Here is a 72089-nt window from a genome sequence, read left to right as displayed (position 1 = left end):
ATTTTTGTATTAGTCATGCCATATACCTAAATTAAAGTGATCTTAATTAGGGAAAATGTATTAGTATCAGGGCAAAAAATTACAATATAAATTAGACTTGATTTCCTCTCCTCTCAACATCTAACCTTTGTCCTATAATATGGAGATCCTGGGAATTCTTCTTAGCTGCTTCTTCTAGATTCATAAAAGTCTACAGAACCAAAAATAATAATTTTCATGCTTGGCATAAATTAATGCTGCCACCATTTCATTAAAGGAAGCTTTCATAAACTCAGACTCTTCATCTTGGTCATGCTATGCTTGGTTAGATGTATGAAGGGAAATGTTTGTCTTCTTCAAAGAAAAATGAGCTATATTACTTAAATCAATGTAAATGTCCTAAAGAATTATCTGGTATGACACTAGATAGGTGGCTCTAGAGTTGGGTCACCATCAAGTATGAATTGTGTCAACTTGATTACTTCTCCTTATTTACTAGATAATATAAATATATAAAGTCTACGTAATTTCACTCCTCAACCTGGAAAATTCCATAGAGATTACCAGCAACTTGTCTTCCAGATGACAAGAATTTTGTTCTGTTCTTGTGAAATTGGCCACTGCCTTCCAAAAAGAAAATAATATAACAGATAATACAAAAAAAAATTGTGCATTGGGTAGTAACAAAGTATGGCTCCCACTCCATCCATCTCTTAATACATTCCTGGTCAACAGACCTTAACATTTTGGAAGCATCCCAATGAAGACTATCTTCTATAAGCTAAAAAAAAAGTATCTCTCACTCTGAAGGATCTGGCTTGGCCTTTCGTTACATGGATGGCCCATTGCTTTTAAGGGGAGCTGTATCATACTAAGTGAGAAATAAAGACGCCCCCAATGATCACAGCTGTCTACGGAAAATAATCCAAGCACCGTAATCAGGTTTTCGTTGGGGGACTCATTTTGCCATAAGGGATATCCAAGCTGGACAACCACTTTAATAGATAAGTGCTGGTAGGCACGTATAAATTTAAGGTGTCCATACATGTACATACATGTACATGTGTAAGGAGGTGTGACAATACTCCCCTGATGACAGACTCCTCGCGGAGAACATATGCAAGCATGGTCAAAAGTGTATGTGTATTGGGAAGTTGGGAAGAATAGCTGGAGGCCGAAATTGAAGATGTCCTCCTTAAAGATGAATTAACAAGATGTCAGGATGATTATGCATCTTGGGCAGTATTACATTCCAATTTTGATATAACACAGAGAACAGTCATTTATATAGTAACCATGGAAAATAAGGCTTTTTGTCCATGGAGCTTTTAGTATTTGGCTTCATGTTTTGGAACCACAGACATTGGCTGATATTATGGGTTAAGCTGGGATGAAGCCTTTGTAAGACAGTGGTATTGTTTCCTGAATGATACCAGCCGCCTAATGGAAACAGTTCAGAAATCATTGGCAACTTGTTGCTTTTTTTGTGTTACTTTACTTGCTTTTCCTCTCACAAGTGCCCATAACTACCGTCTATTATGTAAGAAAATGGCCGGGCATTTACCAATGTCCTTGAAAAAGAATAAAGCAATAAATACTTTATTAACATATCTTAGATTTGAGCACCTATAAAACCCCCCTATCTGGAAGCGAAGTTGCTGAAAACTTTTCCCACAATGAAGAATTTACTTGCATTTTATTAACACTATTGGTGTATTATATTGATATTTTCATGCAAAGCTGCTTTTCTGATATGGCCTAGAACGCCATGGTTCTAGTATAACCCCCTTGGAGCATGGAAGTAAGAACCTATAGACACCAGAAAATATGGAAATGGTCTTTCAGGTATGGTTGAACTAGGGCTACATGATACAGCCATATCATGATGGATATTATTTACAACTAGCGTATAAAGGAAACATCCGCCATTTTAAAATCATTTATTTGTGGTTTTTTTCTTTATAGGTCCCCATATACATTAGTGTATTGTTGGCCGAACCTGCTGTTGGGTTCGGCCACCAGTTTAATGCGTATGAGGAGCTCCCAACTCTTCCCTGATCCTTTGATCCTTTGATCCTTTTCGTCTGATCCTTTGCTCCCCTGGTAGATATGCCGCCACCAGAAGTCTCTGGCAGTGACTTATTCCTACTCTCTCTTGTTAAATACACATGTATATTCAGGTGAGAAAATGTGTATGGGTTTGCTGGGAGGGAGGGGGGAGAGAGAGCTGATTGTTTGGCCAACAGCTATTAAATGTGTGTAGCCACCTTAACACTTTGGTCATGTCTGGAAACCTTGCAAAACCTGCTACTGCCCCAGATGCCTATTTACAGAGGAAACATCTTTGCGCCTGTTTTGGGAGTACCCTTTTGTATAGAGTACATCTCCCTTTCAGTCTGCCTCTCATCTCCCTGCATGTGATGTCTAAAACAAACTGTTTGTTGCCCATAGCAACCAATCACAGTGCAGCTTTTATTTTTGCACATATGAATCAATCACAGCACAGCTTCATTTTACTACAGCAAGCCTCCAAACCGTCTCAGATCTGGAGGGACAGTCCCGGAATGGCTAAGTCCTCGGCAATGGTTCCATTTGGTGCCCTAACCCTGTATCTAAATACCCTGGCCAAGGCAATTTGACTTGTTCCCACCCAGCACCTAGAGAACATGCCCCAGTAGCCCCCTGATTTATGTCCCCGGAGTTCGTTCCAAGATATCATTACTAAGGAATTGTGTCATCAAAAGGCAAAAAACATGGGGCCTGGGGTCCACTGAGTTTTACGAGGCCCCACAGCCTTCCCAGGCATTCTAGTGTCCAGATGTCCATAATTCTTTGTGTGTTATTAGTCTAAGCAGACTGTGATTGTCTATTGTTGTGACTTAGATGAAGATCAGATCACATTTTATGACCAATTTGTGCAGAAATCCATATCATTCCAAAGGGTTCACATACTTTTTCTCGCAACTGTATATCGAGGTTGGGTCACATGATGCACCTATCCATGCACTGCCATTATCCATGATTCTAGTCCACTGATGGGGCCAGTATTTGTCATCCCATATAGTACCATTCATAGTTGAATCAACAGCCATTTTCAGTAAAAATAAATAAATTCATCACCGTTGTCATCTTAGTCTAATACTTGGCTCAGGGAACATTTGAATGGACTAATTTAGATGTGAGGAGACTTTTTGATGTGGTTCCATTCTGATCTTGCCTGTCTTGTGATGTCTTGAAAATGCATGACTAATAAAGATAACAGAGTTAAAATTCATTGAAAATAACGTAAATTATTACAAAAGGAGAAAGAAAAAAAAAAAATCACAAAATATGCTTACAGCAAGTCAGTTCTACAAAGCCAATGTTGGGACTGGGTTCTTAGCATTCGATCTTCATAAACAGGCGAAGACGCCGAAGCATTTGATATCCTTACAAGCCTTGCAAAAGTTGACATTTCCACTACAGTAGGAAGCAGTGTCCGTGTCGCCCGCTTTTTATCTAATATCAAAGATGGGGAAAGATCCAAGTGGACACTAGACTTTAATCATATTGATGCGCACAGCATTCATGAATTGGCAAGATCCAAAGGATTTTGCAGGCGCTAATGAGTGAAACTGGATTCTGCTGATGGTTTAGAGAAGAGCAAGGTAAAAGCTATTATTTAAGAACAAAGAAAATATGACATTTCTTCTTCAGGGAAAAATTTACGTCCACTAATAATAATAGTAATGAGGACATTGTCACCAGTCAAAATGTCATTATTCCTGAATGTTAATGTTCTGGATTCTATGTACAATGCTCCGCCGCCGCTTTGTAAAATGTTTATACAGAGCTCTGCCATTTAGTCATCAGAATTAAAAGAGAGGAGACATCATCAGGAGACAAGACAGACTTTCCCAGGGTATTATATTTCGACGTTCAGTTTTCAGTACTTTTCAATATTTGGCTGTAATTCTGTTTTTTAATTGGGAGGTTAAAGGGGATTTCTGAATTGGAATGAATGCATTCAAAATAAAAGAGATTGTCCAGGATTAGGGACACCTGGCTGCTGTCTTCTAAAAACTACAACTAACCGGAGGTCTCAGACATCTGAGTTTCGCAACAGCTGGAGAGACAGGAGTTGGAGAACACTTAAAGTGTAGCTGTTGTTTTGGTTTAAAGAGTCTTCTTAGCATAGATCCTAAGGAGAGTCTGTCATCAGTCTTCAGTGTTGTACTGAGCGCTGAAGACTCCTGTGTCAGATAGACAGGGTGATGGGCGGTGATAGTTTGGGCACATATACATAGTCGGGGACTAGGGGTAGGCTGGAAACCTCTGTATGTTACACACAGGTGTCTTCAGTGCCTATTAACAGACTCTCTTTAGCACACTGTTAGAGCTTTGCTAAGAAGACCCCACACGCCATGTTTTCCAGAACATCTTTCCCTAATAAAGTAAATTAAACTATATAAAAAATAAACCGAAACAACTGTTAACTTCAAAGGCATTGTGCACATTTGCCAAAATTCCCCCCCCCCCACTCTTGGCCAGACCTGCGAAGAGATGCAAACTTACCTGCTACCTAATGCTATCTCCCAGCTCCTGGATGTAAACCTGTGGTTTGATGCTGCTGTAGCCAATTGCTGGCCTCAGTGGCAACCTGCTCTCCTTACGTCATGTCAGATTGTCATATGATGCAAGAGGAGCTGGTTACCGCAGGTGCCAGTGATTAGCTACAGCGGCATCAAATGATTGGAAGTTTATATTCAGGGACCCAAGCAGAGCAGAGGAGGTCAAAGAGCGAAGGAGCCAGGAGACAGCGTTGGGAAGGAGGTAAGTATGCTTCTCTTTGCAGGTCTACCCAGGAGGTGAGTTTGTCACCACAAACATGCACAGTTCTTCTAAGGCCAAGCATGTGTTTTCAATAGGCAGAGGGAAGTAGACCACTACCCGGGACCTCTGGCAGCAGAACAAATGGGTCCGACATGTTGAAATCCAACAGCTTGTTTGGGCTTTCCCTTGACATCTGCATTTAAGGGAAAGTCAGGAAGCCTCCATACACAGTAGATAGTCTGCTGAAGTCAGCATGTTCCACCAACCATAATCTATTCTGCAGGGAGTATTAAGATGGAAAATCAAATCTATACGTAAATAAAATAAAAAAGCCATCAGATCAGTAACAGCTGTTTATTTATGGTCTCCATATAGCTGTATATCCCCCCAATGCATAGTATAGAAAGAAGCTGAAAAATAAGCAGGAGAATCAACATAGTAATGAATGGCTATTACAAGGAATGGATTGTATGGATGTTTTACATGTTCTGAGCACGTAACCAAGGTTAGCGGAAGGTATCTCCTAACCGTAAGTTATGTGTCATTGAAAGTATTTAACTATATCATGTATGCCCTGTTGTAGGAACTATATCATGATCAGGGGTGCACCTAGCCTTTCTGAGGCGAAAACTGAAATGGCGCCCCCCATGCCAATTTCTTAACCAAACCCCTTTCCCACAATGAAAGCTCTCATTGCGCATGGCCCTTCCGCTGCCCCCTTCTCTCCCCTACCTAGTTCTGCCTCACCTGGCCTCATTGGTGGTGCACCCCCGATCATGATGCAGGAATACTGTATTAGACTTACCTAGTGAGACAAACTAGAGCACGCACAGCATGAAGCCAGTGTGTTGAGCTCCAGTTTCTGAAAAAGAAGAAAAGGAACATTTGCATCCAGATCAATAGCGTCTGGTTAAACTGATTTGTTCCTAGGTTTAATCAATATGTACATGGAAACCTCTTATAGCCACATTTCTAGCAACAGACGAACAACCTGCCCTACAATGGCTCTATTACAATTTTTCCCTAAAACCAGGTATAACAAATGGAGCTATAATATCCTCTCCGACCATAAGTCTTACATAATGATAGTAATAATTCTCTTAAAGGAGAATATCAGGCACAAGTTTCTTATCGGTCAGGCATGACACGGCTCTTGGGCCCTTCACAAGTGTATTCATTTTGTCTGGAGTGTTTCTTTAGACGTTTTCATCAGTGGGGGTCCTGTTGCTGAGATGCCCTCGATCACAAAAAAAAAGGGCAGAAGTGCTCAATTGAATGCTGTTCACCTTAGTATCTGACCATCTCTCCTCAAAAAATCCTAGGTACTCTTTAAGTTTCCTTCTGCTGTTTCACTTATGGATACACGAGTATGCACAAGACTTTGCTACCTGTCAACATAGTCAGCATGGGTTCAGTAAGGGGTGAACAAGCTTCCTTAGTGCCCAAGACATGGATTTCAGATCTGAACTGTTGAATTAAGAAACATTGATTTAATCCTTTTATGTTGGAATAGGCTCATGTTCAATTTCCCTGCAATGCCATGAAGTGAAGCATTACACAGTTCCTATCGAAGCCAATAGTCATTCCAGCTAATGCTTCCATATTCTAGGTCCTTCAGGAGTCAATAGTCTATCCATGTAATGCTTGCATATGTTGGGTTCTCTAGAAGTCAATAGTTTGCCCATGTAATGCTTGCATATGTTGGGTTCTCTAGAAGTCAATAGTTTGCCCATGTAATGCTTGGATATGTTGGGTTCTCCAGAATTCAAGAGTCTGTCCATAAAATGCTTAGCTAACCTGGCTCCTCCAGAAGTTCATAGTCTGTGCATGTAATACTTATATATGCTTTATCCTCCACAAGTCAATAGTCTATTCATGAAATACTTGGATATCCTGTGTCATCCAAAAGTCAATAGTCTGTTCATGTAATACTAGGATATGTTGGGTTCTCCAGAAGTCAATGGTCCGTCCACACAATGCTTGGATACACTGGGTCCTCCACAAGTCAACAGTCTGTCCATGTAATGCTTAGATATGGTTCACCGCACAGTGATGTAGACGGCAATGAATCACACCTGTAATACTGATGGCACATTATCTATAGAACGGATTAACTATGAATGTGGGTGCACTAGAACGTACACAGCGATAGACTTTTACTGGAATCTCCCTGCAGTTTATGTTCCAAGCCTCCAGACTGAGAATAGGCCACACCAAATGGGAAGAATATGAATAAGGCAGAGGCCTGGGCATACCTGATTTATTGCAAATTGTGACAAATTAATTCGTAACAAATCACATTTCTTGTCGAAGTTAGGCAAATTGGCCAAATCAGATTTTTCAAAACTTGCCTCTACTTTTGTTTTTTGCTCCCAAAGTTGATTAACCACTGGGTCTACTTTCCCATACAATGCACAATGACAAATAGGGCAGGATATAATAGTGCTGCTGATAGAAACTCTTCTCTGTCTGACTGGATAATGTAAAACATGTAATACACTGCTCTTGAGTTATGGACTGCCCATAATATCTGCAAATGATTAATTTAAAAGCTCTTACATTGAAATAGTTCATGTTCGATCACTCACCTGCACTAGAATAAAAGAAATTATGGAACCTTTTATTCTGATGGCAATACAAATGTAATTTCCAAAGCATTATACACCAATAATTTCCTAATACACCTCATAAAATACCCAATGAAACTTAACCCTTTCATTATTTCCTGTTTCTTTCTGCTCTCATTAACATTATAACCATAGTGGGTCAAACTTTTTCACTTTTTACTGTTACAGCAGGGGGTTTGGAACCACTGTGTCAACCAACAGGTTTGACTTTGGGCTAAACCTAAGAACGTTAGGCTATTCTGCTGGTTTTAACCCTTTAACTCCTATAAAGAGACCACTTCAGTGGAGTCACCAGGCTGCTACCTCTTGGAGTAGTTCCTGTGTGGTTGACAGCTGACCCACAGGGGTCAGAGACACTGGTGCAAAGCACTGGGGGATCAGGCAATATCACAGGGATAGACCGAGGTCTGGTCAGGCAAAGTACAGGCAACCCAGCAAACAGTCCAAAGTCAGAGCAAGCAGCAAAGGGTCAATACGGAGATGGTACAGAGGTCAGGTCAGGCAGCTGAGGGTCAGGAATCAAACAGGGGAAGGTACACAGGCACACAAATGGAATAGCATAACTTCACAGGAACTAGCAAACAATGTACACCTATTGCTCAGTCATCTTCCCACATCTATCCTGGGTCCTCCAGAAACCCTGGTGAGCAGTGGAGCACACGTACACCCTATGGGCAACTTGGAGAGGCCTAACCAGCAAGTGCAGGCAGCACGAGATGATATATGGAATTCCAGCAGCCCGGCTGGCCTACTGCTGGAATGGGCCGCCAGAGAAGCAGCCGGAGCAAGAGAGTGAGTAATGAGGTGCCCGTGCCCACCCTAGCTTGTGGGGTGGTGGCAGGCACAGAGCACCGCTATAACATTTACATGCTGTGCACTTATAAATATGGTGGAGTAATGCTAGGTTAACATCATCAAAAATATAGCATGAACTTGGGGTGGTAGATCAGGAGATGACTAAGTTCCTTTGGTTTCCAAGGCAAGGGTACCAAATTGTGCACCACCACCATCAGTCCCTGAAATAGATAGATGTTTAATGGACAATAATTAATTTAACTGCACCTTTTAGCCACCTAGCCCACCAATTACTTGGATTGTTATGTGCAATACATACTCCTCTTTCCCTCCGTACAAATTTCCTCCAAGTTCACCCATATGCAATAGTCAGTGAAGGGCCATTTGGCCAACCTACTGCTTATCTCCAATGGTTTACATGATGAGAACCAAATATTTCTTCTCTACTTGGGCTACAAAAATATGCCATATAATACAGTCTATGAGAGATAACATTAACGTTTCAGAATTTGACTATAACAACGGGGCATGCACTACATGTAGAAGAAAGAAAATTCCACTATCATCATAGAAGAGGATTCTTTGCTGTAAGAGCAATTAGACTGTGGAATATTACAGATTTGGTTAAAGTTCATTCTGAGACTTTAAAAAGAATCGGGAGGGATTTCTTGAAAGCAATAATATCACAAGTGATGTTACTAAGTTACAGATGTGTCTGCTCTTACCGTTTTTGCTAATTTCGCTAAGGACTTCAATTTCTCATGATACAAATTCAATATGTTATCGCAACATACTAACAAAAACATGTAGACACAACTCCCAACAGTATTTCACAATGTATTTTTTTTCCATAGTTGAGGTGCTCATCTTGGATTATATGGAGCCAAGAGCAAAGTTAAAGAGGACACATCCGTATTATGCAGAATATCATAGTTTTAGCAAATTGTGGGTACAGCATGTACATGTACACCCAAACCCAGCTGATTTCAGAACCATGTAATGCTTTATTTACCCTCGTTGAGGTGCTACAAGAAATGTAATCACTTGCTTCTAGGTTCTCCACAGTTGACAGCTACACTGAGGAGGTCTTAGCAGTGGGACCATTTAATATTGACTTCATATGACTAGAACAATAAAAAAATTTCTGTATGGGTCTTCTCTTAGGTGCGTTTATGATTTTTTTTACTTGTATCCATCAACTCTTTAGTAAGTGTAAGGTCAATGTCAATGTTGTCATAGAAAGGCCAAGGTTGCTTTACAATGAGAAGCTTGGGATCATAGAGGATCACAATGTCTTTATGTAAGAGCAGTTATCACACTACCAGTTGGTGACGGTGAGATGTTTGGCCTTTTAAGGCCAGAAAAAGAGACTGTGGAGGCGAAGAAGAAACAAATGTAACATTATTGCTCTCAGAGAAGGAATTTCCAAGACCTTAGTGCCGAAGAACAGTCTGAGTCAGTGAGACAAGACAATTTCTTACAGCAGCAGATCTGGCTTACTTAAGCACAATAGCAATTTATAGTTAATAGCATAACCCTCTAGAGACCGTTGTTTAATTAAAATCGGGATAAAAAGAGAAGATAAACCCATAAGTGAGGAATGTGATGTCATTCCAGGGTTTCAGCTTCAAATTAGTAAATTAGAGCAAAAGAGTTCATTCACATGAAGTCATATTAGTCTATTTACCATAAAATCTCAATTATTATATTAGACTCAAGATCAGCGCAGGAATCAAAATCATGATAGTCAACTCTTACAAGCAGTCAGGAGGGATTTCCTTGGCTGTCCAATTATCTCCTGCTGAGCCAGACCTACATGACTGTCACACAGGACAATGCTCAAACGTTTGCCTAATTTAAAAAAAAATTCCCTCGTTTTGAAATCCAGTAGAAGTCAACAGAATACAATTCATCGGTTTCCATTACAGTTGAAATTTGTCATGGTTCTCATAAAAAAAAGTTACAATAAATTGTAGAATTGATATTGTCACATTGCATTACTAAAATTGACTGTCCTGCCCCCATTGGAATGTCACAGACTCGGGGCTTCATCTGCGCATGCGCCCATTTGAAAATGAAGCACGTGTAAGAATATACAGGGCCAGGCGAGATTACATTCCTGCCATCTGGCCCTCTCTTTCAATGGTCCGATACAGTAGAAGAACAAACAGTGGACTGCTTCAGTCCCACCTTTGGATAGGAGCTTGTAGGCTCAAAATTATGACCAGAAGAGGACAGGTTCTGAAACTTGATATTGATGATCCTCACTTAGACAACGCGTTTAGGGGTGCTTAGGATCCCTTTTTTAAGTCTGATGAGCATAGTGCTGCTGTAGAGTGAGCTCAGCATGGGGCTATATCAGAACGAGACACATGTTTTCAATGGTCCAAGGAATGGGCTGGGCAGAGAAAGGAGGAAGTTTTGTTGCACCAAGGACAGTGGGCCCTCTGTCCACATAACCTTTCATTTGCATTTTTATTAAAAGTTGGATCTCTCAGCAACCGTGGAATGACAGGTGAGCAAAACCAGTATGCTTGGTTGCCTTGGCATGTTCCTCCTGACAGTCTCCCCTTAAGAAATTGGTGAGCTTTTCCATTCTTGCCATGGGGGATGTACTCTGGGGCAAACAACTCAGTCTCAGCACACTAGATTTAGGTGAGCAAAAGTCCTTTTAACTCTTGCACAGTACTTTGTTACAGTGGTGTCACATACTGGCATATACATGATGACACATATATTATTGTATCCTGAAATAAGGGGGAGGAGATTCATCTTTCACCATTATTTATCACTAGGTTTATACACTGTTTACTCTTTGCATTAATCGGACTCTTCTTATGCTGCACAGGACACTGCGGTCATGTCCATCATGACATGCAGTAACTATCTTTGCTTATCGAAAGTACCAAATGCCTTTGTTTTTTACTCACTAGACTAGTGGTCACCAAGTCAGAGCTTTCAAACTGTTGGGAAACTGCAACTCCTAGTGTTTATCTGCCTGGGCATGCTCAAAGTTGTAGTTTTGCAAAAGCAGAAAAGCCACAGGTTGGAGACCATTGCATTAGACCTTTTAGCTGTGATATCCGGCCTATGACAGCTTTCTACTTCTATGATATATACTGCACCAGTTTCCTATGAAAGTACGACTGTCAACAACATTTAGTCGATACTTCCTTGACGTAGTCCTTCGAGGTTTGGAAACTGCCTTGGTAACCGTCTCAGGGAATTCCAGCGTCTTGATTATTCAGCTTAGGAAGAGCAGCATTGTCAAATCACTCCAAATAAGCAAACGGGAGACAGGATTTACTGTGATTGCCCAAAACAATGTCAAATTCTGTGTGTGGTAACAAGACCTATTTCAGAAAAGAGCGAGAATGGAGGGAGTTAGAAATACCTATCAAGCTATGTAATCAGGGGCGTAGCTAGAAGTGACTGGGCCCCACAGCAAATTTTTGTATGGGCCGCCCACGCTTCGCAACTCCTTTCTCCTGTGTAAACTCCACTCCTTTGGCTAGTCACGGTCTAGACCAGACAAGGCTGCCAAGACATCCTTTTCCTATATAATATATATATATATATATATATATATATACACACTGTCTGTCATGTAACATGATTGATAATGCTCCGGGCCTCTCTCTGACCTTATTACTACAAAATCGCAGTGAGATAAAGTTGTCACTGTGATTTTGTAGTAAAAAGGTCACAGAGAGGCACAGAGCATTATCAATCATGTTAATGCTCCGTGTCTCTGCTGTCCGGAACGGGGCTTGACACTCTTTCACGCAGCGGATTCCACACACAGGATCCGCTCGGGTGAAAGACCCCTTACATGCTCGGATTATCCATAACAAGCATCCTCATTAGGGTTGAGCGTACTGATCTTCGAAGCCAAGATCCAAAGTCAATTTGCTTCAAACTTCATTATTGCCGAAGTCTTGGGAGACTTCGGTCAATAACTTTGGTATTTGATTATTTAACTTAAAACATATTTTAAACAGGTATCTGAAGTCGGCTTCAGAACCATGGTACCAGTCAGTACCGAAGCCGACTTCTGATACCCATTTTAAAATTGGTTTTAAAAAAACGCAAAACACTGATTCTGCCCTAGGAAATTTCTTATCCTTGCCCGTGGAACCGCCAACCGGACATACAGGCATGTAATGCACTTTGTGTCATTTCCATTTTTTGCCAGGCCCATTGTAGTGAAAGGTTATACATACAGGCCTAAAAAAAAAATGAATGGACATGGGGGAAAAATTCTATTGTGTGCATGAGCTCTAATGTTGATGTCCTATCCGGATCGGTTATCAGTTTCACAAAAGCAGATCATTTCCTTAAAGTGTTTTTTTTTTTTTCTATTGATGACGCATTCTCAAGATAGGTCATCAATATCAGATCAGCGTGGGTCCGACACCAGCCCCCCCGCCCGCCGATCAGCTGTTTGAAGAGAAAGCAGCGCTCATACAAGCACTGCCTTCTCCTCATTGTTTGCCTGCTTGCCCTTGCAACGGCATTCACTTCAATGGGACAGCTCCTTCCTGTCCAAGTGAGTAGTAGGGTAATGTCCCATAGAAGTGAATGGGGATGCCATAGTTGCAATTACACTGCTCTTCACTGCAGTCGGTAAGCAGGTTAACAATGAGGAGAAGGCAGCGCTTGTATGAGTGCTGCCTTCTCTTCAAACAGCTGATCGGTGGGGGTGTTGGGAGTCGCCCACTCCCCCCACCAATCTGGATGGGTCATGAATAGAAAAAAAAACTGACAAAGCCTTTAAGAAGATTCTCTTAGTAGTCTGCTGCTGCTTGGCGGCCAGTGCCGAATGCCACGGAAGTCCATCCTTCTCCTACTCTAATTTTACTAAGATGTAGAGGCTGATAAGGAGACACTCAGGTCCACAGCACTGAAGCCAGCCGTACTCACCCTTGTTGGGATCTTTCTCATTGGACTGCAGTCTTCACTGACGGGCTCTTCTCCTCGTCAAGTTCTGCCAACGCACTGCTCCAAGCAATGAAATCTAGAAGGTAGAAAAAAATCTTTTGTAATATACTATTAGCCCAAGAGGTAGAAAATGTAAGATGAGGGTAAGAAAGTCATCGAATCCTAGACATGACCTGAGCAGTGCGCTTGGATATTTTCAGTTTTGGTGTTTCGTTATAGAGATAAGTGTGGGCCCCACAGGTGGGACCCGCACCTAATTGACATTGGTGGCATTTTGTAGCAACATGCGACCAATGTCTAAGATTACACAACCCCTTTAATACTTAATAATTTTTTTTTCTCCTTTGCCTCCAAGATCAGGAACTTTTTAATTTACATAGTTTAAAAGAAGGTGAGTTTTTTTTTCTCCCTGGCTGTGACGCTCTGCGCTGCGATTAGACAGCGCTACAGCCAGCCCTCCTCCCTGCTCCGATAGTAACAGGGGCCACAACGGTCAATCGGAGCGGCACCCAGATAGAATAGTAAGTGCAAGGAGATCCCTGGGCGCCGCTCTACATGTCCTGCTACTTAGTTAACAATGTCCGGACCCATGAAAGGTCCTAGTCTTTGAATAATCTGACTGACACGCTGCCGGACGCCGGGCCCCTGGTCAGCCCGGGCCCCAAAGCAGCCGCTTCCCCGGTAGTTACGCCACTGTATATAATGATGCTGTCGAGCAATCAGAGCACCAAATACACTGTCATTGACTCCTGTTCAAAGGAAAGAGGAATAAATGAACTGTAAGACAACAGGGCTCATTTCACACCAGGACATAAAATAATGATGCCTGAGAAGATGCATCAAACAATCTGCTATTTCTGAATTAATGTGATCTGGTATCTAATTGGCTGACCCAACTTATGACTATTGTGGGGACTCGCTCTGGTAGATAGGATTAGCGGACGCAGTATAGAGGCAACAACAAGTTCTTTGGGATCAAAAAGTTCAGTGTTTTATTCACACTTTAGGCAAGTGACAAAACAAGCAGTCATATTCAAATAAAAAGTCACCTTGCGGTGTTGGTGGTAATTCACACCATGCGGCAATTCTGCCTCAAAGAGTCCCTGCTGATAGCAGCACCAACCTGTTTTCACGCTAAACAGGTAGCAAGCCTTCATCCAGACACAAGGCTCCCTGATCCCCACACAGAGACGCAGCTTCTGAGCCCAGCTGCCAATTTAAGGACAGCCAGGTGCTGCCAAAACCCAGACCGGCATTTAAAATCCGATCCGAGCCCGCGTTTTTGGGTTGTAGTTGTCAACCGCAGCTTGAGGCATAATGTAGTTAGCCTCAGGTGCGGTGCCCGCGGACAACAGCGATTGTGTGCGGTTCCCTTGGAGTTATGTGCACGTTTGTATTGCACTTTTGTATGTCTGTGTGCACTCTGTTTTGTGTGTGGTGTGCAACTGACATCTTCCCTTCACTGTGGTTTGCCCGTGGCAACGTTTGGTTGTATGTGTACATGTAGTGGCAGTGTCCGGCCTTCGGGCTGACTCCCAGGACACGCTTGCCCCCATGTCGTTGCCTGCGGCAACAGCCACAGTGTGTTTGTAGTTTTGACACTTCCCTTTTAGTTATGTTTTCCCTTCTGTGGTATTGGAAGGGTTAACTCCCTTTCTGTGTGTCTGAGTCACGGGGTGTGTTCTGACTGTTGGGTGTGGCCTCTTGGCCCTATAAAGCCTCAGTTGTAGGCAGTAGCCAGAGAGGGTGTTTCAGCCATGCTGGCTGTAGACATCCTCCTGGTTACTTACCAACTGCCAGTGGGGGCCAACCTTCTGGTATAAGCTTATATATGTCCTTTGGTGTCTGAAGATGTGTTTGCTTTATGTTGTTTTATTGCACCTGTGGTCTGGGTTCCCGTGTGTTGTATGTTTGTGTGCTGAGTCTGCTGTCTGTGGGCAGTACACCCACATGGGTTCCAGGCTTGGTTGTCTGTGGCAGGTCAGTGTGATGTTTGTGGCAAGTACCTGCCACTGCCACAGGTTGCACTTGTTCTCCCTTCCTTGCAGCTTGGCCAGTTAGACTCCTGTTCCTCCGTATCCAGAAGGAAACAGGATGTCTTACTCTGACTCCTAGCCTAGGGACCGGCGGAGGGCGAGTAGGGATCCGAGGTTCCTGCCACATGGGTCCCTCCTACCTTCAAGGTCTGGCCCATGCAGGTAGGAGTTAGGGTCAGGTTAGGGACGCTGTTTAGGAGGTGCGACTGCTCCCTAATCCTGTTCGTCCTGGTCACGCAGCGACCATCATCCTCCGGCACACGGCTGGAGGGTTTCCCCCATCCTCAGCCGTGACAGTATGACCAGAATGGCTCCTCACATGGTCCTTCCCTCGAAAGAGGGTAAAGCATGCACCGCTATCTGCTGATGGGGTGCATGCGCGTTCTCCGGAGGGAGAGCGTTATGGGGCTTTCACCATTTACGGCGCGGTGAGTGGCATTCCCCGCCATTCCTTGTTCACCGTTGTCCGTGGTTGGTGTCCCCTTTGTTTGTCTTTCCCCTCCCCCCCTCCCATTGTTTTCTAAGCCTCACCAACCTTCCCCTTTTGTTGTTGGGGAGGGGCTTTTGAGGGGTGGGAGTATTGCATTCCCTCGAAAGAGGGTGAAGCATGTATCGCCGATCTGCGGAAGGGGTACATGCGCGCTCTTCGGGAGGGAGAGCGTTCTGGGGTTTCGCCTCTGATGGCGCGGTGAGTGGCGTTTCCCCGCCATCATCGTTGCCTCGTTTGGCGTTCCCCCTGATTTTTAGAACACGTGGTGTTTGTTTGGTATGCGGTATGCATACCTTCGAAAGAGGGTGCAGCATGCAGTGCCATCCCCTTGTGGCCTGCATGCGCGTTCTCCGGAGGAGAGCGTTCCTGGGGTTCTCCGTTAACGGCACGGTTGGTGCTTATTCCCCGCCACCTTACCTTCCGTGTCCGTGTTGGGATCCCTCGTCCTCTCCATGTTCCCATCTCTGGTCGTTTTGCTGGCAGCACTCCGTAAGTGGTCCGGCTGCGTGCTGGTTAGGAGTGTCTGCTGGCAGCGGACTGGAGTGGGGACGTGAGTGGAGAGTCCCCTCGTCCATCTCTCGGTGGTTCTCTCCCCTGTGTCGCTGGTGCGGGCTGCAGGCCTCGTCGGACTGGCAGTGTTGTGTGCTGGGAGGAGGATGCAGCTGACAGCGACTTTTTGGGAAAACCGTGTCTGAGAGTGGACGTCCCCTTCTCCATCCCCTTGTGTGAGTCCCTCACGTGTTTTTTTTGGTGGGGGGGGCTTTGAGGGGTGGGAGTGTCACGGCCACGGTTATGGCGTGACTCCTTGGGAGCCGCATACTGTTGCCCGCTGGTTTTTGGTGTTGTAGTGTCAACCGCAGCTTGAGGCATAATGTAGTTAGCCTCAGTGCGGTTGCCGCGGACAACAGCGATTGTGTGCGGTTCCCATGGAGTTATGTGCACGTTTGTATGCACTTTTGTATGTCTGTGTGCACTCTGTTTTTGTGTGTGGTGTGCACTGACATCTTCCTTCACTGTGGTTGCCCGTGCAACGTTTGGTTGTATGTGTACATGTGGTGGCAGTGTCCCGGCCTTCGGGCTGACTCCCAGGACCAGGGCCGCTGAAGGGCCAGTACAGCTGGCCCAGTTGTACCGGGCCCGGCTGGCAGGGGGGCCCGGGCTGCCGACTCCCGACTCGTAGGGTTGCCACCCGTCCGGGATTCACCCGGACAGTCCGGGTTTGTAATCCTGTGCCCGGGTACCAAGCCTTTCTTAGACCCGGGCACAGGATTATTCATTCAAACTGCAGTGTGGTCCGACCGAGACTCCGATCGCATATTTAAGCTGTCACTCCGGGTGATCAGCTGAGCGCAGCGCTCCCGAGCCTCCCCTCCTCCCTCCCTCCCTCCTCCCTCCTCCAGTCTACACACTACAGTACAGTGATGCCAGGCAGCGCTGTGTTCTCTCACTGTTCAGGCTCCTCCCCTCGCTCCTCCCCTGCCTCCTAGTCCCTCCCTCCCTCTCTCTGATAAGGAAGTGATGACATCAGAGAGAGAGGCAGAGGGAGCTTCCGTGGGAGAAATCATTCTTCTCTCCTCTCAGTCCAGCTCCAGCAGCCTGCCCATGTAGTGCCCCACTGTGCCCTGCCTGCAGACAACCTGACCAAGACAGTCCTGACTCCTGAGTCCTGGACACCTGTCCTAGTCTGTCACTCACTTCTAAAAAGGTAGAAATATAAAACATTTGAATTGTGTAATTGTATGTAACAGTGTGGGCTTCTGTCACCCCACTAAACTCTTTTTTTTTCGGCTTCTTATAATCCCTATACTGCGATATATGAATACATAATGTTATTAGTCATTTTGGTTCAGTAGATAATGAATAAAACAGATTTTTATAATATGTAAATTACCTCTCTACCAGCAGGCAGGGGGCGGTTACTTGCTGGTAGCATCCGCATCCTCCTATCATAATGACGCCCCCTCCTCATGTTGATTGACAGGGCCAGCGAACGCGATCGTCCTCTGGCTGGCCCTGTCCTGCTATCAAGTTATTGCGCCTGCGCCGTAGCGGTCTTCAGTCGGCACAGGCGCACTGAGAGGAGGACGCTCGCTCGGCCGCTCCTTCCTCAGTGCGCCTGCGCCGGGTGTAGATGTGACGTCATTGGTGTAGGCGCACTGAGGAAGGAGCGGCCGAGCGAGCGTCCTCCTCTCAGTGCGCCTGTGCCGACTGAAGACCGCTACGGCGCAGGCGCAATAACTTGATAGCAGACAGGGCCAGCCAGAGGACGATCGCGTTCGCTGGCCCTGTCAATCAACATGAGGAGGGGGCGTCATTATGATAGGAGGATGCGGATGCTACCAGCAAGTAACCGCCCTGCCTGCTGGTAGAGAGGTAATTTACATATTATAAAAATCTGTTTTTATTCATTATCTACTGAACCAAAATGACTAATAACATTATGTATTCATATATCGCAGTATAGGGATTATAAGAAGCCGAAAAAAAAAAAAAAAAAGAGTTTAGTGGGTGACAGAAGCCCTTTAAACAGGTTTCTGAATCTGTCAATCATCAGAAAAAACGTTATGTTATGTAGCTGACTGACATTAGCGATGTGCTGATGTCAGCAGTACATAACTCCCTGCCTGCCGCTGCCGCCGTTCTCTTAAAATAAAGACTTATCATATGCTAATGAGCCTCTAGGTGCTATGAGGGCGTTCCTGCAGCACCTAGAGGCTCCGTCTATTCACCCTTTGGCAGTGGCACGCCCATGTCCAGTTGATTGACGTCCGAGTTCTCCTCTTCGTCCCGTAAATCCCGCGCCTGCGCCGAATACTAAACGGGACGGCGCAGGCGTGGGATCAGGGGCGTAACGATCGCGGTGCGACAGCGACCAAGGGTGGAGACGGGACATGGTTGGAGGCGGGACATGGGCGTGGCTGGAGGCGGGGCCTGGAAGGGGGCCCTCCCTCCCTTCTGTTCGGCTTTGGCTTGAAGAAAAGGTGGCAACCCTACTCCCGAGCCATTTTAATTTTTTTGCTGTCAGTGGGCTGGCTCCAGTAACAGCAGGCAGTGTGGGGGCGGCGCTCACTCACTGACGTCACACGCCTGCTCCTCCCACTAGGCGGCGGCAGGCGCGTGACGTCAGTGAGTGAGCGCTGCCGCCCGCACTTGTTACTGGAGGGTGGAGGGAGGAGGCAGGAGCTGAATGTAAGGTAGTATTTTAGTAAAGAGATGAGCGCTGTGCCTGTGCTAAAATTAAAGTTACTGTCTGCAGCCTGCACGGCTGCACCGATTTATTAATGTATACTACTGTGAGTGGCGGGGGGGGGATCTATATGGATGACGTCATGACGGCACTGTTATAGGGGAGGGCGGGGGATCCGTGGATGGCACTGTTATGGGGGGGGGGGTCTGTCATGTGGATGACACTTATGGGGGGGCCGGGGGTCTGTGGATGACACTTATGGGGGGGATCTGTGGATGGCACCATTATGGAGGGGGATCTGTGGATGACACTGTTATGGGGGGGATCTGTGGATGACACTGTTATGGGGGGATCTGTGGATGACTGTTATGGGGGGATCTGTGGATGGCACTGTTATGGAGGGTATCTGTGAATGGCACTGTTATGGAGGGGTATCTGTGGATGACACATAGCATAAGATGCTATATACGGTATGTGTCATCCACAGATCCCCCTCTATAACAGTGCCATCCACAGATCCCCCCATAACAGTGCCATCCACAGATCCCCTCCATAACAGTGCCATCCACAGATCCCCCCATAACAGTGCCATCCACAGATCCCATCCATAACAGTGCCATCCACAGATTCCCTCCATAACAGTGCCATCCACAGATTCCCTCCATAACAGTGCCATCCACAGATCCCCTCCATAACAGTGCCATCCACAGATCCCCTCCATAACAGTGCCATCCACAGATCCCCTCCATAACAGTGCCATCCACAGATCCCCTCCATAACAGTGCCATCCACAGATCCCCTCCATAACAGTGCCATCCACAGATCCCCTCCATAACAGTGCCATCCACAGATCCCCTCCATAAAAGTGCCATTCACAGATCCCCCTCCATAACAGTGCCATTCACAGATCCCCTCCATAACAGTGCCATTCACAGATCCCCTCCATAACAGCGCCATTCACAGACGACCCCCCAGCGCCATAAATATCACTTGTAGACAAATCTGCATGTTGTTTCAAGGCGGCGTCTGGGGAGGGGCCAAGGGCGGGGCCAGGGGTGTGGCTGAAGGAGGGATCAGGGGGTGGAGCTGAAGGGGGCCCCGTCATGTATGCTGTACGGGGCCCCATGATTTCTATCAGCGGCCCTGCCCAGGACACGCTTGCCACCCATGTCGTTGCCTGCGGCAACAGCCACAGTGTGTTTGTAGTTTTGACACTTCCCCTTTTAGTTATGTTTTCCCTTCTGTGGTATTGGAAGGGTTAACTCCCTTTCTGTGTGTCTGAGTCACGGGGTGTGTCTGACTGTTGGGTGTGGCCTCTTGGCCCTATAAAGCCTCAGTTGTAGGCAGTAGCCAGAGAGGGTGTTTCAGCCATGCTGGCTGTAGACATCCTCCTGGTTACTTACCAACTGCCAGTGGGGGCCAACCTTCTGGTCATAAGCTTATATATGTCCTTTGGTGTCTGAAGATGTGTTTGCTTTATGTTGTTTTATTGCACCTGTGGTCCTGGGTTCCCGTGTGTTGTATGTTTGTGTGCTGAGTCCTGCTGTCTGTGGGCAGTACACCCACATGGGTTCCAGGCTTGGTTGTCTGTGGCAGGTCAGTTGTGATGTTTGCTGGCAAGGTACCTGCCACTGCCACAGGTTGCACTTGTTCTCCCTTCCTTGCAGCTGGCCAGTTAGACTCCTGTTCCTCCGTATCCAGAAGGAACAGGATGTATTACTCTGACTCCTAGCCTAGGGACCGGCGGAGGGCGAGTAGGGATCCGAGGTTCCTGCGCATGGGTCCTCCTACCTTCAAGGTCGGCCCATGCAGGTAGGAGTTAGGGTCAGGTTAGGGACGCTGTTAGGAGGTGACCTGCTCCCTAATCCTGTTCGTCCTGGTCAAGCAGTGACCATCATCCTCCGGCACACGGCTGAGGGTTTCCCCCATCCTCAGCCGTGACAGGTATTTGACCTCATCTGGCTGTAAATCAGCCCAGCAGCACATGCTGGGAGGAAAATACCTGTTTTCCCAGATGAAACCTCTCACTGTGTCACACTATACATATCGTCAGCAGGCAGCAGAACATAGTTAACATGAAGTATGGTAATTATTTTTAAAAAGCTTGTATCCATTTTCTGGTTATAATTAGGGATGAGCGAACCCGAACTGCAAAGTTCGGGTTCGTACATTACTTTGCGAGTTCGGGTACCTGGATCCGAACCTGGACTTTTTCACTGAAGTCTGGGTTCGGGTTCGGTGTTCGGGTGATTTTATTATTTTCCGTTATAACATGGTTATATTGGAAAATAATAGCATTCTTAAGACAGAATGATAAACAATATGGCCATTTTGGGGTTAAAAAACAACAACTCACCTCATCCACTTGATCGCGCTGCTGCAGCTTCTTCTATCTTCACTGAACAGGACCTGCCAAAGGACCTGCGATGTGCACAATGACATCACCGCACTCTCCCACGTGTTGATGTCATCACGCATATCGCAGGTCCTTTGGCAGGTCCTGTTCAGTGAAGATAGAAGAAACTACTGCAGAGCGATCAAGTGGCTGAGGTGAGTTATTTTTTTTTTTAACCCCAAAATGGCCTTATTGTTTTGCATTCTATTTTAAGAAAGACATTATTTTCCGATATAGCCAGGTTGTACCAGAAAATAATCAAGTGAAGTTCTCGTCCCCTTTGACTTCAATGGGTACGGGTTTGCTCATCACTAGTTAAAAATATAATGCACAGAGTAGATCTGGGATGAAGGGCAGCAAGTGAATTAAAGAACATTTGCATTAATGGATGAAACAATTGGGGTTGGGACTAAGGCTTCACCCCTCCTCCCATAGTCCCTCCACCACCATCAATTGTACACATGCACAGTTCTCAATACATGGCTGGCTCGCCAACATATTATGTTTTTGTAGTAGGTTCCATCAACTCTTGTAGCTTCTCTCCAGAGTACATCCTTCTTTCCAGTCTCCATATATACAACTCCACCCAATGTTTTCTCTCTTCAGTCATCTGGGTGTCATAAAGCCTGTTTGTGTGTATCAAGTAGAGATGGCCTTGCGATTCGCCGAACATGCGAACATATGGCGATGTCCGCCGGCGCCATATTCTTTTGCATTGCGCAGAACTTTGACCGATGGTAAAAGAATCCGCAGCACTCGTCAATGCGGTAAAAAAAATCGGGTTGTTTCTACTGCGTGAACTTTGACCCATGACACATCCATCAGGTGGGACAGGAAAGCCAATTGAGACATTTCAGCACATGGACACACCCTCACCCTATAACAGAACCTGATCTGGCAGCCATTTTACATTCTGTGTTTTGCCAGTGTAAGGAGAGATTGCTTCGTGGAGCAGGGACAGGCTGTTAGGGACACCAAACGCTAGCTATAGCACCACAAAAGTCCTTTTAAGTACTGGTATGGGTGTGCTATCAATAGGTGTGATATACTGAGGGGTGTGATATACCTATAATATACTTTCTAACATAGAAAGTATATAGTGCATTTGTATTGTGCAGCAGTTGTATGTGGTTCTGCTGCGATACCGCAGCGATATAGAGGGACAAGCGCTATTGGAACAACTATTTGCAACGGGTGTGAAATACCTGTTGTCCCAAAAAAAATGATTGAGGGGCGTCATATACCTTTTTCCACAAAATACTGATTGAGGGCTGTGATATACCTGTTGCCCCAAATAAACAGGGTGGTGTGATATAACTGCTTCCACAAACTTCTGATTAAGGGGTTAGATATACCTGCTTCCACCAAATATTGATTGAGGGATGCGATATACCTACTTCCACAAAATACTGATTAAGGGATTTGATATACCTGCTTCCACCAAATAGTTGATTAAGGGGCTGCGATATACCTTCTTCCACAAAATACTGATTAAGGGGTTTGATATACCTGCTTCCATAAAATACTGATTGAGGGCTGTGATATACCTGCTTCCACAAAATACTGATTAAGGGGTTCGATATACCTGCTTCCACCAAATATTGATTGATGCCTGCGATATACCTGCTTCCACAAAATACTGATTAAGGGGTTTGACATACCTGCTTCCACAAAATACTGATTGAGGGGTGCGATATACCTGCTTCCACAAAATACTGATTAAGGGGTTTGATATTCCTGCTTCCACCAAATATTGATTGAGGCCTGCGAGATACCTGCTTCCACAAAATACTGATTAAGGGGTTTATATACCTATTTCCACCAAATATTGATTGAGGCCTGCGATATACCTTCTTCCACAAAATACTGATTAAGAGGATTGATATACCTGCTTCTACAAAATACTGATTGAGGGGTGCGATATACCTGCTTCCACAAAATACTGATTAAGGGGATTGATATACCTGCTTCCACAAAATACTGATTGAGGCCTGCGAGATACCTGCTTCCACAAAATACTGATTAAGGGTTCTATATAGCTGTTTCCACCAAATATTGATTAAGGCCTGCGAGACACCTGCTTCCACAAAATACTGATTAAGAGGATTGATATACCTGCTTCTACAAAATACTGATTGAGGGGTGCGATATACCTGCTTCCACAAAATACTGATTAAGGGGTTTGATATACCTGCTTCCACCAAATATTGATTGAGGCCTGCGAGATACCTGCTTCCACAAAATACTGATTAAGGGTTCTATATACCTGTTTCCACCAAATATTGATTAAGGCCTGCGAGACACCTGCTTCCACAAAATACTGATTAAGGGGTTTGATATACCTACTTCTACAAAATGCTGATTAAGGGGTTCGATATACCTGTTTCCACCAAATATTGATTGAGGCCTGCAATATACCTGCTTCCACAAATACTGCTCTTCTCTAGGGACTTAGGCAGAAGGTCATTTTGAAAATGACAGGCAGAGGAATGGGCAGGCCATTCCGCAGGGGTGGTAGGGGTCGGGCAGGTGCACCAGGCTGGAGCCTAAGTGGGAAGTTGGAGAAGGCCCGTGCTATTACTTCAAAGGACGCACCCTCCTCATCCTCTGTATCTGCACCCTCCTCACTCTCTGCTGTGTGCACCCCCATAGACACCACCCCCACCACCATAGCCCCTCCACTCAAGTCAGAGGAATTATTTTCCCATCCATTCCCAGACCTTACCGATGCGCAGCCATTCTTGACATCGGATAAGGAAGAGGAGGTAGCAACGGCCACCACCCAGAGGTCTGACAACAGTACCCAGATCAACCCATGGAAGCGGTGGAGCGCCCTGGCTCCTGTTCATCGCCCAGGAGAATGTCGTCCTTGGTCTCCTGCCCCCAGCCACAGACAACACCAGGGATCCCCGAAAATCTGCCATTAAAGTGGCCCGCTGCGATTCGCGAACATTTGATCGTCCCGGCCGATGTTCGTCCATCACTAGTGACAAGTTTCATCTTCTCACCAAAGTACTGAAGAGTATTGAAGTGTTCACCCTACCTCAGACCAAAAGAGGTATCAGAAGCTTGGACACAGCTTCCAGTTGGTTGCGCAAAGAAATTTGAAAGCAGATAATTTTTTTTTTTTAATCCATGGGCATCTGCCCTTTCTATAATGCCCCAGACAGCTGCCTACTCTGTCTACCCTTCATCCAGGCTCTGGCTGGGGTTGACCATATTAGATAGTTTTGTTAGGTTCTTATAGATGTTATACTACCTAAAATTAGTGACTTACACTTGGACAGTCCAGAAACACAGAGGAGTTTCATTTGTCACCATTATCTTTTACTTTAACCCTTTCCACTAATTGCTATAGATCTCTAATACTGTTTTGCTTGAGTAAAAATACAGTATCCATACTAGCTATATAAGGTTGAAAAGGTGAATGAATTTTTTATGACTATGGCTAGTCATACGTGACGTGATTCTGGTCCCAGTAGATGCTCTGATATGATGTCTAGTAAAATTTGGACCAACTTTAATATGTGAATGTCAGCCATCTTTAATATGTTCTGTATTAAAGGGTTTGTCACCTGAAAAATGGGTATTAAGCTGGCTGACATTAGCTATGTGCTAATGTCAGCTGAACATAACTATATTAGTGCCATCTCACTGCCTGCCGCCGTTATTAAGAAAAACAAACTTTTATAATATGCTAATTAGCCTCTAGGAACAGGGGGGGGCATTGCCCCTGCTCCTAGAGGCTCCGTTCTCCCAACTCTGGCCAAGCCCTGCTACACTAGATTGACAGGGCCAGGCAGCCTTGGTCTCCTACCTCAGTGTAAATCTCGCGCCGTTCAGTATACGTCGCAGGCGCATTGAGTGAAGGGCCCTCGCCGGCTGCCAGCTTCCTCACTGCAGTTTTTTTTATAGGTGGACAGGTGGTTAAAAAAGTTCTCCTTCTTTGGACAATATTTTCTTATTGGAAGGGTTCCTTGCCAATAAGCTGGTCACAAAGTGTTCTTTTTCATAGAGCGCCATCATCAGTGATAATCTGTAGGGAGGCCTGGAGCTAAGTGTTCACTTTCCTTGCAGCGCCACCACAAGGGAAATTAAACATTACATGGTTCCTTTTCAAATCAATATGTTGCCTGTGTAACGCAGACACAGAACAGGTCCTCCAGAGCGAGAGACGTCATTTGTAGCCAATCTCCTCTCTAGCTAATAGATAAGGATCCTGACCCCTCCATTCCTCAATAGGGTATATGAAAATGGATTTTCCAAAAAGACCCTTTCAATGAGGCTTGTACACACATCATGGTGTTATATGCTGCTCACATGATGCAGAAATATCAAGGCATCTTGACACCAATTTGGGTACGACGGCACAGAAGACATTTGAAACAGTGACCCACCTTGAGTAAACTGAGCAGCTGGTGGGGAATATATTTTCAAAAGGTTTTGTCATGTGTATTAGAAGAGATGGAGAAACTGAAGAAAAGAGATACAAGAATAAATAAGGCACACAAAAGAGCACATATACATAAGACACCTGACATATCTCACTGTATCAAAACTTTGACCTTCCAAACTATTAAGCGACAGATAAGTGGCGGTGTGACAAGCAGATCAGGGGAGCCCCGCGTTCTTATCTGCTGTCATTTCCTAGACTTTATCTTTCCCTTAAGAGTAGGTATGTTTGTACAAATCTGAAAAGGAAACAACATACAAGCTGGGGAATTGTGGCTCCCGGTGAACTACCTAAAGCAACATCGACCTTAAGAAACATAGTTAATAGGTTGAGCAAGAGGAAGGAATCATTACAACATTTTGACAGGGGCTTAAATATTTAATGTTTCGCACAGCAGAAGCAATGGTGATGAAGGAAAAGCTCACCTGCAGAAAATGTCAGCTATACTTAAAAAGGAGCAAGAGTCATGGTCTGAATGTAATTAATTCGGAGCTTCTTGACAAACGTCTTTTTTTTTTTTTTTAAATGTTTACTTTAAAAATCACCAAATCATTTCAGAAAGAGTAATTGCTATAGCCGTCTTTGATCTGAAGCATCAAGTCGAATTCGCTATGTACATAAAAGACATACCAGAGAGGGGAAAAGGCTATGTCTGGCACTGCTATGGAAACAGATATGGCTGTAGATATCATTAAGAGCTTCTTCTTTTGTAAGACACCTTGTACGAGCCTCCATTGGTTGGTTGTGTCAAAGCTTCCATCACTTTTGACCACATGCATAAGTATTCTTGACCTCAAAATGACAGGAACCCCAATGGACCCTATGATAAATCAGCGGTGTGCAGGGTCAGATTGTGGTTCTTGGGCCCACCGGGGTCCGACCACCATATCATCAATAAAGTCTAATAGATTGACTCAAAGAAATAGACTCTAGTGGCAAGCTATTGTCTCTAAAGGCAGCTCCTAGTGGGGTTTTTTTTCACTCTAGACCCACTAAGGTACCCATTAAGCTTGAGCCCACCAGAAAATCTTCTGGTACTCTGGTGGGTCAGTCCTATTCTGGTGGGGTCTGTTGGTTACTCGCCGTTTGGAACCATTCAATATGAACAGTGTGGGCAGAACCTTACCTGGTTATCTAGACTGGTAAAGGCCATAACTTTTCTAGGACCTAAGAAGCAGTAATTGCTACAGCCGTCTTTCATCTGAAGCATGTAGTGGAATTTGCTAAAAGATATACCAGACAGTGGTAAAGGCTATGCCTGGCACTGTACTGCTATGGAAACAGATATGACTGTAGATACCATTAAAATCTTCTTCTTCTTTCTTTGTAACACTGACTACGAAGCCTCTACCTGGGGGGTTTCTGTAGAAGCTTCCATTACTTTTTAACCATGCCTATAGTTGTTCTTGCCCTAAAAATGACAGAAAACCCAATGGATACTATTATAAAGCAATAAGGTCTGTTGGTCACTCACCATTTAGATACATTGTCTTATTGGCAATGTTCCCTGGGAAAGTATGCACATTAGCTCTCTTCCAGAAGGAAGAAAACTGCCTCTCTAAAGGCGCCAAAAAATAGAAACCCTTTAAGTCATTAAAGACCCTTGAAACGTGACTAGGAGACTTAAGCAAGCCAGTCTGCTCCAAAAGAAAGAAACATCCATCTGTACAACTGTTTCAGCGTTTTTGCCCCTCGCCAGTACAGAGCAGGGTACTAGTTGGCTGGGTGAGGTCTTTTACAAACAGTTGTTAATGTTCTCAGGGAATGCTATTTCTCCTTGTGAAGACTCTCAACTAGTATAGGGAGTCTACAGGCAATGCTTCCTGGGAAAAAGTCAGCAAATTAGCTTATCTCGAGAAGGAAGCAAATTCTAGTGCCATGACAGGCCATAGACATTTATCTCTCAGGAGACATTGTTTTTTCTTGCAGAGATCGCCAGCTAGCATAGGAAATGTTACAAACAATGCTCCCTGTGAAAAGTATGCAAATTTGTTCTCTTCAAGAAGGAAGACAACTGTCTTACTAAAGGCACCGATAGATAACTATCCTGTAAGTCAACAAAGAGCCTTGAAACTGGACTAGGGATTTTAGGCAAGCTAAAGTCTTCTCCAAAAGCAAGAGACAACCATCTTTACACGGCTGTTTTGGGTTTTACAGGATAATGGTTGGCTCTCCCTTCAGAGACTGCCAGCATCTGGCAATGCTCCCAGGAAAAGGTATGCAAATTAGCTTTCTTCCAGAAGAAAGGATACTCTCTTTAGTTCCACCTATAGGGAACTATCCTGTAAGAGTAATTCACTGCCTAAGGAAAAACTAAAATTATAATTATACAAAAAAAGCCTAATGCCTTATCTTCTGGCTGTGACATTTTTCAACCCATTAAAAAGCCCAAAAACATAACTTAAGGTTTTAGCCAAACTAGAGTCTCCTCCAAATGGAAGAGACACCCATCTGTAGACAGCTCTTTCAGGGTTCTTGCCTCTTATTAGTACAGGGCAGGATAAAATCCCTAGTCATGCTTCAAGACTCTTTTATTGGTTGGACATTGACCTACAGGTTGACCGATAGGTAGCTTTAGAGAGACAGGATTTCTTCTTTCTGGAAGAGAGCTAATTTGTATACAGCTATATCCAAACCATCTTATGGGTAACCCACAGTATACAAAACATGCTTTGATTGCAGTGACTTTTGAGTGGATTTTCTATCGAACCAAAGCCTTTCTGCTGAGCGTACAACATGACAAATGCCTTGGGTTTTATATGGGGAAATTAAAAATCTGTTCCTGGCGTGAGAAGAATGGGATCAGGGCCGATGCGCACAACGGATTTCCGAACCTGCGATGGCAACTCATTTTTAAAGTTCCTTTGAGAAAGGAGACATTTTAACCTCTCTAACCTCAGCTTGGTTTATGGAATTCCTGAGCCTGCTGCAATATGATGCAGAAGCTTGAAAGAGCTGACCCCCAGCTACTTACTGGGTGACCTCTGAGTTCTCCATTGCTCGGATTTTCCTTCCTGGCTGGCTCAATAAGCCTGTAAATTTCACTCTACTTCCATGCTGTCATGTTATTGTTGCACTTTGATTCCTCGCGGTGGCATATCGGTCCGCACAACGTGGAAATAGATGGCAGAAGTGTGCAATTACTGTCTGTTTATGCAGCAACAAAAAGAGTGGGCGGCGATTGTAGGTTTTGGCGAAATTTATTAATGAACGTTACGATTCTGCTCACGACTCATATTATGTAGTCATCAAACATCATGAAACGCATATAAAATGCAGAAGCGACATTTTTAATGATTTCCTGGAAGGCTCTTTTTTAATTTAGCTACTGAGAAGCCCTCCACTAAATCAACTTTAGGCCTCCTTCATTGATTTTTTTTTTAAATGCTTGTAAAAAATGCAAAGCATTTTTATATGGTTATTTAGAAGCGTTTGCGGTGGTGATTTTTATTTCATAGCATTTACTGCTTTTATTATTTTATTTTCTATTTCTGTATAACCCCTTTAAAGGGCTTTTCCAGTTTCATTCAATGTCCTTTAAAATAATCATTTATTTATTTTAAGTTTATTATTTATTCATTATTATAATTATTATTATATTATATTTTAGATCATTATTTTTAGATGTATTACTATATTATATTTATTATATTATATTATTTATGTATTTATTAGTAAATAAAATAATTGTTTATGCATTATATGTTTATTACTTATTCATTATTATATGTATTATTATGTTATATTTTATATCATTATTATTATTATTAGATTCATTATTATATTATATTTATTATATTATAATATTGTTATATTATGTATGTATTATTAAATACAATTATTATTCATTATTTATTATGTAGCTGTCATTTTGTAACATATTATTTTTATCTTTATTGCTCCTATCTCCCGTTCTGGGCTTTGGTCACATGACCATGTCCATGCAGCTCTTTTTTTTTTACTTCCTATGATGTTGTGTCCATGGGTGGAGCAGTGATAGGGGAGTGTCTTTGGAACTGGCTGGGAGGGAGGAGCTACAAACTAGCTGGGCATTGTTGGGGGTAGTGATGGGGAGTGTCTATGGAACTGGCTGGATGGGAGGAGCCACAAACTAGCTGGGCGTTGTTGGGGGCAGTGATAGGGGAGTGTCTATGTAACTAGCTGGGAGGGAGGAGCTACAAACTAGCTGGGCGTTGTTGGGGGCAGTGATGGGGAGTGTCTATGTAACTAGCTGGGAGGGAGGAGCTACAAATTAGCTGGACATTGTTGGGGGCAGTGATGGGGAGTGTCTATGTAACTAGCTGGGAGGGAGGAGCTACAAACTAGCTGGGCATTGTTAGGGGTGCTTCTGGAGCTGTAGGAGAGAAAGGAGAAGTGCATCATGGGTTTGGTTGGATCCAGCAACAGGAAGTGCTACCTACAGGATGGAAAAAAAACTGAGACATGGGTTTACATGGTGAAAATGGGTCAGAAGAGTCCAAATTGAAAATGGGGAAGATGTACTTGAGTTAAAGGAGTTTTGCCACTTCAGCAAATAGCATTTATTATGCAGATACAGTTTCCATGGTTACGAACACCCTGCAGTCCAGCAGTGGCTGTGCTTGTACACTATAGAAAAAAGTACCAGCTTATGTGTGCAGCCACCAGAGAGGCTAGCGTTTTTTCCTATAGTGTGCAAGCCCGACTACTGATAGGAAATCTCAACGTCCCAATTTGTTACCCCTGGTACCGAACTTCTAGTATCGGCTTGGTTTGAGTCTTGTTCTGACGTCAGGAGAGCGCTTCACTCAGTAGGGAATAACAGACACAACAAAGATGTACTGAATGAACGCTCTGAAGTTTATTATTAGTGCACACAGCTTATATAGAGGGGGTTTTACCCCCTTTATTAGCATATCAACGTAAGTTATTTATTCAACCTATCATATATTAACACATTCAATTCTACAGGCAAATAGAGCAAAAAGCGGAACTTCCATATTTGGGGTATTGTCCGGGAGTAGTGCCAAAGAGATAAGATTCAGGGTTACAGAGAACAGAAACTTAGCAGAAAACAGAATTAGTTTTAACATATAAAAACATGGATTCCTTTCAACTACCACTGCTGGATTACAGGGTGGTCTGTAACCATGGAAACGAGCAGTGTATAATGTTATGGAAAAATGAATCCAGCCAGCAATGGAAGCAACATTGACAATCACAGTAACGTTCTCTACATGATAAAGGGATACAGACAGCACACATATAACATTCGTGTGCTGTCCACATTTTTTTTGCGGCCCCATAGAAATGAATGGGTCCGCATTTGATCTGTAAAAACTGCAGACCGAAAATATGTTTGTGTGTACGAGGCCTAAGCGTGTATACATATGTACATAGTTCTCAGTCACTGATAGTTGACCAGGGGCGGTCTTAAAGGGGCTGTCTCATTTCAGAAAATGACATTTATTATGTAGAGAAACTTAATACAAGGCACTTACTAATGTATTGTGATTCTCCATGTTGCCTCCTTTGCTGGCTGGATTCATTTTTCCATCACATTATACACGGCTCGTTTCCATGGTTATGACCATCCTGCAATCTATCAGTGGTGGTCGTGCTTGCACACTATAAGAAAAAACGCCATCCTTTCTGGTGGCCGGGACCGCGGGAGCACGCCTAGGCTGGTGGTTTTTTCTATAGTGTGCAAGCACGACCACCGCTGCTGGACTGCAGGGCGGTCGTAACCATGGAAACTTTCTCTGCATAATAAATGTTACTTGCTAAATTGGCAAAACCCCTTTAAGCAACAGCATAAGCATATCTGTTGAAACCACAGTAATTCCGGAAAACCCCTTTAAGTGTTATAAACTGCAGGTTCCTGCCTATATGTTTTAATAAGTTGGTTTAATGGAGATGTCAGGAAGCTTGATGCGCTTCATAATAAAGTAAATTGATATTTTCTAATTTGCCATATAAGCTGTATTCGGCTAAAAAACATTTTTATAGCAATGAATGTATTTGCTAAATATATATATATATAGCCATGAATGTATTTGCTAAAAAAAATAAATAAAAAAATGTATAGTAATGAATGTATTTGCAAAAAAATAAATTATATATAGCAATGAATGTACGGTATTTGCTAAAAAAAAAAAAATATTATTATTATTATAATTTTTTTTAGCAAATACATTCATTGCTATATATTATTATTAATAATATATAGCAATGAATGTATTTGCTAAAAAACTAATAATAAGTATTTGCAAAAATTTTTTATATATAGCAATGAATGTATTTGCTAGAACTGCCTTCAGCTTCAAGTGATTGAGACATGCAGGCCTTGTGCTGCTTTATTATATTAATTAACTTTACTAATAGGCAAGGTTCAAATGACTGTGCCAGCTCTTAGAGTAATAGCCTAATTTGATACCTTTTACAAGATTGTGAATTACTCATCCGACTCCATGTGGCATGGCCGAGGAAATGAGGTAAACGCAGTGATTAAAGCGGGATCTGCTGAAATCCAACTAAAGCAGGATTAACCACTAAGAAGCACCAATGTCAGCAACAGGGTCATTCCTTGCACCAGCGCCAGGTCTCCTTGCTCATCATGGGCTAATTTACTGTTTGCTTATGGAAATCTCTCCGCGGGAACTAAGGCACGGAGCATGGCACGGCTATGTCTTTGCCTTTCAGGAAAACGCAGTGAGATAAACCTGAGCTTGGCAAACATTCAATTCTGATTAGATTACAGTGCATACAATTGTATACCTGGAAAGCTGGAGGCATAATAATAGGTGACAGTACCTAAGGCGGAGGAACGTCCCCCCATCTTTTCTCCTTATAAAGTAGAGCTGTCTCCTCTCCTGACATGTCTGTTTTAGTAACTACTTGCATCCCCATCTATTCTTATGACTCTGTGCTGTGCCATTCCTTTATTATTCCTGCTAGAAGCGTTGAATGAATTTCTTGCAGTTTGCAATTAAGGTCAAGCTCGGCGTTACCAGTTGGTGGTGTCTGCCTCTACAGTCTGACCCTGTACAGTCTGACCCTCCACAGTCTGACCCTCTACAGTCTGACCCTCTACAGTCTGACCCTCCACAGTCTGACCCTCTACAGTCTGACCCTCCACAGTCTGACCCTCCACAGTCTGACCCTGTACAGTCTGACCCTCCACAGTCTGACCCTCCACAGTCTAACCCTGTACAGTCTGACCCTCCACAGTCTGACCCTCTACAGTCTGACCCTGTACAGTCTGACCCTCCACAGTCTGACCCTGTACAGTCTGACCCTCCACAGTCTGACCCTCCACAGTCTAACCCTCTACAGTCTGACCCTCTACAGTCTGACCCTCCACAGTCTGACCCTCCACAGTCTAACTCTCCACAGTCTGACCCTCCACAGTCTGACCCTCTACAGTCTAACCCTCCACAGTCTGACCCTCTACAGTCTGACCCTCTACAGTCTGACCCTCTACAGTCTGACCCTCCACAATCTGACCCTCTACAGTCTGACCCTCCACAGTCGGACCCTCCACAGTCTGACCCTCCACAGTCTGACCCTCCACAGTCTGACCCTCCACAGTCTGACCTCCACAGTCTGACCCTCCACAGTCTGACCCTGTACAGTCTGACCATCCACAATCTGACCCTCTACAGTCTAACCCTCTACAGTCTGACCCTCCACAGTCTGACCCTCCACAGTCTGACCCTCCACAGTCTGACCCTCTACAGTCTAACCCTCTACAGTCTGACCCTCCACAGTCTGACCCTCCACAGTCTGACCCTCTACAGTCTGACCCTCCACAGTCTGACCCTCCACAGTCTGACCCTCTACAGTCTGACCCTCCACAGTCTGACCCTCCACAGTCTGACCCTCTACAGTCTGACCCTCCACAGTCTGACCCTCTACAGTCTGACCCTCCACAGTCTGACCCTCTACAGTCTGACCCTCCACAATCTGACCCTCTACAGTCGGACCCTCCACAGTCGGACCCTCCACAGTCTGACCCTCTACAGTCTGACCCTCCACAATCTGACCCTCTACAGTCTGACCCTCCACAGTCTGACCCTCCACAGTCTGACCCTCCACAGTCTGACACTGGTGGCACTAATTGGATAGGAAGAATAAATCACAGCAGAAGTTTTCTTTGCTCAAACGTGTTGCTTGTTTATTTCAGAAAGGTAAGTAATGCGGCAATATGTGTTAACGTTTTCTGCTCGCAGGCCTTCCTCAGACACTGAAGACATAAGAAAACATTGGCCACAATAAATAATAATAAAGGGTAAGACAAATGGAAAAAATAAGATTACATCACAATGACTGACACGGTATAAAATAAAACTGAACAAAAAGACATAAATAATTATGTCCCCTGTTATATATACAGAAACGAGATCCTTAGAATCATTTCCGGCTTAACACTGGTGACCATCACCTACACAGTTGGAGGACCCCGGTATCTGATACACCTCTCATTAAGGTTAAAATATGATTATATAGTCGGTATCTCGGTGAAATGTCCCATATATCAATAGCGACATAGTCTGAGGACAATATATAATGCATACTGGTGTCATGTTTTAGTATCATTCACATACTGGTATATCATAACATTGTTTAGGGCCAAGAGGCAATATATATTACTGCACATCAATGCATACTGATGTCGTATTTTAGTATCTAGAATAAAGTATATTCACATGCTGATATTTAGGGCTAAGAAGCAGTATACGTTAATGTACATTCATGGCGCTTTGTAAAGACTATTAGCATTATCCAAAATAGTGTCCCTGTAAAACAAAGTCATGCATACTACCATGTGTAAGTGACATACATTTTTTCCGAGCCTGTATATGCCAATATGGTTCTAAGGATCTCGTCTCTGTATATATAACAGGGGACATAATTATTTATGTCTTTTTGTTCAGTTAGTTTTATTTTATACCGTGTCAGTCATTGTGATGTTATCTTTTTTTTTCCATTTGTCTTACCCTTTATTATTATTTATTGTGGCCAATGTTTTCTTATGTCTTCAGTGTCTGATGAAGGCCTGGGAGCCGAAAACGTTAACACATATTGCCGCATTACTTACCTTTCTGAAATAAACAAGCAACACGTTTGAGCAAAGAAAACTTCTGCTGTGATTTATTCTTACTAATAATTGGGGTGGGAACCCTATGCACAGCATTCATCGTGCAGGGAGCGACAAAGCTTGCTGTTGACTAATTGGATAGTGTCAGACTGTGCAGGGGCACCCCCCCCCCCCCCCCCCAACTGGAAACACAGCCAGTAATGTAGTTAACTGATAAGTGCCTAGCTTCAGTGGCATAGCTGTCAGGGAAGCAGGGGAAGCAACTGCTTCGGGGCCCAATCTTAGAAGGGGCCCCGAGGCAGTAATAAATGTTTTTATTAGATCTATAGGCTTCCCCTACCTACTGCTGTGCTGTACTTTACAGAAGCAGGTCCTACATACAGCAGCAGCGCTGGAGCGCCTCCCACTAAAGGTCCTTGCTCAGTGAGGAGCAAAGAGTACAATTGGTGTCTCCTCCTCCTATGGCCGTTCTCACTCTGAGATCCGCAGTACTGGCACAGCACTTGCCAGTGCTGCTTTTTGTTTTCTATTGGCTGGCAGCTTACTATGACACTTGCTGCCAGCCAATAGCAGAGCGTCATGGGATCAAGCCCCACCCCAGCAGGAAGCTAGTGTACAGCAGGCTGGCTGCTTCAGCACACATAGCTCTATAATGCCTGCCCCCCCTCCCCTGTTTGTCCTGTTCTCTGACCCCCCCCCCCCCCATAGTAGGTTACTGATTAACCCCTCCACTGCTGTCCCTGGATGGCACAGAGGGGTAATGCCAACTACTTCTCCAGGCTGCCTGTGAGCACCAGACATCAGCTGTCTACAGGAAAGGTAAGTGTCTGTGTGTAGAAATAGGTGTATAACTATGTTTATGTGTGTGTGTGTATATGTGTATATACAGTCCTGATCAAAAGTTTAAGACCACTTGAAAAATGGCAAAAAAATCCTATTTAGCATGGCTGGATCTTAACAAGGTTCCAAGTAGAGCTTCAACATGCAACAAGAAGAAAACATTTTTTGAGCACTCAATTTAATGAAAACAACAAATAAACTGAAACAGGCTGTTTTTCAGTTGATCAAAAGTTTAGGACCACACCTCCAAAAAAAAACTAAACCCCCACAAAACAGAAATCCAACTTCCAAACATGAACTCAGTAATGAGTAGCTCCGCCGTTATTGTTTATCACTTCAAAAATTTGTTTCGGCTTGCTTGATGCAAGCGTTTCCATGAGGTGAGTGGAAACATTTCTCCAAGTGGTGAACACGGCCGCACGAAGGCCATCTACTGTCTGGAACTTCCCTTGCCATCCATCCCCAAAGGTTCTCAATTGGATTTAGATCAGGGGAACACGCAGGACGGGCCAAAAGAGTGATGTTATTCTCCTGGAAGAAGTCCCTTGTCCTGCGGGCATTGTGTACTGTAGCGCTGTCCTTTTGAAAAACCCAGTCGTTACCACACAGACGAGGGCCCTCAGTCATGAGGAATGCTCTCTGCAACATCTGGACATAGCCAGCGGCCGTTTGACGCCCCCGCACTTCCTGAAGCTCCATTGTTCCACTGAAGGAAAAAGCCCCCCAGACCATTATGGCGCCCCCTCCACTGTGGCGCGTAGAAAACATCTCAGGTGCGATCTGCTTGTCATGCCAGTAACGTTAGAAACCATCAGGACCATCAAGGTTACATTTTTTCTCATCATAGAATAAAACTTTCTTCCACCTTTGAATGTCCCATGTTTGGTGCTCTCTTGCAAAGTCCAAACGAGCAGTTCTGTGGCGTTCAAGGAGACGAGGTCTTTGAAGACGTTTTTTGTTTTTGAAGCCCTTCAGTCTCAGATGCCGTCTGATGGTTATGGGGCTGCAGTCAGCACCAGTAAGGGCCTTAATTTGGGTCGAGGATCGTCCAGTGTCTTGACGGACAGCCAATTGGATCCTCCGGCTCAGTGCTGATGAAATTTTTTAGGTCTTCCATTTGACTTTTTTGTTCCATAACCCTCAGGATCATTTAGGAAATTCCAAATGTCTTACTGCGTCCCACCTCAGCAGCGATGGCGCGCTGTGAGAGACCCTGCTTATGCAGTTCAACAACCCGACCACGTTCAAAAAGGGAGTTTTTTTGCCTTTGCCATCACAACGTGTGACTACCTGACAGAAAATGACAATGAATCCACATCTTTGCACAGATTTGGCCTTTTAAAGGCATGTGGTCCTAAAATTTGGATCAGCTGAAAAACAGCCTGTTTCAGTTTAATCGTTATTTTCAATTAATTTAATGCCCAAAAAATGTTTTGTCTCACTCCCATTTCTTCTTGTTGCATGCTGAAGCTCTACTTGGAACCTTGTTAAGATCCAACAATGTAAAATAAGATTTTTTGCCATTTTTTAAGTGGTCTTAAACTTTTGATCAGGACTGTATATATATATATATATATATATATATATATATTTATGTGATGAGCTCATATATAAGTGCGCCCATGTATGTGGTGACCGCGCATATGGGTGCTTCTATATATGTGGTGACCGCGTGAATGAGTGCGTCTATGTATGTGGTGAGTGCATGTATCAGTGCGTCCATGTATGTGGTAAGTGTGTGTATGAGTGCGTCCCTGTATGTGGTGAGCGTATGTACGAGTGCGTCCATGTATATGGTGAGCGCATGTATGAGTGCGTCCATGTATGTGGTGAGTACGTGTATGAGTGTGTACATTAAGTTTGGGGGGCCCAGTCAGTTATAGCTACGCCCCTGCCTAGCTTCCTACAACCACCAGTAAGGCCTCATGCACACGGCCATTGGGCGGCCGTGGCCGTATTGCGGCCTGCAAATGGCGGATCGGCAATCCACCGCCGGCCGTGTGCACCCCGCATCACGGATGCAGACCCATTAACTTGAATAGGTCCGCAATTCCGGAGATGCGGAACGGAGTCACGGAACGGAACACCGGAAACACTACGGAGTGCTTTCATGGTGTTTCTTTCTGTTGTTCCAGCCCGCTGCATGGATTTTGCCCGTGCATTGGGGACCGCAGTTGCGGTCCCCAATGCACGGAACGGCCGCACAACAGCCGTGTGCATGAGGCCTTAAGGGAGCTTACTACATACTGTGTATAAAGTACATTCAACTTTCAAACCGGTATGCCATAAGCCCCTGGGCTCTCGCTTATGGCGGCAGCAGGTACTCGTGAGTTTATGATTATACCCAGGGGGGCACCTAGCCTTTCTGCTGCCTGAGGCGAAAACTGAAACGTCACCCTTTCCTCCTCAATGCCAATTTCTTAACCTAACCCCATCCCTTCAGCTCATGGCCCTTTGGCTGCACCTCTCTTGCCCATACCTGGTGCTGCCTGATGCGATCGCCTCACCAGGCCTCATTGGTGGTGCACCCTTGATTATACCCTATATCTGTTCAGAGAATTTGGTGTTGTGTATCAGAAAAAAAGCAGATCTCTACTTGCTTTGATTGTCTAGTAAATTAATGAGCACAAAATATATATTGTTAAAGGGGTTGTCTCACTTTAGCAAGTGGCATGTATCATGTAGAGAAAGGAAATACAAGGCACTTACTAATGTATTGTGATTGTCCATATTGCCTCCTTTGCTGGCTGGATTCATCTTTCTGTCACATTATATACTGCTCGTATCCAGGGGTTATGATCACCCTGCAATCCAGCAGAGGTAGTCGTGCTTGAATAATATACAAAAAAGCACTGGCCTCTTTTTTCTATATTGTGCAAGCACGACCACCGCTGATGGATTGCAGGGTGATCATAACCATGGAAACAAGCAGTGCAAAATGTGATGGAAAAATGAATCCAGCCAGCAAAGGAGGCAATATGGATAATCACAATACATTAGTAAGTGACTTTCTATTTCCTTTCTCTACATGATACATGCCACTTGCTGAAGTGAGACAACCCCTTTAAGAAATGGTATTCAAGGGTGTACTTCAGCTTCAAGGTGGCTATGACTGATATTGTAGCTGTGTTCAGACTGGACGATATATCTGAAGATATAATTGCATCTTCCCTTGTGGATTGGTATGTTTTTGTTAGTTAAATTCTGTATTTCCCATTTAACCTCTTCTATATTTAAAGGGGTTCTGTAGTTTTTTTAAACTGATGATCTATCCTCTGGATTGATCATCAGCATCTGATTGGCTGTTTGAGAAGGCAGCGGCGCTGGCAGTAGTGCCGCGGCCTTCTCGCTGTTTACTGAAGGCCCAGTGATGTCACGACTTGTATCAATGGCCTGGGCGGGGCTAAGCTACATTCAAGTGAACAGAGCTTAGCCCCGCCCAGGCCATTGATACTAGCCGTGACGTCACTGGGCTGTAGGGTGACCACGTGTCCCGGTTTGCCCGGGATCGTCCCGTAATTTACGTTTTTGTCCCGTGTCCCGGGAGCCTTCAAACCGGGACAATAGAGAGTCCCGGAATCAACTGCCTGCCAGTCAGTGGCGTCGCCAGAGGGGGCCACGGCCCCCCCTACATCATGCTGTGCCCCCCCATGTGCCCCCCCAACTAAAATGCCCCCCCAAGTGAGCCGCCGCCGCCGGGCACAGGGAGATGAGCGCTTCCATTGCGCTCATCTCCTTAGTAATCTGCCTGTGCCAGCGGAGGTGCAGGGGAGGGAGAGGCGTGTCCCTTCCCCTTCCTCTGATAGGCTGCAGGCACTAGGCCGGCAGCCTATCAGAGGCCGGCGAAGGCGGGGCGATGACGTCATCGCACCGCCCGAGCCTTACAGCGCGGGACACAGGAAGAGTCTGCATCGCATCGCTGACACTGAGGTAAGTATAAGTGTTTTTTTTTGTTGTTTTTTTTTTTTACAATAGTGTTACTGGCATTGGGGGGGCTTATTACAATGGGGGGGCTTATTACAATGGGGGGGCTTATTACAATGGGGGGGCTTAATACTGGCACATGATGGGGGGGCTTAATACTGGCACATGATGATGGGGGGGCTTAATACTGGGACATGATGATGGGGGGACTTAATACTGGCACATGATGATGGGGGGACTTAATACTGGCACATGATGGGGGGCTTAATACTGGCAAGTGATGGGGGGGCTTAATACTGGCACGTAATGGGGGGGCTTATTACAAGCACGTAATGGGGGGCTTATTGCTGGCACGTAATGGGGGGGCTTATTACTGACACGTAATGGGGGGCTTATTACTGGCACGTAATGGGGGGCTTATTACTGGCACGTAATGGGGGGGCTTATTACTGGCACGTGATGGGGCTCTTGTTACTGGCACGTGATGGGGGCTTATTACTGGCACGTGATGGGGGGCTTATTACTGGCACGTGATGGGGGGCTTATTACTGGCACGTGATGGGGGGCTTATTACTGGCACGTGATGGGGCTCTTGTTACTGGCACATTGGGGGGCTCTTGTTACTGGCAGTGGCACGTTATTGAGGGCACTTATTACTGGCACATTATTGGTGGGCACTATAGGGGCATCTACTGAGGCCACAAAGAAGGGGTGTTTTATATGGGGGGCTCTGTACAGTAGCATTTTATACTGGGACACATTATGGTGGGTACTATGGAGAAGGGGAGACAGGAGTACTATGGAGTCATCTACGGGGGGCACTAAGAAGGGGTATTTTATACTTGCAAATTATGGGGGACACTGAGGGCATCTACTGGGGCACATTATATGGGGCATTTTATACTGGTACATTATGGGGGGCACTAGCAGGAAGGGGGGAGAGGAGCACTATGGAGCCATTTACTGGGGCACTATATAGGGGTATTTTATACTGGCACATTATGGGGGACATTAGCTCAACTGGGGGCATTACAAGGGGGTATGTTTTGCACATTATAAAGAGAATTCTTTCTACTGGGGGGCATTATGGTGGGTTTTATTACTCCCCCATGGTATGACCCCCTAGAAGCAGCACCAGCCTCTCCCTGCTCTGCTATCCCTCTGCCCCTTCTCCAAATCCTTATTATGAAATCTTTCTCATTAGGATAAAACACAACATCAGCTCCGCCGAGCCCCCGGCCAAAGTGTTGAAGTGGCGTCCGAGATCCCCAAGGGCCAAGCCAAGTAACTGTAAGTGTTCATGTGAAATATGCTTTTTTTATATATGTACACTCCTGTGAGAGGCGGGGAGGGAGATCTGTGGATGACACTGTTATAGGGAGGGAGATCTGTGGATGACACTGTTATAGGGAGGGAGATCTGTGGATGACACTGTTATAGGGAGGGAGATCTGTGGATGACACTGTTATGGAGGGGGAAATGGGGATGACACTGTCATGGGGTGGATCTGGGGATGACACATATAGCATAAGATGCTATATACGGTATGTGGCATCCACAGATCCCCCCCATAGCAGTGTCATCCACAGATCCCCCTCTCTATAAAAGGGGATTAAGAGATGTCTAACACATTAAAAATATGACCTGTTTTAGGTAGCCAGTGATTGTGTGCAGGGCACAATCACAAATTACTGAACAATGCACAGGCAGTTATGTTTATAGCAATCTCAAGCATAACTTCGATGCAATGAACTTGCCAGCGTAAGTACAAAGTACGCCGCTGTCACTAAGTGACTTAATTTTTTTTAAAAAGTATCAAAAATCATATTTTTTGGGGAGTGGACATGGGTGCGGGGGGGCCGGGGCGGGTGTCCCTGAATGGCAGTTTGGAAATGTGGTCACCCTACTGGGCTGCGGTAAACAGCTAGAAGGCCGCGGTGCTACTGCCAGCACCGCTGCCTTCTTAAACAGCTGATCAGCAGGGGTCCCTGGTGTCGGACCCCCGCCGATCAGATGCTGATGATCTATCCAGAGGATAGATCATCAGTTTAAAAAACTGCAGAACCCCTTTAAGCTCAAAGTTTGATGGTTGATGGGTCATTCCACATTACTTCTGTTCCTTAGACCAGGCTGACATGATGTCAACTTGATTATAATAGTGTGAATTGAAATAATGACATCCTTATCACTGAAATGACAAAAATATAACTGTATATAACACCATGTTCCCCCATTCTGATTTACACACTAAGATAATATCCTTGATTTCTTTTATGAAGTGGATGTGGATCTGCTGTGTCTACTGAACAGATTTGACTTTGAACTACTCCTAAGGGCATTATCTAAGTGGCGGCCTTGGTCTTCACCGATCCACCCCAATACAGGTATCTGCACGGGAACCACTAGGCTGCTGTCTCTTAGAGTAGTCTCTGTTCAGTAGACTGCTGAGCCATGGGGCTCAAAAGACGAGACACTAATGAGGAGCACGGAGAGGTCAGGCAAAATACGTAATCAGGAACAAGCCATGAAAAGGGCAGGGTTTGTGCAATCAATAGGTTAATCCAAGGGTCCTGTCAGGCAGCCTAGGGTCCAGATGGAGGACAGGAAGCGAAAGGTCAAATCCAGAGATCAGACAGAAGTCAGTACATGGGCAGACAAATGAGAAACAGTAGAACTTTGCAGGACACCAGAGTGCTAGAACCAGTTGCTCAGGTATCTTCCTACAGGGGAAAGTGCTTTAAATAACCTAAGGTGGCCAGCCATTGGCTGGAGAGGACTAAGGTGCACGCACTGGCCCCTTAAGAGGCCCTGAGAGCATGTGCATGCCCTACCGGCTGCATGTGGAAAGGTGGAAGCAGCAGGAAGCAGGAGAAGGCTGTATGCAGTGTGGCGTGGCAAAGCAGCATTATGGTGATGCCCACTGGGGACAGGCAGGAGAATATCTCAGGACTTGGACCACCAGAAGGACTGAATGGAGGAACAGGTGAACGCTCCAGTGGCCGTGTCCACAATGGTGAGCACAGACTGTTGGTATAAAACAATCCACCTAACAAACTGAAGATGGAAGCTCTCCAGAAATGGTCACCATATCTGGAGTTCTTCTGTTTTAAGTGGATTAAAGAAGACACTGGGTCATATTTTTTTCTTGTTCTAAAGTTAAAAGATACTAATCCAAAACACTGAATGGATATGCCAGACAGTTGTAGACCATCTGACACAGACTTTACAAGCTCTACAAGCATTGATTGATTTTCTTCAAACTTTTAAAGAAGTCCTAGACAGAGAAGAAGAAAAAAATCACTCGGTGAGATAAAATACGGCAGGTTATAGGGCTTATAACTCCATGGGCTTTGTTCTACTGTGACATACAAGGAGATGTCTCAAGATATCTTTGATTCTTCAAAAAATGAATGCCATGCTCTGGAGGCCCAAGTCATATTCCTTTCATCCATAACTACGAGCATCGAGAGCCACAGAAAAATGAAATTCCCCCATTTGAATTACAAACTCTGTAGAAAGGCTGCGAGCCCCAGCGCAATCATTCCGAATCATCTGCATCCCTCTCTGATCTTCATGAAGCTTTTCCTTCTGAAACTTAAAAAAAGAGAGAGAGAGAACGGTCACAGCAGGCAGACTTTCACACATCATAAGACCCAAGTGTCCAACTTCACCAAGTCATCAACCCCAATCAAAGCATTTAAAAACTTGCCTTTAATCATCCATAGACGCTTTAGATTCCGTAGTCAATGCCAGTTCTCTTGTGAAGAGATAAATCTCAACTCATCGGATAGATAAAACCAACATAGATGCTGTTTATTGGGATTAGATACCGTCACGTTTTCTTACGACGACTAAAATCATCTAATTTAGTGGTAATTGCATCACAGTTTGTGTAATTCCTTCAGGATCCACAACCTAACCTGTCCTGGAAGGACTTACACGCACGCATATATACATACCTACAAACGAGAGTTGGGGGAAGAAGGAGGCTGCCTAGGGCACCATTGAGTACAGCAAGTATAAAATAGGAATTGAATGGAGCTCTGCGATATAAAAAATATGTCTTTATTAATAAGGTACAACACATTTCAGCAGTTGACCATGTGCCATAAACTACTTCTAAAGTGTAGTTTTGTCAATTACTGTAGCTCCCATTCCTTCTTGAATTGTTTCTTTTATTTTTTTCAAATATTCTTCATTTGCAGTTTTCTCTTATCCCCCATGCTTGAATCCTACTTCCTGGTTTGTCATGTGACTCCTGTCTCATTATGACATCAGCAGATCATGTGACACTAACCACAGCCCATGTTCTTAGAATGAGCCACCCTAGGTCTTACTTTAGAAGGCTCCAATGCAGGACGTAACCAACAGCAACTGAAACTCAAAACAGATTTGTCGCAGGGTGCAATGGGAGGCTAATAACCTTAGGAATAGGGTAGATTCACATGACCATGTAGTTTTCCGCTCTTCTGATCTGTGAGAAGAGCAGAGAACGGGAAAAAAAAAAAATGGTTCCCTTATTTTAAGCATCCGTTCTGCTCATTTTGCATCTCTTTTAGCCATTTCAATTTGAGTATTGTTATTTTAGGCGGGAGAAAAAGTCCTGTACAAATGACTTTTTCTTCTGCTCAAAGGACTTTTTCTTCGGTCTAAAATAACGGATTACAGACAAAAATGGCTAAAACGGATGCAAAATTAACATAACACATGCTTACCATAAAGAGTTCATTTTAAAAAAATGGTCTGTTCTTCTGATGGCTCAGAAGAATGGAAAAAAAAGCAGCGCTGTGAATCCACCCTACAGCCTCACTCACACAGCCGTAGGTCGTCAGTGCCCGGGCTGCGGACAGCTATATGCACAGGCACTGTCCATGTGGCCACTATATGCAGATGTGGACCCATTTCCTTGAATGGGTCCACGACCCGTTGGCACTGCAAAAAAATAGGACCTGCACTATTTTTTTGCGGTACTCCGTAGGGCTTTCATGGTCTTCCGTTCCGTGCCTCTGCTCCGCACCGTATCTGGCGGATTACAAACCCATTCAAGTGAACTGGAGCACTCATGGTCGGTGCCCATATATTGCGGCCCGGCCGGATGCACTCCGCAGTGCGGGCACAGACCGCCAGTAGTCGTATGCATGAGGTCTAAGGCAGTTTTGATAAATGGAGGTACAGTATTTGAGAAAAGTGATACATATCTTTTCGGCGGGATACATTTCCGTTAGTGGCACAACCCCTTTAAGCCGTTCTTGTTTGCATTTCATTGTTAAATGGAGATAACAGATGACTTAGAAACTGAGCAGAATAATCGTATGTGCCCAGGGTCATAGATAATCGTGATTAACTTAATAACAGTGACTACAACCCACCAGCCATATTTAAAAAATGAATACATCCTGAGGAGGAAAACTATTTTTCCGGTAATGCTCTTTTCATAAAATTGCATTTTGTGCTCAAGGCAATTCAAATATGTAACTTACATTTCTTTCTATATTTATTTCGCCACATTCGCAATGGCAGAGAAGATCAGAGGATCACTGCTTTGTTCATTTATGATTCATTTTAGATGGAATATTTTAATAGAAATGTTTAGTAAATGTGTTTTTGTTACACTACAGAATAAAAAAAAATTGACTTAAAGAAGACTTGTCGCCGCTCCTGACATGCCGGCTTTAGCAAGTACTCCCCATGTAATAACAATTCTGGAGCATCTATTCTTATGACTCTATGTTGTACCATTCATTTATTATTTCTTCTAGAAGTTATGAATGAATTACTAATCGTTTGCAATGAAGGTCCAAATGGATGTAACCAGTTAAGGGTGTGTCTGACACTATGAAATCAGTGCTGCCAGTGTCAGACTGTGCCCAGCCCCCCTCCCCCAATAGTAACACCCATCTGGACCTTCATTGCAAACTGCTAGCCATTCATTCATAACTGTTAGCAGGAATAATAAAGGAATAGCACAACACAGAGTCATAAGAATAGATGTTCTGGAATTATTATTACATGGGGAATGTCAGGAGAGGTGACAGCCCCTCTTTAAGAAAGGAGACGTAAACACGAAAAACTCAAACACAATTTGCTCTCTACCTAAGGATATGAATGTCTGAGAGCTGAATGCCTAATTTAAACCGTTAAAATTGTTTTCTGATCTTTAAAGTGACTGCACAACTGTCATTTTAGGTTCACAATTTTGTATGGATTCCTTTCTTAATATAGCTTTTAGAGGTGAGCGAATTTGTCAAAAATCCGATTCAGCCGGTTCACCGAATTTTTCGTAAAAATTTGGTTCGATCCGAATTTATTTGTGGCGAATTGGGTTTGAAAAAACTGCTATTTCCTGGCTGCACAGAGCCTTTATAGTGGTGTACAACACTGCTACTTGCAGTAACACTCATAGGGAGTCTGCTGTGGTAGTGAAATAATACTGTCAGTCAGTATGACATGCAGATGACGGGGGTTGCTCTTAGAATCACTGCACACTTCACACTAAAACTGAACAAATAACTCAAGTGTGAACTCAGCCTTACAGGTTAATGTTAGTGTCAAGAAGAAGCGCACTCCTTTTACACCGTCGGCAGCTGATTCCACATAGATGTCTACAGAACCTGTTCTATTAAACACCTATACAAGTAGAGCCCCCCGACAGAGTGGAGAGGGTGCCAGCAGTAAGTTTGTGTTGACGTCACTGATTATTTTGCCCTTCCTCTGATCCGTCAGAACAATAACCCCAAAAAAACTGTTCCTGTCTGTGGAGCATCCGCCTTCACATGGTCAGCATTTGGTCAGTAATCCATCAATATTGCTAAAGCCCAAAAAAACAGGAGTGGATCCAAAACATCCACACGTGAATGGAATATTTGCATGTCTTCTGTGCTTTGTACCCACTCCTTCTTTTGGCTACCAAATCATAAGCCAATTCTGATGCAAAATAGGGATCATGTCATGCAGGCCTTACAGGTGTTACATAGACAGGATCAGTTGTGCGTCTTATTTTTCCTTCCTTCTGACAGATCAGAAGAAGGGTCAAATAAATGATGAGCCAGGCCGAAAGGCAAAATAGTGGCCCAGTCATGAAGTGGGGAGGGTGGGAACAGAATGAGAAGTCCACAGAGTGGCCTTATGACTCAGTGGTGAGGTGTAGAAGCAGCATGAGGAGACCACAGAGTTGCCCAATGACAGAGTCTGGAGGTGGCAGTAGCATCAGGAGGAGGCCACAAGGTGGCACAATGACAGTGTGGAGGTGGCAGCAGCATCAGGAGGAGGCCACAGAGTAGCACAATGACAAAGTGTGGAGGTGGCAACCGCATGATCAGGAGGCCACAGAGTGGCACAATGACAGAGTGTGGAGGTTGTGGCAGCAACATCAGGAGGGGGCCACAAGGTGGCACAATGACAGTGTGGAGGTGGCAGCAGCAGCATCAGGAGGCCACAGAGTGGTACCATGGCAAAGTGTGGAGGTGGTGGCAGCAGCATCAGGAGGAGGCCACAAGGTGGCACAATGACAGTGTGGAGGTGGCAGCAGCAGCATCAGGAGGCCACAGAGTGGCACAATGACAGAATGTGGAGGTGGCAGCAGCATCAGGAGGAGGCCACAGGGTGGTACAATGATAGTGTGGAGGTGGCAGCAGCAACATAAGGAGGCCACAGAGTGGCAAGGTGACATAGTGTTGAGGTAGCAGCAGCATCAGGAGATCACAGAGTGGCAAGGTGACATAGTGTGGAGGTGGCAGCCGCATCTGGAGACCACAGAGTGGCAAGGTGACATAGTGTGGAGGTGGCAGCAGCATCATGAGACCACAGAGTGACAAGGTGACATAGTGTGGAGGTGGCAGCAGCATCAGGAGACCACAGAGTGACCCGGTGACAGAGTGTGGAGGTGGGTGGCAATACCAGTACCAGCTGAAGATGGTGGGTGAAAGAAGGAGCACTTGGCATCAGATGTGTGGCATCAGGCGGGTGACTGCATCAGAATAGTAACTGAGGCAGGTAGCCAGAAGAAACCGGTCTCTTTAGTCAAAGTGTTGGTGTGGCACCATGGATGATCTAGTCTGATGCATCAGGCATTGTGGGTGGAAATCCTGCTGATCCATGCTTGATTCATCTTGACAAATGTCAGTCTCCACATTTTGGGTGGACAGGCAAGTTCTTCTTGGGGTAACTATGGCCCCCGCCGCACTAAACACCCGCTCTAATGCCACACTACTGGCCGGGCAGGACAGCTTTTCCAGGGCAAACTCTGCCACTTATGGCCACAAGTCCAGTTTGGCTGTCCAGTAGTCCAGCAGATCTTCAATGTGGGGTGGCAGGGTGCTGTCCACGTATGCCACCACCTGCTGGTTCAGGTCCTGCTCCAGGTCTAGCTGCTGCTGGTGAGTAGTTTCTTCACTACGCGGGTGAAGAAAGCTTCTTATCAGCGACTCTAGACTCAAGCTGCTGCTGATGGAGCTGGAACTGCTCCTACTCCCCACTCTACCACCCTACCACAGCAGCCATGGCAGAGCAACGTGAGTGCAGAGGGCCCCCCCGGTCTGACCTGCGAGAGGATGGACGATGGCGCAGATAGGCAGCGGCCAACTGACTACATAGGATTGTGGTCCAATGTCCTCCTCCTCCAGTTCAGCCCCCACAGGGCTCATGTGGCCGTGAGATCTAGGCGCCACGTCTCCAGTCCCCTGACCAGCCAGATTTACCAGCATCTGTTTCAGGACATGATGACATTGTTTATCCCGTAGTCCTGGCGACTGACAAATAACGTGGCCTCCTCAAAGGGCCTGAGCAAACGGCAGTTGTCACGCTGCCACTGGCTGACTTTGAAGTTACACAGGGGAAAACTCCTGTCCGCTTGGATCATCAAGAAATTGTTTATGGCCTTTTTCTGTTCGTATAGTCGGTCCAACACGGGTGGAAACATCACATATCAGCCTATGTTGGGGGATGCCATTCTGCTGCTGCAGCTCAAGGAGGGTGTGCTTTGCGGTGTACGAGTGGCTGAAGTGCATGCAAAGTTTCCTGGCCATTTTTAGGATGTCAGATGGATTGAAGACTTCAGGAACCGCTTGACAACCAGATTGAACACGTGTGCCATTGTCGGTCACCATGGTTCAGATTTTGAGTTGTTGCAGAGAAAGCCACAATTTGATTTCTTGATGAAGGACATGGAGCAGTTCCTCCCCTGTGTGACTCAGTTCGCCCAGGCAAATGAGGTGCAGAACAGCGTGACATCGCTGTGCCCTGTACATGTGGTATGCTGGAGGGGCACTGTGAATTGTGCCTGTAGTGGAGGCTGAGGAAACGGTGGAGGATGAGGAGTCAGAGGTGGACATTGTCGCAGGACCAACGGCGTGAGAACATGGAGGCAGAAGTGGCATCAACTGGCCAAGTTGCTGGTGTGGCTGTGCAGGAACCACATTCACCCAGTAGGACGTAAAGCATGTATTGTCCCGGACCGTAGTAACAGCTCCACATATTGGCACTGCCGTGCACTTTGGAAGACGCCCGACAGCCTCAAGGACTGGCCCACCTTCTGTTCTACATACGTGTGTTGGGCTGGTACTGCCTTTTTGGCAAAGAAATTACGGCTTGGGACTCTCCACCTCGGCTCAGCACAAGCTATCAGTTCTCTGAACGGTGCAGAGTCCACCACTTGGAAAGGGAGCAACTGCAGCACCAGCAACTTGGACAGGAGCACATTCAGCTTTTTGTTGGATGAGTGCACGCATACTGTTGTCTCTTGGCAATCGCTTCGGTGATCGATTGCTGACAAAATGACTGACGAGGAGTAGGAGGAGGAGCAGGAGCATCATGACCAGCAGATGATGGGAAGGACAGTCAGCTCCCTTCAGCTGAGGTGGTGGAGCCTTGACTGCCTGAAATCGGGTGCATTTCACTGGGTGATGCAGTGATGGCAGACTAGAACACCACATCAGAGCTACAGTTCTCCCATGCCACTTTATGGTGACGCTGCATATGTTGACGCAGGGCCGTGGTGCCAACATTGGCACCCTGGCCATGCTTCACCTTCTGCCCACAGATTCTACAAATGGCCATGTTCACCTCCTCCACAGGCGGCTTAACAAAAACTGCCGCACCTCCGAGTAGGTAATTTTACCCCCAACACTCCGCACTGACTGACTGCTACCGCCGCTGCTTCTGTGAACCCCTGCACCACTACTTTCTGGACAGGTAGGCTCCTGCGAAGCTGGTGGCTCCCAACCTCCCACTGCTGCCACCTTGCTGACTCCCGGCCACATTAGTGACTTGCTGGCTCCACCGCTGGCTCATGGGCAAGCTGCAACCCTCTTCTTCCAATGATGATGAAGCCCCTAATTCACCCGGCTCCCAAGTGCGATCATCATCATTGAGTACTGTCTGCACGTCACTGATGTCCTCCTCAACAGTCTCTGGGTCAGGAGCCTAACCGCTCGCAACACCAGCTCCCACACAACTCTCCTCATATCACTACTTGCCCGCCTAGCGGAGGAAGCGGCGGATGTCTCCTCCACATCTTGGCTGGCCAGTAGCTACTGACTGTCCTCTAGTAGCTCGTCCTCACTGTATAGTGGAGCTGAGCCCACAGCATACAATACTTCTCTGGCTGAGGGAACAGAAAAGGACAGAGGCAGGTTGAGGACAGGTGAGGGCACAGGGCCTGCTACCGGGCCATGCCAACTAAGAGTTGTGTCTGACAAACACAAGGACTCTTGGCTGCGGTTGTCTGAGGTCACTTGGGACGAAGTGGATGACCGATTCAACCATTCAAGAACCGATGGGTTGCTGGTCAAGACACGACCGCTAGATGACTCCGGGAGCTCAGGCCTCTCGCTGCGACTCCTGCTGCCATGGCCCCTTACTTTGCTGCGACCTGTGCCTGCGCCAGAAACATTTACACCTCTGCCATTCCCCTGTGCTAGGCCTGGCACTTCTCTGTCTGACATACTGTTAGATCAAATAAATAAAAAGGAAATTAAAACATCCCAAAAAAGTCTGTAATTTTCACACTTCACCACACAACGGCTAATAAGCATTTTTTCCCTACTAATACAAGCCAAAAAATGCTTTAGAACATATAACTGCACCGCACAAGGGCAAATAAGATGTAGAAATATTTCCTTGTAATAACCCCTGTTAATGGCCGTATCAAACAGCACTTGCACCCCAATAACAAGAACGGTTTACTGGAATTACAGAGCTGTATAATGGCAATTTGGATCCTCAGTCAGTGCAGCAAGGTGTTCTGCTTCAATACTGTGGAATAATTCCTCCCTATCCTTTCCCTACACTTCTAATGCTCTTTCCCTGAACTTCTATTGAGCAAAATATAAGTTTTCAAGTCTTTCCTAGCACTGTCCCTAGCGCCTGCTAACGTCTCTCCCTGCACTAAGTACACGGGAAAATGGCTGAATCCAAGATGGCTGAGGCTATTTATAGGGCTGTGACATCGCAGGGCTGGCTGGCTGCTGATTGGCTGCATGCATGGCATTGTGGGTGACCCCAATTTCCCAGAGTTCCTTGCTCCATGTCCTAACACGTGCAGTAGCCATTCGTTAACACGAAGCGTGAGGAAATTTGTCAATGCAGGGGATTTGGAGCTCTGTATCAGAGATATAGAGCTCCAACTGACCTTAAGATATATTAGGTAATTCATGAGTGTGAACTGTGAATGTTTGGAAATATTTAAAGTGTAACTGTCATTTTTTTAAATTGTTTTAATTAGGGATGAGCGAATTGACTTCGGATGAAGCTCCGCACAGTATTAGAATGTATTGCCTCCGATGAGCCGAAGTGACTTCGCATAATAACTTCATAAATTAATATGTACTGTAAAAAAACATTTCCCGAACTCGGGTTCGGTTCCAAGTGGTACCTTGGAACCGAACTCGAGTTCGGGAAATGTTTTTTCTACAGTACAAATTAATTTATGAGGTTATTACGTGAAATCTCGCGAGACTTCGCGAAGCAATAACTTCGCTCCTGCTCCATACAGTATTAGAACGAAGTTTTATGCGAATCGACTTCGAATGTTTTATCCGAAGACGATTCGCTCATCCTTAGTTGTAATGTGTAGGGGCAGTGATACTGACCATTTTTGTAATATACTTTAATTACTGAAATCGCACATTTCTATTAGAAAAACATAACTGTGGAGACTCACTCAACACTGACTGTGTTATGTAAACAGAAGACAGAGAAGCGTCGCTAAGGCTAAAAATGGGCCACTTTAGAGCTGTTTTTCTAATAGAAATGTGCGATTTCAGTAATGAAAGTATATTACAAAAATGGTCAGTATTACTGCCCCTACACATTACAAAAATAAAAAAAGAATGAGTTACACTGCACTTTCATTTAACTGATGATCTATACTCTAGATAGATCATCAGCATCTGTTCGGCGGGGATCCGACACCCGGGACCCCCGCCGATCAGCTGTTTGAGAAGGCAGCGGCACTCCAGCAGCGTGGCGGCCTTCTCACTGTTTACCGCCGAGCCGCCGGCCCACTGACGTCACGACTAGTATCAACTAGCGTGGGCGCGGCTAAGCTCTGTTCGCTTGAATGGAGCTTAGCCGCGCCCACGCTAGTTGATACTAGTCGTGACGTCAGTGGGCCGGCGGCCCGGCGGTAAACAGTGAGAAGGCCGCCGCGCTGCTGGAGCGCCGCTGCCTTCTGAAACAGCTGATCATCGGGGGTCCAAGGTGTCGGACCCCCGCCGATCAGAAGCTGATGATCTATCCAGAGGATAGATCATCAGTTAAATGAAAGTGCAGAACCCCTTTAAGTTATTATATGATGTGGAGAGTTAGACATTGAGTCCAAAATATGTAATAATAACAAAATGTAATATACTACTATTTGCACAATAGGGGTACTTTGCTTGTTTATTTATTTATTTTTTGAGGGTGATGCATTAGTTGTGATTCTAGTGCATTATGTTAAGTAGCATTTTGAGGGTGTTGCCTTTAAATGAATAGTTTTATTGCTGATACCAGTTTCACACTTTTGACATAGAATCGAATGCAAGGGGTAAAATCTGCAGTATAAATTGACATGCTGCAAATTTAAAGGTTATGTGCGGATTTTCACAGTGAGTGGATGAGATATTTTTTTTAAATATCCACTTTGCTGCTGCTGTAAATCCTGCAGATTTTCCCCGACAGCTGTTATGTGTGGCGGGGGTCCCAGACCTCGGATCCCTGCCGATCTGATATTGATGACCTATCTTAAAGGGGTATTCCCATCCGAGACAATGGGGGCATATCGTTAAGATATGCCCCCATTGTCTGATAGTTGCGGGTCACAGAGGTGACATTGAAGCGGGGAAGGTTGTGGCCGGAGGACTCCTGGTTTTGCCGGGTACAGCCACCACCAAGCGCTCTCCCCATAGCACTAAATGGGAGCGCACCGCGCTTGTGCGGCCACCGCTCCTATTCATTTCTATAGGGCCGGCGGAAATAGCCGAGCTATTGCTCGGCTATTTTTGGCAGCCCCATAGAAATGAATGGAGGGCGGCTGCACCTTCCACAACTTTCGGGCCTCCATTCTCCACTGGGACCTGCATCTATCAGACAATGGGGCATATCCTAGTGATATGCCCCCATTGTCTGAGATGGGATAGACCATCTATATAAAATTCCTGGATAACCCCTTTAAAGCCACTCCTTATCATAGGCCACCTTGGCAGTGAAATCCCGGAATTCCGCTTTCTTCTATGATCTGTTCTACACGGCATCTGACAATACCAGAACGAGCAGAACGCCGCACTCCTTCTCGTCAGTTTAATCTTAATGGAATAATTAAATATAACGAAGATTCCATTTTAAGTCGTAAAACAGAAAACAACCTGGTGACACCTTATTTAAAAAAAAAAACATCCCTACCAGAGCTTGTGTTAATTATATTCCTGTTTGTCTAATCAGAGATATCGTTCGCTGCAATGTATAAAATCCGCACCGAAAGCCAAATGGCAATTTGAGATTCTAATTTACATTAGATGCAATTATACAATGTCTATATATAACCGCGCTCTGTCAAGGTAACATGTATCTAATTCATGGCTGTGTCACAGTAAATAGAAGGAGGCCGTACAAATATTGTATGAAGCGCTGTTGGCGGGTGAAAAGCAAGGCTCACTGGTTAATTATAAAATAAGAGTCGGGGAAATGTTTACATAAGACGATAAAACAGATTGTAATTGTGAAGCCGCATTAGGGCTTTAATGGGGATATTTGGGTGACCTTTTTCTAGAGTGTTAAACATGGTTAGGCTTTTAGGCATCGTGATGAAGACTATAAATGGAGTCATCTCAAGATGTGTACATTACTAGACCATTAGCCGTACAAGACCAAGTTGTAGTAGTATAATAGAATATATAAAAATGTTTTTAAAGGAATAGTCCATGTAAAATTAATATGCTGTGTTATGCAGAGTTCAAGGCTGTACAGTACAGAGATAATAAACACAGTGATGTCACAGTACAGAGATAATAAACACAGTGATGTCACAGTACAGAGATAATAAACACAGTGATGTCACAGTACAGAGATAAAAAACACAGTGATGTCACAGTACAGAGATAATAAACACAGTGATGTCACAGTACAGGGATAATAAACACAGTGATGTCACAGTACAGAGATAATAAACACAGTGATGTCACAGTACAGAGATAATAAACACAGTGATGTCACAGTACAGGGATAATAAACACAGTGATGTCACAGTACAGAGATAATAAACACAGTGATGTCACAGTACAGGATAATAAACGCAGTGATGTCACAGTACAGGGATAATAAACACAGTGATGTCACAGTACAGGGATAATAAACACAGTGATGTCACAGTACAGGATAATAAACACAGTGATGTCACAGTACAGAGATAATAAACACAGTGATGTCACAGTGCAGGAATAATAAACACAGTGATGTCACAGTACAGAGGTAATAAACACAGTGATGTCACAGTACAGGATAATAAACACAGTTATGTCACAGTACAGAGGTAATAAACACAGTGATGTCACAGTACAGAGATAATAAACACAATGATGTCCCAGTACAGGGATAATAAACACAGTGATGTCACAGTACAGGGATAAAAAACACAGTGATGTCACAGTACAGAGATAATAAACACAGTGATGTCACAGTACAGAGATAATAAACACAGTGATGTCACAGTACAGAGATAAAAAACACAGTGATGTCACAGTACAGAGATAATAAACACAGTGATGTCACAGTACACGGATAATAAACACAGTGATGTCACAGTACAGAGATAATAAACACAGTGATGTCACAGTACAGGATAATAAACACAGTTATGTCACAGTACAGAGGTAATAAACACAGTGATGTCACAGTACAGAGATAATAAACACAATGATGTCCCAGTACAGGGATAATAAACACAGTGATGTCACAGTACAGGGATAAAAAACACAGTGATGTCACAGTACAGAGATAATAAACACAGTGATGTCACAGTACAGAGATAATAAACACAGTGATGTCACAGTACAGAGATAAAAAACACAGTGATGTCACAGTACAGAGATAATAAACACAGTGATGTCACAGTACACGGATAATAAACACAGTGATGTCACAGTACAGAGATAATAAACACAGTGATGTCACAGTACAGGATAATAAACGCAGTGATGTCACAGTACAGGGATAATAAACACAGTGATGTCACAGTACAGGGATAATAAACACAGTGATGTCACAGTACAGGATAATAAACACAGTGATGTCACAGTACAGAGATAATAAACACAGTGATGTCACAGTGCAGGAATAATAAACACAGTGATGTCACAGTACAGAGGTAATAAACACAGTGATGTCACAGTACAGGATAATAAACACAGTTATGTCACAGTACAGAGGTAATAAACACAGTGATGTCACAGTACAGAGATAATAAACACAATGATGTCACAGTACAGGGATAATAAACACAGTGATGTCACAGTACAGGGATAAAAAACACAGTGATGTCACAGTACAGAGGTAATAAACACAGTAATGTCACAGTACAGGATAATAAACACAGTGATGTCACAGTACAGAGATAATAAACACAGTGATGTCACAGTACAGAGGTAATAAACACAGTGATGTCACAGTACAGGATAATAAACACAGTTATGTCACAGTACAGAGGTAATAAACACAGTGATGTCACAGTACAGAGATAATAAACTCAATGATGTCACAGTACAGGGATAATAAACACAGTGATGTCACAGTACAGGGATAATAAACACAGTGATGTCACAGTACAGAGATAATAAACACAGTGATGTCACAATACAGAGGTAATAAACACAGTGATGTCACAGTACAGGATAATAAACACAGTGATGTCACAGTACAGAGGTAATAAACACAGTGATGTCACAGTACAGAGATAATTGTCACAGTACAGGGATAATAAACACAGTGATGTCACAGTACAGGGACAATAAACACAGTGATGTCACAGTACAGAGATCATAAACACAGTGATGTCACAGTACAGGGATAATAAACACAGTGATGTCACAGTACAGGGATAATAAACACAGTGATGTCACAGTACAGGGATAATAAACACAGTGATGTCACAGTACAGAGATTATAAACACAGTAATGTCACAGTACAGGGATAATAAACACAGTGTTGCCACAGTACAGAGATTATAAACACAGTGATGTCACAGTACAGGGATAATAAACACAGTGATGTCACAGCACAGGGATAATAAACACAGTGATGTCACAGTACAGGGACAATAAACACAGTGATGTCACAGTACAGGGATAATAAACACAGTGATGTCACAGTACAGGGATAATAAACACTGTGATGTCACAGTACAGGGATAATAAACACAGTGATGTCACAGTACAGAGATAATAAACACAGTGATGTCACAGTACAGGGATAATAAACACAGTGACGTCACAGTACAGGGATAATAAACACAGTGATGTCACAGTACAGAGATTACAAACACAGTGATGTCACAGTACAGGGATAATAAACACAGTGATGTCACAGTACAGGAATAATAAACACAGTGATGTCACAGTACAGAGACAACAAACAGTGATGTCACAGTACAGAGATTATAAACACAGTGATGTCACAGTACAGGGATAATAAACACAGTGATGTCACAGTGCAGGGATAATAAACACAGTGATGTCACAGTACAGGGATATTAAACACAGTGATGCCACAGTACAGAGATTATAAACACAGTGATGTCACAGTACATGGATAATAAACACAGTGATGTCACAGTACAGGGATAATAAACACAGTGATGTCACAGTACATGGATAATAAACACAGTGATGCCACAGTACAGAGATTATAAACACAGTGATGTCACAGTACACGGATAATAAACACAGTGATGTCACAGTACAGGGATAATAAACACAATGATGTCACAGTACAGAGGTAATAAACACAGTGATGTCACAGTACAGGGATAATAAACACAGTGATGTCACAGTACAGGGATAATAAACACAGTGATGTCACAGTACAGAGATTATAAACACAGTGATGTCACAGTACATGGATAATAAACACAGTGATGTCATAGTAAAGGGATAATAAACACAGTGATGTCACAGTACAGGGATAATAAACACAGTGATGTCACAGTACAGGGATAATAAACACAGTGATTTCACAGTACAGGGATAATAAACACAGTGATGTCACAGTACATGGATAATAAACACAGTGATGTCACAGTACAGGGATAATAAACACAGTGATGTCACAGTACATGGATAATAAACACAGTGATGTCACAGTACAGGGATAATAAACACAGTGATGTCACAGGAGAGAAAATGCACACAGCACAAGGATAACAGACAGAGCAATGTCAGAGCATACGGATAATACAACCAGTAATGTCACAGAAACAATTTACTAAGAAGATATTGATCAGGAATAATGCAAACAATAAGTTCATAGTAGTAGTATAATACACATAGTGATGTCACAGTACCAAAATCATGCACACAATCATGTCTCAGGTTTCGGTACAGAAATAAATCACACTGTCATTTTCACAGTACTGGGATAATGCGCATCCCTATCAAGGCATAGAAGTGGTGCAAAGCGCATGGGGCATACCATTTTTTAAGAATAATATTCTAACAGGGCATTCTGGGAGTTGTAGTTTTACAACAGCTGGAGAGACACAGGTTGCATTACAGGTTCACATGGTGGCGCAGAGACGAGTGACAGCGCCGCCATTCACATGCCACACGGCACTGGCACATCACCCCCACCCGCTGCGTCTATAGACCATTGTACGTCTTGTGATCCACATGACTCCCTTCATTACAACCATCTGCACTCGACACCCGTCTAATGCCTTTCTGCATTTTCCCTCCACGAAGAAGCCACCTAATGATAAACAGGCTTCCTCGTCGAATTCCTTTTAACCGTGGATTTATGGCATGCGAGCTGTCATATTACCGATCCTCCACAATTAAAAGGCGCCGTTTGTTTTCAGACGCTCGCATTAAAACACAGACAAAGGGTTTAACATGTCATTTCGAGGCTTAAATGAACCGGAATTTTATCAGCTGAAACTTTGCTCGGCAGCTGCACGTTGGGGAAGCTTAATGAGTTTTTTTTTCTGCTGAGGCAGATGGTAAAATTGCTATTTTCTGTTACCTAATAAATACCATTAGCAAGCTTGAAAATGTTCAATTCCCAAAAAATAAAATAAAACACTCTTTGCACATCGCCTCTTATCTGTCATGAGATCAGGGCCGTCAACGACAGTTCCCAGCTGTGTGGCTTCGAGGGGGTTAGTCTCTGAAACGCCAATCCACCGCCGCGGCGCCTGTGATGAGATAAAGCTACGGAGTCTCGTCTCATATTCAATTCTCACTCCATCTGATTGAAATAATGACAACGTGTGCCGCTTTCTGCGCCTTAACCTGAAATCTTCGGGCCCTTAATGCAAATAGCCGGCTGTGTGATGAGTTTAATAACACCCTGTTTTGTTTTCTGCGAGCAAATGACAGCCGATGGCAAGAATTGATGGGATACGGGGGAGATACGCGTCCTACCATCGCGTCTGCTATGTGCTAAAGGATCAGTGGAGAAAAAAATTATAGAGAGCTTAGGAGTCTAATCCAGAGAATCGCCGGCATAAAGGAATAGTAGTCTATCATTACACAGCAGCGTCTTCCATACCATTTATTTAAAAAAACAACTTAATGGGGTTGGCCCATCTCAGGCATTGATGGCATATCGCTAGGATATGCCATCAATGTCAGATAGATGCAGGTCCCACCCCTGGAACCCGATGCTACCTACAGAACGAGGCCCCCGAGGTGAAGGAGAATACATTGTGCATGCGCTGCATGCTCTCCATTCACTGCGGAGTGCTTTGCAATTTTCAGAAGTACCATGGCGGCAAATGGAGAGCACACCGTGCATGCACGGCCACCTCTCTATTCACCCTATCGGAACTCCCGTAGCGGTAAATGAAGGGGGTCCTGTTCTGGAGATAGGAGCGGGTCCCACCTATCTGATATTGATTGCCTGGACTCCTATTTTAGAAAGCCTCAGCGATCAGCTCTGAATAGCTATACTTTTCCCCTGCAGTGGCCACTACAGGTGAAATGAGGTATTACATGTTGGCAACACAAATTAATTTTGACTGTGTCATACCTGTGAATGCTCTGTGTCAGCAGCTCTCCTCTGTGGCTCATAGAGGTTCCCCCCTCTTTCTAAATATCTGCAAAGAAGTTTTGTCAAACAATTCCCTTCACTTTACGCCTAAAGTTAAAGGGGTTGCACCTGACTCACCAGTGGTCCCCTCTGGTCTTTGTTTATTTTCACTGGTCTTGGCGCTGAGGCCATCATGTAATAATTCTTCACTGCTGAGGCCAGTGGTTGGCAGGCGGTCATGTGGATGTACGGCGCACAATGGCTGTATGCATAGTTGCCAAAAGTCCTAAATTTGTCAGTACTGTCCTTCATTTTCAGAGATGTCAAAGCAAAATGGGCTTTCATGGGCTGAAAATAAGGGGGAGGGATTATGCAAGCTAGCCTATAAGCTGGTATTCCTGGTCAGTTTAAGGGCATTCCAGGGACGAGGTTCACATGACACTAATTTACCAACTGCAATGCTGGTAAGTATTCCATATGGTAGCCTTATTCCTGGCTTCTAAAACTGATGACCTATTCTCAGGATAGTAATAAGAGAGATACCACCGCACACTCAGGGATATCATGGAAGTAAAAGGTTTTTTTATTTTAGCATATCCTCCAGTAGGTACATAAACGATAACGCAGAGATATCAATATTGTAACTGTGACTCCAAATCTTTTAACGTTTCGGTCGCCACTGACCTTGGTCACAAAAAGTCACAGAATGGAGTGTAGGGTCTGTGGAGGACGCCTGTGGAACAGCAGGAACGCACTGCGGGGGGAGAGGTTGCAAGCCAATGTCTACACATTGGCCTGCAGCCTCTTCCCCCGCAGCGCGTTCCCGCTGTTCCACGGGGGTCCTCCACAGTAGACATTGGCCTGCAACCTCTTCCCCCGCAGCGCGTTCCCGCTGTTCCACGGGGGTCCTCCACAGTAGACATTGGCCTGCAGCCTCGCCCCCCGCAGTGCGTTCCCGCTGTTCCACGGGGGTCCTCTACAGACCCTCCACTCCATTCTGTGACTTTTTGTGACGAAGGTCTGTGGCGACTGAAACGTCAAAAGATTTGGAGTCATAGTTACAATATTGATATCTCTCCGTTATCGTTTATGTACCTATGGGGGATATGCTAAAATAAAAAACCTTTTACTTGCATGATATCCCTGAGTGTGCGGTGGTATTTCTCTTTTTACTATCGATTTGGATCACCTCCATTCCACCGAAGCACCTCACAGACTGGACAAATGAGTGCAACCCCATCTGTCTATTCTCAGGATAGGTCATTAATGTCCGATTGGTGAGCGTCCGAAGTGGCAGACCCTCAGGAATCAGCTATTTTTTGCAGCCTCCGGGGTCAAAACTAGCATTCTGAATGGAGTAGGAAGCACAGCTCCCTACAAAGTGTAGTGGCCGTTCTGGGTTACTACAGCTAACTCCCATTGAAGAAAATGAGAGCCGAGCTTCAGTAATCTACGCTTTCATCTTCCATTCACAGCGCTAGTTCCAGTAGCGGAGGCTGCAAGGAACTGACAGCTGATTGGTGGGGGTGCAGTGTAATTGACCCTCACCGATCGGATATTAATGACCCATCCTAAGGATAGGTCATCAATATCAGGAACCTGGAAAACCCCTTTAACTCTCCTCATGAACATCATGAGCATCAGCATGATGTGCGGCCAGTTTTAGGTCAGCTTCAATATAGATGGGGTTTCTCATTTTTCCCAATGGCCAAGAGGTCTCTTCAGGTTTTCCAACATCCTGAATTCCACTGATCAGCACCAGAAGACAGCCCCGGAACTACACAACTCTGTCCATTGTGTAGTGGATGGAACTGGTCACTGCCGCATTGCGCTCATTCACTTTAGCGGTGGGGCAGGGTGTCGATCAGATATTGATGGCCTATTCTGAGGATAGGCCATCAGCTGTGAAATCTTGGACAACCCCTTTCATGGACGTTTCAGCAATGGTGATACCCTTTATGATACCCTGCTTGACGGAGGAAGATGCTTGATCAATGCCTGCACATGACAGCAGTCAATCATAACATGGAAAATACTCCTGAGCTTGATGTTAGGCAGAAGTCTATGGAACTGAGGTTCAATTGTCGGAAAAATAAGATCCTCCAAGCCAACATTATATATTCTCGCTATATCACATCCGGTACGTTTATGGAGCTGTGTTTGGTACCACGAAGAACCATGATGCAGGTTGGACAACAAGCACTGTGGTTAGATCTCATCATGATTTCAATGTTCCTAAGCAGCAGATGACCAGGGCTGGACGGAAGAAAATTCCAATTCCAACATCGTGAACGTTATGATTTTTTAAGTCGTTTTTTTCTCCTCATTTTCTAATGATGCAAAGTTCCGCATTTGCTCTTGCCTTGAGCTTCCTTCTAACAGAGACATATGTTGAATTCGTGTTATCTCTGCTTTCAGAGATAATTACGACAGTTGACCCCCAGCTCTCAGTCGCCACTATCTGACCTTTTTTCAGAAGCCAATATAGAAGTCTCGCAATCTGGGTGACGTCTGGTGACTGTTAATGAAGGTCAGAGGTTTGCTGATGAAAGGGAGGCAGAAGTCTTATGTTCTCTCCCGTCTCTGCTGATGTAAAGAAGAGCCTTCAGGACTGACAAGTCAGGCAGACATTGTCATATATGATATAGATATAACATTCCCATTTTAGCATGGGCTTCCTTGAATACCCAGGAGTCCTTCAGAATATGTAATCACATGGGGTGACTGGTACTAGAATACACTGCAAATGTACCGCATGACTGCTAATCGGCAGCCTATCCGTCTCGTGTGGATTGACCCTTACTGTTGTACTCTTTACATAGAAACATATAATGTGTCGGCAAATAAGAACCATTTGGCCCATCTAGTCTGCCCAATATACTGAATACTATGGATAACCCCTGGCCCTATCTTATATGAAGGATGGCCTTATGCCTATTCCATGCATGCTTAAACTCCTTTACTGTATTTGCAGCTACCACTTCTGCAGGAAGGCTATTCCATGCATCCACTACTCTCTCAGTAAAGTAATACTTCCTTTACTTTGTACCAAGCGATTACATGACCAAGACTGATTTTTTAATTTTTCCATAAAGGTTCCCATTCAGTGAGCGCAAGTAAAGATCTTGAAAAAAAAAAATAGAAGCACAAAGTGTATTGCAAAATATCATGCATGCATTCATTGCAAATTTCTATGTGAAAAAATCACAGCAAAATATCCATGTTTTTGTAGTGGATCTTCAGTGGATTCATCTGCAAAGGGTGATATCCACAGTGAAAATGGGCAGAGAGAATTTGCAGCGTGCCTCAGGGGCGTGTGTGTTGTACTCAGTGTTCTAAAGCTCCCAGGACTGGTGCAGTGATGGGAAGGCTGCATCGGTTCTTCCCTCCGGGACAAACTCCAGTTTTTGGGATCCTCCTGCCTAATGGTGTTTGAGGTACCCTTGGTGTTCATGGGTTTATGGTGCAAGGCAGGGTCCCGGTTGTTCTGATGACAACACCTTGCGGTGTAAATAGAGTGCAGGAAGCAATGAACCAACTTGGATGGTGAATAAGTAGAACAAATAGAGTCCAGACTTTGTAGTAACGTTGAACGCAGCTTTACTTTGCATAAATGGTAATCCAAACAATTTCCAAATGGTATCTTGGTCATCAGCAGGTATTGGCTTAATCTGGCAGGCAATTACTTCTCTGCAACAATCTCAGCTCTGCTATGCTAGCTGGAGTAAATTAGATGACGCTTTATATTAGCCTATAGGAAGTGGTAGCAAGGTGCCAAGGATGCCACTCAGAATTGGCTCGTTTTCCTCAATCAAGAAATTTGGATTTGTGGCGAATCAAGTTATTGCTAAAAATCGGATCAAATTCCCCTTCGATTTGCTCAACACTAATTATAACAGATGAATCTCATAAATACAGATAAGCCTATTATTTCTGCCCAATCACAGTCACCTATGAATAATATGTAGGCATTGCCAATACCATACCTGCACGTGTCAGCGCTACATTGTGTGTAATAGATACTGAAGCTCCATTTTATAGGGGTAAACTCGGAAAGCGAGCCAAGCACATAATACTTAATTACTAGTGGGAACTTAATGAATTCATTTCTGTGAGTCAGCGAGTTTACTCAGTCTCCTAGCATAACCAATGTAACGTCCTGCAATCCATTCTGATGATCTCATCAATGTGAATCCGTTTATGGAGTACAAAATAGGTCGGTCTTTCGCTGTGCACCAAAATCGATGACTAGATCTAATGAATACGATATATATGAGGGAGGACAGAGGTTGCTGTTAAAAATTCAATGATCACTGATGGAAAAATATGTCAGTACGGGCAAATCAATACATGTTTCATGCTATCATGAACACACAGAGATTTTATTTTCTGCTCTTATTTATTTATTTCGAATCAGGTTTTTTGTGTTTTGTGTCTTTTTTTTGTTGTTGAGTTTATTTCACTTAGCTTCATTTATGTAGTTATTAAATAACTTTTTTTTTTACTTTTTTAGATTTTAATTCATTTGTTACTTTAGTATTATTACTGAAAATGTTTTAGTTTTAGACTAGAGGCATTATCAGTAGTGGCAGTACATTTGTCATTTTTATTATTTTTTTAACATTGTTATTATTACCATTTCAAGATATATAGTGTCGATGATGATAAATGATAGAGACATTTTTTTTCTTACGGTTATTACTATTATTATAAGTATTACTACAGTATTATAAGGTGATAAAAGTATTACTTCTTTAATCATAACAGCATTACTGTTATTTTATTTTGTATTACTATATAATGAATAAAAGGATCATTATAACTACCATTATCTCTGTCTTACTATTATTTGTAGGACAAATTTTATCATTGTATATAAAGCGGTAATAGTAGTAATGATAATAATAACAATATATTAATAATAATAATTGCATAGCTAATCATATAATTACATCTGCTATTATAATTGTAATCTTTTTTTATTATTATTATTATTATTATTATTTCAATTTGTACTAATAAGGTTGTAAGTTTACATATTATAGTTTATTTCTTGTACACTTTTTTTAAATTTTAATATCATTTTTATTGTTATTGTAATGTACAGGGAACTCTGGGTGTAATGTGCACTCGTTTTCTGGCACACATGTTGTTAAATGAGTCGGCAGACTGTCTCCTCCTCCCCACCCCCTGCCAACTTTTTGCAAAAGTGGCGAGGGTGTCGGAGAAAGCTAAAAAAAAATACAAATATTGCTGAAAAGTTTGTGACTTTTCTATGTTTGAAAACTGGCGTAGAGCTATAATTAACGACCCCCTTTGTGTATGTTTACTTTGGTTTGCACTCTATTGCCCACTTACATTAGTATATTTGCTTTAACTTTTTAGGAATTTCTGCAAGGTGGTTGTTGATTGGTCTTTTGACTTTGTCTTCTCTCTTCTCTGCTATGGTTGCATCTTAGTCAACCTGTTTTCATGGCATTTTGCGCTGATGGATTTTACTCTTGCATTTTTCTTGAAAAAAATAAATAAAATAAAAAAGTTTTATTGCTGAAAAAACATGATACAATTTGATACTTTTTCATATCCTTTTTGGTCTTGCATTTAATTGTTTATATGTGTGTTTTGCTGTTTCTGTGTTAATGACCACATTATTTTGAATAGGGATTTCTTATAGTTATTATTTTTACAAGCGTTTTTGAATATTAAGAGGTGAAAAGTTTGTACTGCACTACTCCTTTCCATGGATGCATAATTTTATTTTTATGGCACCCATCTTGCCTCTGTATCACTGGTGGTATAATCAACTTAAAAGGCTTGACACTGATGCTAGTTATCTGTCACAGACGTACCGAGACATACGGACGTCCCGGCGACAGTGAGTGGCAGAAGAACAGTGAGACTGGCAACACGAGATTTGATCTGACAGGGTTTTCCTTGTGGATCAATAGGTGTCTGTGTTGTTTGTGGTAATGGCCACACCCTTTGCCTCCAGGTGTTGCTTATGTGTTCATTTAACCTTCCTTATTTATAGTTGCTTCTCCCACAATGCTGTGCGGTTTATAGCTTCTGTACCTGTGGATTGTTTGTGGTTGGATCTCGGCTGAGTTCCTGGTGCTTCCATAGCCTCTTTGAAGTTAAGTCTTTCCTTTCCCTTTTGTATTTTGTTTGGGTTCTGTGTGTTGCATTTCCCTATTTTTTGTATTAGGCCTGAAGTAGACTTCTGTTTGTCCTTCCTTTTGGAGGGACAGGTAGTCTTGCCCCTGCCATTAGTACCAGGGTCCTATAAGGCTAGATAGGACTCTAGGTATTCCTACGTATGAACTCACCTACCTTTGGGGTCTGTTCATACTGGTAGTCAGTCAGGATTTTGGTTAGGGTTTTCACTAGGAGGTGTCTATCTTCCTTCCCTAGTTTTCAGGCCTGAATCCCTGTTTCCCCCTTCCCTCCTATGCTCGGTGTGGTGTTTCCTTCCCACAGTGAAGCGTGACATTATTATGTTGACCTGTATGTCTCATCCAGTTGTCAGAAGTGTAGGTTCATTGCACAAACGATCCAAAGCAAGAGGCACCAGGTCATAGGTAGCTTTGAAAGATAAAAGTTACACAGTCTGAAACTTTAGCTCCCTTTACTGATATTAAAAGTGCAGTTGACAGTGATCAATAATTCATGTAGCCTTTCTTCAGTACCTGGAATTGAACTCTCACCCTATGATGAACGGTCTTATTCATGGCAGTGGTTGGAAGCTGCATCTGCCATATGTTGTTTACATACTGCACTGTATACACCAACCGACCAGCTGACCCTAAGATGACTACAAATATTGCTTTCTTACGCCCCTGTCTCCTGAGTTATCCTATAGTTACATGCTTCTGTCTCCTGAGTTGTCCTATATTCTGAATTATCATGGTCTTCTCCGAGTAACAGTCTTCAGTGTTGTTCTGCCATTCCATTCATGAACCAGTAGGATGAAAAATACTCAGTGGTGTAACGATCACGGTCGTAGTGTGACCAGGCCTGGAGGGGAAGGTGTGTTGGCTTAAATGCCTAGGTAAGAGCTGAAGCAGCACAATTTACTGCCCCGACATGGGATCTCCCCCACTCCTTCACGTGGCTATTTCCATGCATCATAGCACAAAAGGTCTGTCCAGTATTGGACGACTGGGCTTCCCTGAGTCTACCAGAGGAAATTATGCTAAGGGCCCAACCTAAATATCATCAATTAAATATAATAGGTTTTCAAAAACGTAGACCCTAGTGGCAAGGGATTAGCTCCAAAGGCAGCCAGGACCTTTGAGGCCCATTATGGTATTAGATCCTGGGCCCACCAAAGGATACCCTGGTACTCTGGTGGGTCAGTCCAACCCTGGGTCTGATGCTAAGTGGCTGCAACAATGCATACAATTCAAAAATAGTCATTGTTTGGCACCATGGGGTAAGAAGGAAGAAAAAGAGAAGCTAGGTATTGATGACCTTCGTAGGCTATTACTCTTAGGATAGGGCTACATGGCGACTTGTGGCCATGCGCCATAAACTTGCAAAGTTGTGCGGCTACCATACATCACAACTAATGATAGTGAATCACATTACAACTGTGAAACAACAGTAGCCAGGACTCCATACCTGATGGATTTCACCACAGCACTGTTTTCATATGCCTAGGACAGACCAAATTTCCAGGCACTGTCTCTAAAAATTTAGGATTGTTGGCAACTATGGTAGTGATCTGCTTGTCATTCACGTTTGTACTGTGAAGGTTGGAATTCTGGATGCCTGTGCAATAATACTGGATGCTATAAGAAAGTGAGCAGGATTTTAATCATCTGGGTCATCTGCAGTCTCTAATTTGTGGCCAACTTAAGGTGATGGATAAACCAAGGCCAACGTATGTATGTGCAAGATTATGTAGATTATGTTGGCTCCAAAGTCAGCACCACATGGCAGTATTGACTGGGGCATTGGTCCAATACTGTGGAAAAGCCTGGGCCTACTAGAAGATCCTTAGTCCAGGTGGACCTATCCAACCCTGACTGTCATGGCAGTTATGGCACAACATGGGCATTTAAGTTATTCAGCTCCTTAACCAGATCTGCGGTGGTGATCTGGCAATGAAGTGTTTAAAGGGGTTTTCCAGTTTGCATCAACATCCTTTAGAATAGTCATTTATGAAGGGAGCTATAATTTTGAAATGTATTTCTTTTACCTTTCTAGGCTGTGGTCACATGACCATGTCCACACAGGTCTTTCTTATTTACTGTGACCTCATGTCCATGGGCGTTTCAAAGCAGCAACAGGGGCAGTGATAAAGGAGTGTCTATTTAACTAGTAGGGTGGAAGGAGCTATAAACTAGGTGGACGTTGTTAGGGGTGGCGCTGGAGCTGTGGCACAGGAAGGAGAAGTGCATCATGGGTTGGGTTTGATACAGAAACAGGAAGTGCAGCATACACAAACATGTGGAAGATGTATATGAGATAAACAACTACATGAGCATATCTGTTAAAAACGATAGTAATCTTGGAAAAACCCATTTAAGGGTTCCTCTCTAAACTAAGGCATCTTGTGGATTTGTGGCTGAATTAATGCAGTAGGTCTTCACTGAGCATTGATGAACATATACCTGGATAGTATATGTGCAATTTAGACCTAATGGTTTATTTTGACCTCAAGCTCAGTTTTTATTGATTGAATATGAATATGTGTAAAGTTTTAGTATACTGTTTATAATGACTAATATATGGACATTCTTTTTTACAGAAAATGTCAAGTGATTTGGAGAGTCTACCAGTAAAAAATAAGAAGACATCTAAAAGGTAGAAAAAACTATCATTTTAATAATAAAAAGTAAAAAAATGAAAATGTTTTAAATTGATGAAGGTAGTTGTTTGACATGAAAGAGAATTTGGGCTTATACTTTTAGGTTCAAGGGGTTGTCTGTGGAAAAGGTAAGGGCTCAAAGTGAGATAAAAAAATATTTAAAAAAAGGATACTAATCTTATTGACCCTCCACCACTCCCATTTCAACACTTACTAGTTTCTCACTGGTCTCTTTTTCTTGGTCCATTCTTGACTCATAGAAGGTTCCTGGAGATGACTGCTCAGTCAATCACTGGCTGAGGCGGGTCACCAATGTTTCCAGTGGTTAGCTGAGCAGGCATCTCTTAGCCTTTTCGAAGACCAAGAAGTAGAGACTATAAGGGACCTGATAAGCATCAAAATGAGAACCCATTTTTCTCCCACTGGACCACCCCTTTCACTAGGATTTTTTTAACTTTGAAATTATGTTGGATATCTGTGGGTCAGAGATCAAACGAAACTAGAACTTTTCACGCAGTAGACCTGTCTTTTCATACCGTGCACCTGCACATGGCTGCCGGATTAAATATCAATGACCTGAATGCTTAGAGCAACAGGGCTGTTTTTTGTTCTGTTAGTCGGTTCCTCCTCCAGATGTTTCTGCACACAGTGTTTAGTACCACAAATTTGAACTGTATGGAGCTGCCATTAGACATGATGCTGCCAGGTGGACTACAACCAGCAAGTTTCTATGTCATAGTTGCGCCTATATACAAATAGTGAGATCTCTAGGGGCCATACACAATATATGACATATTTTTACAGGTTTCTTTCTAAAAACTGCTGACCCAACACTTTACATTTTAAAATTAATGCCCTAGGGGAGGCACCACCCTATGGATTTGTTTGCACTTCCTACAGTGAATAACTAGCTAATTTAAAAACTTTTTCCCAGAGGGCATTGCCTGCCTGGTAGACGGCCTACACCAGCTCGATACTCTACCGTACTGGATGTAACTGTGGTTCATATAGGATAGTGTTTAAAACTATATGCAATATGAAAATTATAAAAACTGGACAAGGATGGCTCCAACCAGCAGTGATCTATGGGCCACTCCAGACGTAGCCATATTTTAGCTTCTGTGTTACAGCCGCAATCCCTGGTCTGAAGGCAGGTTTAATGACCTAAACTCAGATCATATATTCCTGCGATGTTGTAATTTTGAGTCATGAGACCTACGGTTGGCGAGGAATTACAGCCATAATGCGGAAAGTAAAATATGCCCACATTACGCCCGTCTGAACGAGGCCTTACAATATATTGGGTATTAAATTTCCATATTATGGATGCAGTTGTTGGCCTTTTATAATAGTACTTTTTGGGCACTATCTGATGTTATTATGTTGATACTGTATTGTATTATACTTTAGATGTTATGTGAAGGTATTACAAGGACTGTGTATGGCAATATTATGTGCATTATTATTTGGGAATATTATTTAGGCACTGTATGACAGCATAATTTAGACACTTAGGGGGTCATTTATTAAGAACGGCATTTTAGACACCGCTCTGTGCTAGTAACGGGTGTATATCCATTTTCTGTGTAATGGTTTTAACGTTAGAAACAACGGAAGATCATAACAGATTCGCTGACTACAACCTCTGGTAACAGTCAGTAGGCAGGATAATGTATTCCTTTGCCTGGAGTTCACACAGTATTACAATTGACATTTTCCTTTCTCTCCCTGTGACTCCTGTGCCCAACTATTATTCCCACTTATGAAGAAACAGGTTTAAAGCCGAAGAGGGCGATTGCCTCACCATTCATGTGTGTTGGGAGCGTCACTTCGGTCTGTGTTGCAAGGCAGACTGCGGTTTTATTTCCAGCATCCTTATGCATATATATACATTTTTTCTGAGAAATGAACTCTGTGATATAATGAAAAGACTGTGTTTAATATTTCATAGAGCTCCCCTCGTAGACGTGTCCCAGGAGACCCCGCCATAAATCCTGAGCCTCGATCTGCCTGTACTTCCAATGCATCCACAGACATCAGAGGAAAGCACTTATTAAGGCACTCAGTAGTACTGCACCACCAGTTTCCTTCCTTGCCCTTTACCTTTGTTTAAGAACAGAGCGCAGTCAGATGAATATCTCTGTATTCCGGAGACAGACCATATCAGACCTCTAGTAATATTACACTAGTAAGATGCAAAAGAAAGACCAACACCTCCAAACGATGTATAAATGGGGGGGGGGGGGGGGGGGAAAGGGGGGGGGGTTTCCGGTGCACACTACCATGGCTGCAATGTGAAAGCAAACAAGGACTACAATTAGCAGCACAATGCTTTATGCACACTGGAAAAGAAAATAATGTAAAAAAATATATAATAAAAATACGGATTGCCTTACTGCTATACTTCCTATCAAGGTGGCCTCCAACTGATGAGACCTACACTATTAGACTTGCCTCTCCTGGGCTTTTGGCCTGCAGTGTTGAATCCAGCTGTATAAAATTCTGATTATAATCACTAGGCAGGTGGGTAGGATCTAAATAGGGGAAGCTACCCGCCTAAATGTACAATGCAAAAAAAAAAATTAGACCGTCACCTCGAAATTATGTAAAAAAGTGGGGCTCGGGTGCAAGCTACCTCTGCATAAAACTAGTAATATTTCACCAATGTTTCCTTATAAATCGGTAACCTACATAAATTGTAGCTCAAAATATCGAAACGGCACCCCTGTTGCCCACTGGTTGTGTCTGATATTGCAGGTGAAACCCATCCAAGTGATTGGAGCTGAGCTTTAGTATCAGGCACAGCCAATAGATGAGGGTGGTGATTTTTCTTGAAAAAACAAAAAGCATCCATGGTATGTGTCTGATATGGCAGCTCTTTTTCATTCACTCGGATGGGAATCAGCTGTAATACCAGACACAGCCCATGGTCAAGAGTGGCACCGTACCTGAAAAAAAAAAAATAGCAGACCATTTTATTTCTAATCCTGTATAATCCCTGTGTAGAGCTCTCAACCATAACCACCTGCTTCTACACATGGACCACTTTAGATGAGCAGCATAGTTTTTGGACTGACTTGGCATTAGATTTCTATGGTGGCATTGAAGCATAGGGGGAAATTTTGCTTTAGGACTTCCCCCAGGATTTGTAGAGACCCTAAATCTCACAGAGCATGTCCATTGGGAATCAAACCCACCCTACTGAACGATGCCAGATGTTCAGACGCCAGGCCACTATTTGTGCTGACGGTGAGTACAATGTACATTGGCTCTACTTGAACCCAATGTATTGAACTGATTACCTTTTTCCAGTGATCAACAGTACATATGGTACATTATTGGTGAAACGCCAGTCACTCACTTATGCCACAGATGGACACATTATTTAGGATTTAAAGGGATATTCCATGATTGATGTAAAAAAGGAAAACCAGACATCCTATAATACATGATAGTCTCTTTCTAAGAAACCTAGAACCAGCCCTGTACCTCACATGGATCCGGAGATCTCCACATTCATATCTCCAATTGCTCTGCTAGACTATTTTTGGGCTAACAGCTCATGGAGTGTTTTCTTTCTCAAGGTGTATGCCCTTTCTGCTGCAGCTCTCTAACATAGCTCAGGGGCCGTAACCTTTCCACTGCAGCTCCCTTCCTATCACAGCTCAGGAGGTGTGTTATTTCAGCTACAGCTCTCTCCCTATCACAGCTCCGGGGGTGTGTCTTTTCTGCTACAGCTCTCTCCCTATCACAGCTCAGGGGGCGTATCCTTTCTGTTACAGCTCTTTCCCTATCGCAGATCAGGGGGTATGTTCTTTCTGCGGCAGCTCTTTCCCTATCACAGCTCAGGGGGCTTATCCTTTCTGTTACAGCTCTCTCCCTATTAAAGCTCAGGGGGTATGTCCTTCCTGTTGCAGCTCTCTCCCTATCGCAGCTCAGGGGGTATGTTCTTTCTGCGGCAGCTCTTTCCCTATCACAGCTCAGGGGGCTTATCCTTTCTGTTAC

Source organism: Bufo bufo, chromosome 7, assembly GCF_905171765.1.
Source record: "Bufo bufo chromosome 7, aBufBuf1.1, whole genome shotgun sequence".
NCBI lineage: Eukaryota > Metazoa > Chordata > Amphibia > Anura > Bufonidae > Bufo > Bufo bufo.
Note: the sequence above shows the minus strand (reverse complement) of the source record.